A 72,089-nucleotide genomic window follows, 5' to 3' on the forward strand; every position below is an offset into this window, starting at 1 on the left:
AGTCGTTGTCATACCCACGCTCCTGTTTGGCTCTGAATCATGGGTCCTCTACCGGCATCACCTATGGCTCCTAGAACGCTTCCATCAGCGCTGTCTCCGCTCCATCCTCAACATTAATTGGAGTGACTTCATCGCCAACATCGACTTACTCGAGCTGGCAGAGTCCGCAAGCATCGAATCCACGCTGCTGAAGACCCAACTGCGCTGGGTGGGTCATGTCTCCAGAATGGAGGACCATCGCCTTCCCAAGATCGTGTTATTTGGCGAGCTCTCCACTGGCCACCGAGACAGAGGTGCACCAAAGAAGAGGTACAAGGACTGCTTAAAGAAATCTCTTGGTGCCTGCCACATTGACCACCACCAGTGGGCTGATATCACCTCCAACTGTGCATCTTGGCGCCTCACAGTTCGGCGGACAGCAACCTCCTTTGAAGAAGACCACAGAGCCCACCTCACTAACAAAAGACAAAGGAGAAAAAACCCAACACCCAACCCTAACCAACCAATTTTCCCTTGCAACTGCTGCAACCGTGTCTGCCTGTCCCGCATCGGACTTGTCAGTCACCAACGAGCCTGCAGCAGACGTGAACATACCCCTCCATAAATCTTCATCTGCGAAGCCAAGCCAAAGAAGAAGAAACCTGAGAGAAAGTTGATTTAAAACTTGGATGGGGTCCTGTTAATTGGAATATGTGGTTCCCTCTACACATCATCTACAGAAGCTACACCAATACCCTGATTGGCCAGATGGAGCCAGGTTCAGGAGAAAAAGAGTTAGCTCTAAGATGGAGCAGGTCTTTATGATTCTGTTGCTCTTCGATGGTACGAGAAAGGCATCCTAAGAGCTGACTCACTGCTTCAGAAGCTGGGGCTATTGGCTAATGAAATGGCTAAGGGGTTCCAAGTAGCTAAAGGAAGGTGTATAGAAAGCCAGCCACACTTGAAAGATGATTTGCCTTGTATTGTTGAAGGAAGGAATGTTTGAATCTAACTCAAGGAACTCAGGTGGTTTGTGGAGACGCTGCTAGGAAAAACAATGGGAAATATAAAGTAAGGGTAGGAAAAACCACCCTCGATTTTGCTAATATATACAGAGAGATCCCAGACATTGATACCAACAAATGTACTGAGACCCCACTGCATGTTATCGGTTAAAGAAGGGCTATTTATTCCTCTTTAATGGAACTTTTACTTCTGCTATCAGAGAAAACAACTGCCCTGCCTTATTTGCCATTGGGATGTTAGGACCTCTTGTGGTCCCATGCCCGGAAGATGGATCATCTCCTGAGGAGTGACAAAGGAATTTGTGTGGACTATAACAATCCTGGACCCTAGGATCTGACAATCCCAGTGGCTGTGTGGTGAGGAGCGAGAGCTAAGGCTCACACTTCTTTTCTTTTTTTTTAAACTTTATTTAAAATGTTATGACATGAATAAAATAAAAATTACATTTAAAGAAATAATAAAAAATAAGATAATAAAAATTAGAATACTACATCATTAAACTACACAAATTAACCCCCCCAATAATTATAACACAACATTAATCATCTAATTTAAAATTAATCCAAACCTCCCCCCCAAAATAAAGAGTGAAGAATTAATTAACAATGTTGTAAATAAAATAGAAAAAACCCCACTTACAAAAAACAGGATAAAACTTAACAACAAAAAAAATTACTAACAACGAAAAAAAACATCAATACTAAAATAATTCCCTTAAACATATATTTAAATCAAACATAATTCATGTATTTAACAAATGAAATCCACTTTAAAACTAAATTCAAATATTAAAATCATTTATCAACCACATATCTGTTATACAAAAAATCATAATTAATAATACATAAATACAGAATTTCCATTAATACCAAGTTTCCTTTATAATTCATCGAGAGAACAAAAACATCCATTAGAAAAACAATCAGATAAACTTTTTATTCCCTTCCCCTCCCCTTATATAAAAAAAGAAAAAAAAAGTTCAAACTCATAAAATTCTCCATATTCTTCATTTATAACATCTTCAAAATTCTCTATCAAAATTAACTTAATTTTATTAAACTCTTCTCCCTCAATGTATTTGTACTTAATTTTCTTCTTCTTCTTAACCTTTCCCCTCATCTTCCTCTTCATCTAATTCAACATCCTCAATTTTTGACTTATTATCTTCTGTGACATCATCCTCTTAAAAAAGATAGAAAAAAAGAGAAAAAAAACCCCCCCCAAAAAAAGAGAAAAAAAAGTAAAAAAAACCTCCTAATTCCCTCTCAATTACAATCAAAACAAAAAGAGTTAAAAAAAAATTATTTATTTTTAAAAAATAATTAAAAAAAACCTTCACTTCTTAACCCAAAAATTAAAAAGAAAAAAAAACAGGTCAGAGGTCACAACTACCTCCTCCTGTTTAAACCGCCCAAAGCGGTAACTCCCCCAAAATATTGGGTGTAAGATAATTCACAGGTAGCTGATGACTTCTGGAAACTAGTGCCCATCCAGTTCCCTTTCCCAACTCCCATTTCATTAAACTATCATCATTATTTAAACCATTTAAACTCTTTTCAAAAAAAAGATAAAAGATTTATTTTTTTAAATCAACGTTACCACTTCGATCACCATTGCTTCCATTTCTTTTTAAAATCTGGATCCCACCTTACATCTCTACTCTCTTTGGAGACCTTGAAGGACTACATCGTTCCTGAAACTGCATGATTGGTAGAGACTAAGCAAAGTCCATAACCTCTTTAGGATTGTCAAAGAATTTTGGCTAATTTCCATCCTAAAAAATCTTCAGTACCGCAGAATACCTGAATGTTGCCCTATATCTTTTTTTCCACAACCGTTCTTTCACAGAATTAAATTCGCGTCATATTAAATCTCCATCTTGAAGCTTTCTGAACATCTTGTGAACTCAAATATTCTAGTAATAATAATGAATGATCCGAAACCAATCTAGCCTTATACTCCACAGATGTAACCCTATCCTGCAAATGTGCTGATATTAAAAAATAATCAATTCTAGAAAAAGAATTATATCGCGAGGAATAAAAAGAAAAATCTTTCTCTGTAGGATTAACTCTTCACCAAATATCAATTAAATTCAAATCTGCCATCATATTAATCACTTGGATTGCCATCTTAGACTTCTTAATTACTCTTGAGTACTTATCCAATAAAGGCTCCAACACCACATTCAAATCTCCCCCAACATCACATTAGAGTTCGATTGTCCAAGTAATAGAGACATATCCACAACAAAAGCTGTATCCTCAACATTAGGAGCATAAACATCAAGCAAAGTCCATGCCTCATTAAAGATTGTACAATTTAATTTTAATAATCTTCCACTATTTTTCTCTTCACTCTGTAACTAAAATGGTAGATTCTTATGTACCAAAATTGTCACACCTTTTGCCTTAGAATTAAATGAAGAATAAAAAACGTGCCCAACCCATTCACGTTTGAGTTTCAAATGTTCCTTATCTATTAAGTGAGTTTCCTTTGCCATTGCGACCACCGTTTCTTCCATTTCTTCCAGAAATCAAATTCCCTTCTTGCAGCTCTGCCCTCTTTGGAGACCTGGAATTGCGTAATTGGTAAAGACTGAGCAAAATCCATAGCTTCTTTAGGATTATCAAAGAACTTTGGTTGATATCCATCCTGAAAAATCTTCAGTACCGCAGGGTATCTAAATGTTGCCTTATATCCTTTTTTCCACAATAGTTCTTTCACAGAATTAAATTCACATCGTTGAAACATAATTTCCTGACTCAAATCCGGATAGAAGAAAACACGGTTACTCTGAACCATCAAAGGAAATTTGTTTTGCTGTGCATTTCTAATAGCCATATGTAAAATAGTCTCTCTATCACAGTAATTTAAACAGCGAACCAGAACAGGTCTTGGATTCTGTCCTGAAAAAGGTCTCCTTCTCAAAGCTCTATGAGCCCGTTCCAATATTAAACCTTCAGAAAACTTATCTTGTCCCAACACTTGTGGAATCCATTCAGTGAAAAATTTTCTTGGATCTGGCCCTTCTATGCCTTCTGGCAAGCCGACAATTTTCACATTATTCCGTCTGGATTGGTTCTCCAAATAATCAACCTTTTTTGCTAAATTTTTATTCTGAATCTGTAACATTTCAATTGTTTTATTCACATCTTGCAATTGATCTTGTACATCAGATAATCCTTGATCACACATCTCAAGTCTTTCAATAGTTTCAACTTTAAAAGCTCCATAATCAGCCATCTGTTGAGTATTGACATCCACCAATGCATTAATCTTAGAAGTAAGATTATTCATAGAATCACCTAAATGCATCATTGAAGAAAATATCTTATGTTCAAGACTCTTGAAAAGTATATCAACATCAGTAGGTCCAGACATAGTGGGATTCTGCTGTTCTTGTGGAATCAGAGGACCTTCTATCCCTTCTTTTAATTTAGTAGCTTTTCTTGCAGTTTGACTCCGTGTAAGAGCCCCTGCCACAGACCCCCCAGAAGTATCAGGAGGCTGATGATCAGGGTTATCTTTGATCCAAACCTCCTTTAAAAGCTTCGTTACGTCAGTATCTGGAAGAGCTGATATAACTGATGGTATAACAGTCAAATAACAACTCTTTAACTCTCCAACTGGTGGCGCTCCAGCTAATTCAACAGTCAAAGTCTCAGTAGACGTTGTTTGAAATACTGGCATCCGGCCAGCCCTTTGTTCTAAAGGCAGCTGAAAACGACCTTCAGAAAGACTTACGGAATCAGAACGGAGCTCCAAGGCTGAATTCTTCGCTTGTTTTCCTGGATCCATTTCACGCTGAGTCGTGGCTTTTTGTAAACAAGCAAGCTCAAATAATTTCAGAAAATATAATTTTTTAACAATCTGTTGATGTTTCCTTTTACTTTTTTTTAACAAATGTACCATTAGGTATTAATTCAACATCTCATACTATTTATAAACTTTTTAAAAAAGTTTTAACGGGCACTTAAAGACAAAACAATAAGTTAGAGTCAGGAGAGGACTGGAAGGCACGTCTGTTCCTTACGCCATCTTGCCACGCCCCCGCTCACACTTCTTTTCAATGATACTGTTATAATCTGCCCGACGTACAAGATATTCAGGAAGACTGTGATAATGTTAAGAACCTGTGAGACTTTTTGGTCTCTTTTCCTGTCTCAGACACTGAGACACTGGCTCATTGTCCCAGGGAAGTAGAGAGAGACAATACTTTGAGATCTGAACACAGCAAATTGTAAATAACCCAATTTTGGAGATAACTATTATGGTTATTCTGACCTTTTATGTGTGTGGTTTTTTGACTTCTCTCTCTATGTGAGACCGTTAAAGTCTCAAAGCAGGGGAATATGTGGAAAATAAACCGCATGAACAAGGTACTATTCATTATGTATTCATTAATCCATTACTATGTAACAATTTACTCACACTATTCTACAAAAGTAGCAATTTATTATGTATTTACTACACTATGCCACAGTGAATGAGTAAAAGATAAGGTGGGAGGTGGCAGGACATGATGAAACAATGATTCAAAACGAGATTAGATTAATGTGTGGAAAATTATTATGGTGAGACAAGGGATATCATGCTGCTGAGATATGCGGTTACGAATGATTAGTTGCAGAAATGTAATTAAGTCAGGAATACAATATAAAAAGATGCTGTGTACTGTGTTCAGTGGGCAGTCAGTTTGCAAATAAAAGTTTAAAACCTCCTGAAGAATCTTTTGTGTCTCCTGGTCATTCTTGGTGTTTGACAAACCACAACTGGTGCAGATGGCCCCCTCCTCTCTGATGTGCCCCATCTGACTGGAGGCCACAACCCTCCATGAATCCCTTTCCTTGCTGCTTCCACACATGCCCCTGTCCCGACCTTTGTGCCGCTTCCCCTCCTACCGGAGCCCGCACATCACCAGAGGCCACACTGAGACCCCCCCCTCCACACACCTCACAGCGGCCCTGATCAACTATGTCCCAGCTGGTGGGGAGGAGTGTGGTGTGATGGCGTAGGTTGGAGACGTGGAAATACGCCTCTCTCAGCAGAATTAATTAAAATGTAAATTTTAATTTTTTAAAATTAAGAACTTTAGGATCGAAATAAAGTGATAGATTATAGCTACAAAGAAGACAAAGACTCAAATAGCTTAGAAAATGACTACTAAAGATGTTAGTATAACTGAAGAAGTTGGGCCTACCGTAACGATTCAAACTCCAGGTGAAGTTCCTCTCCCTCCAAGGATGACCAAAGCAATGACGGCGAAGATTCATGTTACACCAGTCCCACCTCTCCAGGGAGTTGAGGAAGATGGCACTGGAGTTCAGAAGAAGACTATTAAACTACAAATCACACAGGAACAACAATCTTTAAACATGAAAACAGGATCAAACTCTATTTAACCTAACATAACCCCCTTCTAATTCTAACCACACGTGTGTGTAAGTTCAGAAATGTTCTTTGATTCACAGTCCAATCTCATTTCTCATTCCTCCAAGTTCACTGGTTGCAGGAAATTCTTAAATTGTGCACAGAATTTAACATTTATGAAGTTCACCAGGCTTTGGTGGTTGAAAGGTAAATGGCTCAGGAAGGTTCTTGTCGGTTTTCAGAGAGAGATTTGTTGTTCGCTGGACACCCACAACTGATTCCTTTTTAATCAGCCACTTCATTGTCTTGCCGAAGAAACTTGCCCTCTCAGGGTTCTCCAGATGATAACCTCTTTCTTTCAGGTCACCAGAGAGTTCCTTTATGTCTCTCTTATTTCAAGTGAAACATTAGACAGCAAGTCCTCTCCTCTTGCATGAACCACAAGGGCTTTGACCTTGCTAAACTAAGCACTCACAACCTATCTTCCAAATGGGGTTTCCACACAAGCTTGCCAGCTTGTCCTGTTTCAGTCCCAGCTGCTGCTGCTGACTGTAAAACTGCGCAACAGATCTGTGTGTGTGTGTGTGTGTGTTTGTGTGTGCATGTGTGTGGCAATCAAAGAACTGACTGCCCACTGAACACAGTACACAGTACACAGCGTGTGTGTATCTCTCTCTCTCTCTCTCTCTCACACACACACACACACACACACACACACACACTTTTTGCACCAGTTGTACATAACACCGCAGAAAAAGCATAGATCAAAGCCAGAACTCCAGGACAAATGCTTCAGGTGTGGTGTGGTGTTGCAGCCGGGACGTTTGTGCATGCAACCTGGTTGTATGCCAAGGTGAGGCCCTTTTGGGTGGATCTAGGCCAAGTCCTGGAAAAGATTATAGGTAAACAGTTCCCTCAGGATCCAGAGGTGTTCCCGCTGGGGAATATAATGGACATAAGGCTTACAATGAAGCTGTGCAAATTTCAAATCTAATTTGTGTTAATCCCATCGGCAGTGGCCAGGAAGTGCATTGCGATGACCTGGAAGTCTGACTCTATTCTTAGTATTTAGCGATGGAACAAGGAAATGCAAAGTTGTGTTCTCCTGGAGAAAATAACTTACAATCTGAGAAACAAGTACAGCACCTTTCGGAAGATTTGGCACCCATATATGCACTACATAGGTGCATGGAACTGATTATTCTACTGTTCCCTGCAGCGGCTCCCTCTCTCCCACACTGATCCTGATCAAGGAAACCCAAGAATGAGCACCGACCCAGAAGCCGTTCATTGAGCCGTGATAGTCCCTGTTTCTTTTCTTGTTTCTTTTTATTATTGTATTCTTATTCATTTCCTTAATGTTAGTGTTTGTTATTGTTATCGACATTGTAGTATGAACAAATTGTATAGCTTTATAGGTGGGGGAAGGGGTGGGCAATGACACAGACATATATATAATCATAGAGAAAAGGAATATATAGGTACATGTATAGGAGATTGTGAACTGCCATCGTTGGCAGGTCGTGGTATATGACAAGCCTGTATGAAAAATTATAAATAAAATATTAAAAAACACAATTATGATTTTGTGACATTTTTGAGTGTCACCTGATGCAGTCTGAATTAATTAATTATCTAACCAATAGTTAGGGGAGGGGTGGGAGGGGTTTGAGGTTTATATGTGTGTATATATATATATATATATATATATATGTTTCAGCATATATTTGTTAGCAATCTATTATGTAACTTGCTATATTATTATTCTCAATTGTTTGATCTTATATATGCTGATTAAATAAAATATTTAAAAAAAGAGATGGGGATCAGATAATGAATAATTTTTCCTGGGACAGCAGGAGCAATACAATTCATGTAAGATACAGGCTGGTGCAATATATATATTTTGCATCAGCTGCACCTTACTCCACAAAAATAAAAGAAATTGAAATCTGAATGATCCAATTTATGTTTTCAATGTGGTCAAGATATAGAGACCCCTTTGCATTCAACTTGGTTGTGGTCTAAGGTGAGATCCTTCTGGGAAGATTTGAGGAATCTCCTGGAATAAATTACCAGAATTCTATATACCCAGGTGCCAGAATTGTTTTTATTGGGGAAATGAGCAGATATAAGACCTAAAATGTGGCTGTCGAAATATCAATTGAAATTTGTTTAACTTGATTTAGCAGTGGCCAGCAAATGCATAGCCATTACTTGGAAATCTGATTCCCAACTGTGTCTGACCCTCTGGAAGCCAGAAATGCATAGTTGTGTTCTCCTGGAGAAGATTACTTACTACCTCAGAAATTGTTACATGTTTTTAAGAATATGCAACCTGTATTTAAGATACATGGGAGTTACTCTTTGATAATTCCCCCCTCTGGTCTCCAATGCCACTATCTCCAGTATCCCTAGTGACATCTATGTCAAGACATTTATCCCTTAAGGAAGGAAGGAAGCTCTGGATGAATCGCATAATGTTTCATCCGTATGTAATTAATGCTTTTGGAAAATAGATGATTTTGTCACATCATCTCTTCTGTTTCTTTTTTCCTTTCCCATTGGGGATGGGGTTCTCTTTTTCTTTCTTCTCTTTTATTTTTTCTGTTTCCTACATTTCTTTTAAGGATCGGCATGGTGTGTAATTTTGTATTTATAAACAATAATGAAGAATGTTATAATTGTGAGAATGTGTTGATTCTTCCTTCTTTATGGAGTTCGGTTTGTGCATTTTATTGTATATATCTAGGATGTTTCCTTGATTTTGTTTTTGTTGTAACCATGTTGATTGAAAATGTAAATTTAAAAAAAGTACACAATAGCCACCGCTCTCCAAAGGAACACGTGATTCTATTTGGTGGAAGAGTTGTGATATAATCGAAGGTGGAATATGCATTGTGCTGTGCTGGATGATGTGATTTGTTCTGCAATCCTCTCAAAGACGATTCATTTGATCGAAATTTAGTAAATTTACATTCTCAAATAACATATATATATATTTCAGGTGTCCTTATTGTAAGGAATATTATATTCAGTGATTCGTCATCAAGCGAAGGTTACTTCGGAGAAAGTTGGTTGGGCTCAGTTTCTATAAAGATATACATACACGCAAACTCATGCGCACACAAATGCAGTGCTGTCGTTTTAGAAACACCAAAACAAATATGGAAATGTTTTAGGAGCGTGCTTATCCAGGGGTCATCAAAATACTGGCAGTGAATGAAGCACACAAAAAGCAAGCAAGGTATTTTAATTCATATCATTTCACTGGAGAGATTTGACTGAAAATTTGACCTTATTTCTGTGAACTGGGAACAACAAATTAGCCACGCAATAACATTGAAGAGTTCAATTTGTATGCTTAGACTGAAAATTGTTCATGCTAAATTTCGGGGAGAAATATAGACAATCGAAGTTTGGGTCGAGCACAAGCCGATGGGCGAAGACGGTGCAGAGGAGCTAGGAGAATTGGTGTGCAGTGTGTTGGCAAGAGCTGTCAAACGGTATGCGCATCCAGTCCAGGAGTGTTTAGCCTCTTTCAGGTGGCCAGAATATCCCAATGTAAAGCCGGATATTCTACCCAAATGCGGCTGTTGGGAGGCCACCTGAAATTTGACTGACAAATTGTGACATGGAGGGCAGGAACGGTGGACATAGCGACGGAGGCTCGTGAGTGATCGTTGGACAGATCCAGGGACTGCAAAATACAGAATCAAACAAGAAACAGAGAAGGGAAGGATGGTGGGCTGAGGGATAACGGTTGGGAGGAGTATGTGTTTGATGGGGGTTATAGGACCTACATGGTTCTGTGTATTTAAATCACAAGAATGACAAGCTGGAGTTGAATGAATACGTGAAGGAGAACAGAGGGTCTGCAAAGGAATACCTGGGTTTTTGGCTCTGGTTCCTGAAGGTTCGCCCGTTGAATCTAAAGGACGGCAGAGACAGGGGGCAGATGGACTAAATTCGAAAGTGATTTTAGGGCGAACCCTGCGGAAAGTTACATTAAATCCACAATTGCAATTACTGTCACAAGGCAATCCAAGTCAGCACTGTGAAAGATTACCGGAAGGCAAGACAATATGGGGGTATTACATTCTGTTAGGTCTAATGATTATTTTAAGGGAAATAAACAATAGTATACAGAGTCACCTTTGCTGGTCCAGGACCACGTTGATTCGTATTGGAACCTGATTAAATATGTTTGATTAATTTCAGAATTGAAACAAATGGATATTTAAGTGCGTGGAACATCTGGTTTCTGAACTTTCTCTGAGTCACTGTATAGATGCCCGCGTTTGTGCAGGTGCTCAACAGTTGAAGCATCGTCGCGATAGCCTCAAATATTGATTGAGCGCTGGTCCACGTTCTCCGCCTAAATGATTCTGTGCTTTGATAGTAAATGAAATAGGCGACTCTTGATGACCAGAGGATCATAAATGTGCTCGAGATTGCAAGGAGTAAAATGATGGACTGCCTGCGGTTCACAATCTCCTGGTCCACTACTCTCTCTCCACTTATGAGAACACGGAGGCTCCTGCGGACCCGACTGGCCACTAGAATAGCTCTTCAGGAGAAAGATAAAACAAAACGGAACAACGGGGGTGAGGAGCTGTTCAATCCAGGAAAATGCCACCCATGGCGGCAGGTAATAAAAGAGCTGTGACATAACGCACCCTACAGGGAGATTGGGCACAATCACATCATACGCATGGAAGGCGAAGGGCCAGGGAATGTTCTTTGAGCAAAGGAGAGCGCACAGACTCACGAGAACCAGCCACGCGGTTCTCTCGGTGCAGTATTTGGTTTTTAGAATCTGTGTGGAGATGGCCACAAAGCGATCAAAGGTGAAAGCCACGGTGAACCACACAGAGCAGTCCACAGCGGTAGGAACGAGGAAGAGAAGGAGTCTGCACACAGGGGTGTACTGCAAGAAAGAATTCCTCCAATACATCTCGGCCAACCGATGTAATATCACCTCGCCGACAATCACCAAGAGGTCTGCAGCTGCCATCGCGACCAGGTACCGCGTGATGCATTTGGAGAGGCCGCACTTTCCACGGGGCAGGATCGCTATGGCTCCCAGGTTCACTGGAAAGGAACGGGGAAAGAATCAGACATGAAACAAGCGCATAAAAGCGGGGTCAACACTGCAAATCATTCATGGTGGCAGCAGATGAATGGCATCATTTTGAGGGATAAACTGATGAATGTATCCTGTCGTGTGGCCACACTAGAGGTATGATTCCCGGGTTTGAAGGGGCTCTTCGTGGAACCTTTTTGCGCACTGCCCCGATTCACGGAGAGGGAGGCGCCCCGCCCCGGGGTCACTGGTTGCACGCCAGCGCAACCAATCTCCTCATTCTTCGCTGTCTTCAAGAAAGAATCATCATAATTCATTAACACGAGTGATTACATTATTTAAATTCTTCATTTATGCCGGCCGTTCTAAAGAAGACATGTTCGCTCACAGGATCAGAAGGGAGCGCCTTACTCCAGGGAGGATACAAAAAGGAACCTTTCAACAGAGTACAGGCCCTTCAGTCCACGACCTTGAGCCGACCTACACAAATGACACGTAACCCAGCATCAACGACTGCCTGAAAATATTTTGAAAGTCCGTATTGTCCTCGTCTCCCCCACCACTCCACACATTCATTCCATGCACCCACGCTTTTCTGCTCGACTGGATGGCATGGGATTCTCTGCTGCTCGGATAGATAACACGTACATTCGTGAAACTACTGGCATTAAAACAGGGATCAATGTTGATCACTACGTGACAATGGCTAATTCCGCCGGCGTCAGTCGGAAGGAATTCCCCACATCGATGGAGAAACCAGTTGCTGTATTTGAGACTAGATGCATACATTTCATGTGCCGTCATGGATACTTATCCTATCTTTTTCTCCAAAATGAAGTTGACCTCAGCAAAGTTAAGCATGTCAAGTCTCCTGATGCTTTCCCACAACTTTGAGAGTTGGCATTGATCCTATTTCTATTGCAAATCCAAATCGTCCGCTGAGCGTTGCGGTTCGGTCAACGCGACTGACAGCACCAGTGACCTGGATTCGAACCCGCTGATATTAGTGTTGATTTTATCGGTTATCCGCGTGAATCCGGAGGTTTCCTCTGAACCTTCAAAAATGTGTAGGATTTAGATTAAATTCGCGGCACGGTTTGTGCGTTGGAAGGACCTGTTCCTGTGATTGGCCATTAAAAAAATCCGATGCATTTTATCTTTTTATATCTTTTTTAAAACTATTAATTTTTAAACTATTTAACTGTTTCGGTCCAATTTCAGTACACAAGCTGCCGGGAACATACCGAAGACTCCAACCGTTACCAGAATTGGGTAATAAACATATTCTATCCCCAGGTATACGGTAAATTGCATTTCAACGCGATAAATTATGGCACGTTAAGTCATCTATAAAGCATGTTAGTCTCTGGAACATTTATAATCTAACTCAAATTCCAATTAATAATAACGTTACATCCCTGTGGACATCACCAACTCAATCTGAAGCAGCTGATGTTGAGCAATGACATTCATCAGCGCAGCTGGCTCCTTATACTTTCACCATCTGAACAGTTTGCGGGAAAAAGATACACACAATAGTTATATTTTTACTTCGAAACCTAACAGAGAACTTTAACATTTGACCACAAAAACGCTCGAACGTGCAACACCACCACGGGCATCAATGTAACGTTATTATTTCCCTTGACTGAATTTTACCGACCACTTTTGGACCACTCCTTTATTGTCTTTATTATTTCGCATTATTTCATCAGTAATTCATTCTCTGTCACCATGCTAAAGAATGGAAAATGTAATTTCCATTGCCATTTCACCCTGTTTGGTTGCAGAAGAGAGTGCCCTGAGGACAGCAAGATTTGAGGTTACAAGCACTGACTAAACATTTCTCCTGAGGGTCATTTCACCTCAGCTGAGACCCTGGTTTGATATCAGACCAGGGAATTATAGATTTTCATGCTTTTGCTGTGACCAATGCTGTACTTGAACTGGCTTATTGTATCAGTATGAACGCCTACACATCTAGATTCAAAATGGTTTCCTATGCCTATGCCAAAATGGTTTCCTACGCCTTCCAGACGTATCAGGAATAGTTTGTGTCCTTTTAACACTTTCAAAATCGACTCCATTACCTCTTGCTCCAGAAATATGTTCCTCCACTCTGCCATTTTGTTTGGGTACCTTCCTACATTTTGTTTGGGTACCTTCCTACATTTCCAGCACCCAATTGCAATGAGACATTTCAGTTAATTTGTTTATCCCGCTCCTTTCCAATAACATTTGTTTTGCAGTGGTGTGTCATTGTGTGGCGCTTGCTTAATTCTTTCTTCAGGATGGTGGGATTGTTCGTAGATCTTCAATTCTTCCAAGGCCGCGTTGTCCCTTAACCTCTCTTCGTTTTGACATGTTATCACCTGATTACCATGTTTGGTCGTATGCTCTATGTGTTATCGGATGGTGCAGGGTATCAGCTTTCTGATTTCGCCTTTACAGCAATTCCCTTCATCCTGAGAAAAACACAATTGAAAGTCATTTATCTCCACGAAGGCATTAAGATTTCTCCTGGTTGCATGCACAAACTGACTAACCTCTGATGAGTCAGTGAACTGACAGATTGGTGGTGTTTTTCGCCTGAGGAGTACTTCTGGAATTTCATTTTTTCTCACATTTGCAGGATCCATCAGGTTTTGTATTTTACCACTCTTTAAATTATCTAAAAACTTCCCATTGCCCACAACTTTGGGAGTTGGCACCCTCTTCCTAGTCTCGTTCTGCTTTTATGAAACATCAGGAAATGTCACCTCTGGATGCAAAGCAACCCCCGTCTTTCACCTCATACTCAGTAGGCACTTTTAAGGTGGGTAGGCCTCCTGGTACCGAGGTGCACTTACTGGGGCAAAGGTGCTTCTAGTACCTTTTAAGCTGCAGGGGGATCAACCCATTAAATTGCTAACCGGTGATTTAAGTGGGATCCTGTCCCCACGATGACATGGTAAGTGACTCGTCACACTCAGGGGAACTATTGGTAAGTCACCCCCACTCCCCCTCCAGCCATCAGTCGCCCCTGACCCTTCTCCTCTCCTCACTGCAGCAGCGACCCCTCCCCTCTCCCGCTTATCGTGGCACCATCCCACCCCCCGCGACATTGAACACTCCCCCATGGCAGTGACCTGTGACAGAATATGGCTATGCTTTTGGGAGATAAATTGGGAAAGGTTGTTTTTAGTCTAGGTCACATACAAACACTTTAAAATAGATCTTATTTAAAATACTGGAGCTCTGCTCATGTTAGATATTTCAGCCCCAGAACCTTTGCAGAAGTTTTGGAGAGTGCTCGAGACTTCACTAATGGATTTTTATTTACAAAAGGGAACAGAAGAAAGAACTTGTTGGAGCTGCATTCTGTCTGGAGTGGAACTTGCTGTTCTAAGAGGGTCATGTGAGGTTTGCAAGCAGAGAGTGTCAAACAGGCTTTCTCTCTGAGAGAGAGAGAGAGAGATCAGTTCTATAGTTTTACAGTCAGCAGTAGCAACTGGAACTGGAAAAGCTTGTGGAAAACCCCATTTGGAAGACGAGTCTGAGTGCTTAGTTCAGCCTGGTCAAAGTCCTTGTGGATTAAATAAGAGGACAGGACTGGCTGCCTTATGTTTCACTTGAAATAAAAGAAACAAAAAGGCTCTCTGCGGTGACCTGAAAGTAAGTGGTTATCATCTGGAAAACCCTGCGAGGGCATTTTTTTGGCAAGACACTGAAGTGGGTGATTAAAAAAGGAATCAGCTGTGGGTGTCAACGTACAACGAATCTCTCTCTGAAAACCGACAAGAACCTTCCTGAGCGGTAACCATTTACCTTTCCAGCAGAAAAGCCTGGTGAACCTTAAAAATGTTAAATTCTGTGCACAGTATAAGAATTGTCTGAAACCAGTGAACCTGGAGGAATGAGAAATGAGATTGGATTGTGAATCAAAGGACTTTTCTGAACTTACACACACATTACATACAAGGGGTTAAGTTAGGTTAGTTAAGTCAATAGTGATAAGTTAAATTGTGATTCTATTTTCATATTTAAAGATAATTAAAAGAAACTTTTCTTTAAGTAACCATTTGGCTCAGTGAATATCTATTGCTCCTGGGTTTTGGGGTCCTCTGGGCTCATAACAGACCTCATTCCCCCCAATTGTGGCCCCCCTCATGGCAGCAACCTCTTCCCCCCTCCCTCTCCACCCCAGGTCCTGCAGCAGCGATCCCTCTTCCCTCTTCCCCCCCCCCCACCTGATCATGGTGCTTGGTAAGTTCAACTGGGTTTCCTGACTACCTCTGAGGTAGGTCAGGGACCTGGTTGGATTTGCTGACCGGTCTGACCATTTCAAGCTGCTGTGTGATTGGGGTGTTAACCAGGCACATTTTACACAGCAGCATGAAGGGGCCTAATGATCATTAGAAGCGATTACATGGTGAATGTTCACAACAAAATTCCATCTCTCACTCACAGGAGATAGCTCACTCTGCTCTGATCCTGTTTACCATCATTGCAGACACTTTTAATGAATGTCGCTACTGGAATCACAGTGGACACGATGAAATAACCATACAAGGTGTTTCTTCAGTGAATCAAACAGATTTACTGTTCAGAAGGCACACAACCTTTCAAAAACCTGAATCACGTGCCCAACATGCGTTGATGCCATCACACGATGATATCTCAGAGCTGATTTGATGCCTTCTGGGAGTTGTAATGCTGCATAGTGCCACTACACACACCACCCCACCCCCCACCCCCCCCAGAACTGGCAGAAAGATTTGTGTGTCTTATAGGTGGTTGACCTCTACAATGGACTGTTGGCTACTGCAGTGGGGAAGACTTGTCCACATAAACAGGGTTAAGCCTATCAATACTAAAAGACTGTGAATCCAGACCAAGCTGCATTTGTACAAGAGGCAATCATCAGACAATATTACTAGATTGCTTAATGTCGTTCATTTGGCACAGTCAGAAGTGGATCAGGCATAGCTGTAGCTCTAGATGCAGAGAAAGTCTTGATAGATTGGAATAGAACTTTCTGTTCAATGTAATGGAGACATTTGGATTGGGACTGTTAGAGTTATGTGTTGTGTGGTTTCATGTTAAAAAGTGACAGTTTGCCTTTAATAGCCAAGGTGAAGGTGGACGGCTGAGAGAGCGGGAGACAGACTTAGCATGTGCAGAAAATGATCTAAAGGTTTCTGGGCTTGGATGATAAACCACCACTGGGGGGTGCTGTGGTGTGGAAGAAGGCCCAGAGCATGAGTCGTGGTCTGGAAGACAGTTTAGAATGTTGGGATTTCAAAAAGGGATGAACATTCCAAAGGCAGCCAGAAGGATCCGGACCAAGCCAGTGGTTCCTCTCTCTGCAAGCAACATAAGACAACTTCGAATTTTGTGCTCTCTCCCGCTCTCTCTCTCTCTCTCTCTATCTCTCTCTCAAAGATCTTTTAGCTTCAGTTCACCAAACAAACTGAATTTTGTTTATGATCTGATGATCTTTGCTTCGGTTGAGATCGAAGTTTTGTGAGTGTTGTGTGTTTTGTGTCTAAGTTTTTCTGTGGGCTGGTTGGAAATATAAATTAGACTTTAATTACATATGTTATATTTAGGCTGGTGAATTTATTAGTTTTACACTGTTATAGAAATTTGCATAACCAGTGGGCAATGTTTTAAAAGAGGGAGATTTTGAATTAAAGTTTGAAGGTGAATTTTTTGTTAATAAAGTAATTATTCATCTTTACCCCCGTGTGATATGCTTTCTTTGTGGTTGCTGGTTTGATCTTGTAACATAATTTGGGGAATCATCCGGGATCAAACCAATTTGGAAGCTTTAAGGGTGATTGACTTGTGCTTAGTTATCAGTCATCTGAGTTTGACTCGACCTCCAGCTTGAAATTTAAAAAAACGGTGAGTGTATAAACCACCAGCAGAAAAACCAGCAACTATGAATATTGACCAGTTCATAGCAAACCTTTCAGTGGTTAATTTAAAAATGGCTAAAAAGTCAGAACTAAAGGTTATAGTTGGCAAGTTTAAACTTCTTACAGTAAGAACTGGGATGAAGAAAAAAGGAAATTGCCCGAAAGATTGTTAAGCCCTATGTAGGAAAGGGGGTATTTGGAGAAGCTGCATTAGAACAGTTTCCAAAGGAGAAAACTTCAGATGAAGTAAAGTTGGCTTTGAGAAAACTATAGTTAGAGTAAAAAAGAGAGACAGAAAGGAAAGTCAAATGGGAAGCAGTGAGGCAGGCAGAAATGGAGGAGAGAGAGAAAGAATGGAAGCATGAGCTACAACTAGCTAAATTAAAGCTGACCCTAACACAAGGAGAGGGAGAAGCCCAAAACCCACGTGCTGGTCACAGGAGGAGAGGTTCCTGTCAGTAGAGAAGTGAGGTTAGTTCCTCCAGTTGAGGAAGCTGAAATAGACCAGTATTTTCAGCATTTTGAGAAAGTAGCTGTAAATTTAAAATGGCCACCAGACCAGTAGTCACTCCTGCTACAAAGTGTTCTTAAAGGGAAAGCCCAACAGGTGTATTCGTGTCTCACGATACAACACGCAGCTAATTATGAAATTGTAAACTAGGCTATACTCCGATCTTATGAACTAGTCCCAGAGGCATATAGACAAAAGTTCAGGAGATTAAAAAAGGCAGCAACCCAATCTTACCTGGATTTTGCTTATAGGAAGGTTGTGTTTTGATCAGTGGTGTGCTGCATTGAAAGAAGAAAATATCTTTGATTTATTGAGAAAAATCATTCTGATTGAGGAGATTAAAATTATTCAAGTTATACTAGGCAGAGAAAAATATAAAAACCTGGCAAGAATTGGCTAAATTGATAGAGGAATATGCTTTAACCCTCAAGCCTAAGTGGACACCAGAGAAAACCTTTCAAAGGAATACTGCTGATAATCCAAGTAGAGTAGAAAGAAAATCTAGAAGAGAGGTTAAAGGAAGAGAGGAAGAGAAATGGGTGAAGGAAAAATTTTCGAGTGTTATTTGCCACTATTGTAAGAACCCAGGGCACATAATAGCAAATTATCCTGTACTGAAAAGGAAGAAAGAGAAAGGGGTGGTACCATCTGCCTGTGTTCAGAGTGAGAAAGTTAGGGATATTTTTAAACCATTCATGACTGAAGATTTCATTTTGGTTAATGAAGCATCCAATCAAGGGCCAGTTAAAATCCTGCAGGATACTGGGGCAGCCCAATCGGTTGTATTAAGCATCATTTTGAATTATGGTGAGGAGACCGATACTGGAGATGTGAATTTAATTAAAGGCATTGGTGGTGAAGCAGAGCCTATACCTTTGCATAGAATAGTGATGAAATCAGACTTAGTTAATGGCCCAGTTACGATAGGGATAAGATCAAGTCTGCCCATGGATGGAGTTTCTCTTTTGTTAAGAAATGTTTTAGCAGAGGGTAAGGTCATACCTGTGGTGAAACTCACAAGTAAGCCATTACTGAGTCCGAAAAGGATTTGGAAATCTACCATGCATGTGCCATTACCAGAGCCATGTCTAGAAAAAAGGTAGAGGTAGAGAAAGTCTGTGATGATCCTGCAGTGGAGGCAAGCATTGAGGACAAACCTAAGGATCCAGCTTTGCTGTTGTCAAGAGAAGAATTAATACCCAGACAAAAACATGATCCTGATCTTGCTGGGATAAGAGATAAGATTCTGTCTAACCAAGAAATTGAAACTGTGCCAGAAGATTACTTTGTTCAAGATGGAATATTGATGAGAAAGTGGAGACCACAAGTGATACCTGCCAGTGAAAACTGGGCAGTAGTAAGGCAAATTCCCAAAAATTACAAGAATGAAATATTAAAGTTGGCTCATAGTACACCATTCGGAGGTCATATTGGAGTGAAGAAGATGGTAGAAAAGATAAGGAAACAGTTTTATTGGCTGAAATTAAGAATGTTATGAACTTTTGTAGAACCTGTCACACTGTCAACTGGTGGCCAAGCCTAATCAAGGACCACAGTGGCACCTTTACAACCCATCCCTGCTTTTGGGGAGCCCTTCTCAAAAGTGATAGTGGATTGTGTTGGCCCATTGCCAAAAACCAAAGCAGGAAATAAATATCTGTTAACTCTCAAGTGCATAGCTTCAAGGTTTCCAGAGGCTATTCCCCTGAGAAACATTAAAGCAAAGACGATTGTGAAGGCTATGCTAAAATTTTTCACACTGTTTGGCCTACCAAGGGAAATTCAATCGGATCAAGGGAGTAATTTTATGTCTGGAATATTTCAACAGGTGGTGTATGAATTGGGAGCCCATCAAATTGTGTCGTCTGCCTATCATCCTGAAAGTCAAGGGGCTTTTGAAAGGTTCCATTTAATTGTGAAAAATATGAGGGCTTATTGCATGGAAAATAATAAGGATTGGGATGAAGGAATCCATTTGTTATTGTTTGCTGTTAGCGAGGCAACTCAGGAGTCTCTTGGTTTTAGTCCATTTGAGTTGGTGTTTGGTCATGAAGTCAGGGGTCCATTACTATTGTTGAAGGAATAGTGGATACATAATGAATACAATCAATTCTGTTGGATTATGTTTTCAAATTTAAAAACAAATTACATCAGGCTTGCGAGATGGCAAGGAAAAATTTAAAAACTGCTCAGGGAAAAATGAAAATTCGGTATGATCAAAAAGCAAAAATTAGGAACATTAAACCTGGTGACAAAGTATTGGTTTTGTTTCTAATGCAGTCAAACCCTTTGAGATCTCAGTTTTCAGGACCATATAAGTGAAATCAAAAATTAACCAGCTCACCTATGTCATTGAGATACCTGATCGTTGAAGAGAGACACAGGTCTGTCATGTGAACATGCTTAAACCTTACTTTGAGAAAATGACTGAGGAGGAGACTAGGATTCCAACCAAGGTGCTAGTTATAGAGGAAAGTAAGGAGGAGATAAGTTTCCTGGAAGGTCATGGAGCATAGAAAGTGATAAGTCCCAGGCTAGAAAATTCTATAGTTTTACAAAACTTAGATACCAAGTTAATGCATTTGACTAAATCAGAAAGGGAAGAAATGAAGACATTACTTACGAAATTTAAGGATATATTCCCAGATGTTCCAAGAAGAGCTACTGTGGCTTGTCATGATGTGGAGGTCAGTGATGTTACGCCCATTAAGAAGCATCCTTACCGAGTTAATCAGGAAAAGTGCAGATTGTTGGATCAAGAGGTGGATTATATGCTCAAAAATGACATCATCCGAAAATCAAGTTCAAATTGGAATTCACCCTGTGTTCTGGTGCCTAAGCCAGATGGCTCAATTAGGTTTTGTACAGATTATCAAAAAATAAATAGTGACAAAGACTGATGCATTCCCTATTCTCAGAATAGATGATTGTACAGATAAGGTGGGGAAGGCTAAGTTTCAAAGATTGATCTCTTAGAAGGATACTGGTGTGTTCCTTTGACAGAGAAAGGCAGGGAGATTTCTGCATTTGTTACACCTTCGGGATTGTATGAGTATAATTTTATGCCTTTCGGGATGAAAAATGCACCTGGCACATTTCAGAGAATGATTAATGCAGTGATTCAGGGTTTAGAGCACACAGGAGCCTATATCAATGATTTAATAAACAGTATGCATACATGGGAAGAACACAGGCTTGAATTTGTGCAGTTATTTCAGAGACTGGTGGACGCTCACCTCACAGTGAATTTGCACAAGAGTGAGTTTGGATATGCCACTGTAATTTAGCTGAATTATGTGGTAGGACAGGGACAGGTGGCACTGGTTGGAGCGAAAGTATTGGCTATCACTGTGTTCCCTATCCCTGGTATTAAGAAAGCTCTTTGTAGATTTCTAGGTATGATTGGCCAATACTTTTGTAAAGATTTTGTAAAAACTTTGCAGAAATTGCAGACCCATTAACAAAACTACTTGGAAAGAAAGAAAAATTTACCTGGTCAGATGGATGCCAGGAAGCGTTTCTGAACTTAAAGGCCATTTTATGCGATCAGCCTGTACTTGTGTCCCCTAACTTTGAAAAGCCATTCTCTTAGCCGTGGATGCCAGAGATGAAGCGGTTGGTGCAGAAGAAGGATGGTGATGGAGGAGAGCATCCTATTTCGTACTTCTTGAAAAAGTTTCACAACCATCAACGAAATTATTCGACCATTGAGAAGGAGTTATTAGCGTTTGTTTTTCTGTTGCAACATTTTGATGTGTATATTTGTACGGCTCAAAAACTGTTAATAATATGTACTGATCATAATCCATTAGTTTTTCTGTCTAAAATGAAAAATAAGAACGGACGGTTATTGAACTGGAGCTTAATGTTACAAGAGTAAGATTTAATTATTACATACATCAAGGGGACAGATAACATAATAGCAGATTGTTTGTCAAGATGTTAATCTGGGTAGATATGAATCTAATCACATACTTACAGTAAAAAAAAATGGAGTGTTTATTTTATTTATGTAATACTTCCATTAATTGTTAAAAATTTGTTCTTGTGGACCAAATTTTTTTTAAGCAGGGGAGGTATTACAGAGTTTTGTGTTGTGTATTAGCCTATGTGTTGTGTGGTTTTGTGTTGAAAAGTGACAGTTTGCCTTTAAGAGCCAAGGTGAAGGTGGACTGCTGAGAGAGTGGGAGACAGACTTAGCATGTGCAGAAAATGATCTAAAGGTTTCTGGACTTGGACGATAAACCACCACTGGGGGGTGCTGTGGTGTGGAAGAAGGCCCAGAGCATGAGCCTTGGTCTGGAAGACAGTTTAGAATGTTGGGATTTCAAAAAAGGATGAACATTCCGAAGGCAGCCAGAAGGATCTGGACCAAGCCAGTGGTTCCTCTCTCTGCAAGCAACACAAGAAGACAACTTCAAATTTTGTGCTCTCTCTCTCTCTCTCTCTCTCTCTCTCTCTCTCAAAGATCTTTTGGCTTCAGTTTACCAAACAAACTGAATTTTGTTTATGATCTTTGTTTCGGTTGAAATCGAAGTTTTGTGAGTCTTGTGAGTTTTGTGTTTGTTTTGTGTCTGAGTTTTTCTGTGGGCTGGTTGGAAAGATAACCTAGACTTTAATTACATATGTTATATTTAGGCTGGGGAATTTATTAGTTTTACACAGTTATAGAAATTTGCATAGTCACCAGTGGGCATTGTTATAAAAGGGGGGGATTTTGAATTAAAGTTTGAAGGTGAATTTTTGTTATTAAAGTAATTGTTATCTTTACTCCTGTGTGATATGCCTTCTTTGTGGTTGCTGGTTTGATCTTGTAACACCTCTAATGTCCAAAATATAGGTCGACCTAGTTTGTCTGAGTATCCTAGAAGGCATCTGGAAATGTATCTGGAAAGGTTGACCAAATGTTCCCCTACAGATGAAGACATATTTCCAGTTTTTGAGATCTTTGGACATGAAGGAAAAGTGTTCTCCATAAGAAGATGGTGGTATAGGTGTTAATTTTCCTATGGTCTCCCTTAGCCTAGTCAATAGTTCCTTAAGATGGTAGGGGATGAACTCCCCTTGGACCACCAACGTTGCCCTATACACAATCTCAGCAGATGAAGGTTGAAAGACCTCCTTTCAAGTTGTTCTAATGCCCATTAGTACCCAAGGCAGCTCATTAGCTCAGTTCAAGCCATATAACTGAGCCATCAAGGCTAACTTGAGATGTCAATTAAATCTTTCCACCATTCCATTAGCCTGGGGTTGATAGGCATTTGTATAATGAATTGTTGTACCAAATAAGCGAGACAAGGCAGTCCACATTGAGGAAGTAAATTGTGGTCCTCTATCTGAAGTAACGTGCCGGTAAACCAAAACGAGACACCCAGGGACTGAGGAACGCCCGAGCACAAGTGTCTATAGTGGCATCTACCATAGGCACAGCCTCAGGCCATCAAGTAAACCTGTCTATTACTGTAAAAAGATAATGGTATCCTCTTGAAACAGGAAACGGATCAACAATATCCACACAGACATGAGCAAAGTGACAAGTAACTGCTGGGAAGGACTGCAGTGGTGCCTTAATATGTCACTGAACTTTTGCTTTCTGGCAGATAATGTAGGATCTTGCCATTTGTGCCAGGTCTTTTTTTAAAAAACCGTGCCACATGAACATGTTGGAAACCATATGAACAGTCGATCTGATCGATGGATGTGAGAGACCATGCACAAAGTCGAATACTCAACGTTTCCATGATGCCGGAGCTACTGGGCGTGGGTGTCCTGTTGATATATCACAGAGAAGTAGTTTGCCATGAAGACCAAACTGCAGTCCGATAAGCATTCATCTCATGTTCATGTTCTTGGGCTGTGGCCAAAGCTGCGTAGTCAATTCCTTGATCTACGGACAAAACCTCGAGAGGAGTAGCACAGGACAGTGCATCAGCTACTACATTGTCTTTTCTGGTAAAAATGTATTATTTTTGTGGAAAATTCTGAAATGAATGGTAACTGCCGTTGTTGTTCAGCTGACCAGGGCTCTGCAACCTTGGAAAATGGAAATGTTAAGGGCTTGTGGTTGTGTACATAGAAAAATCTCTGCCCTCCAAAAAATAACGGAAGTGTTGAATAGAGAAGTAAATGGCCAAAAGCTCCTTAATTCTATATTTCTGCTTCACAAAGATGGTGGCTGAAGAATGCTAATGTCTTCCATTGTCCATTAACATATTGATGAACTGCACATCCTTCAGGCATACTGGAAGCATCTGTGGAAAGGGTGGTGGCTGCATTCAAAACTGAGTAGCTGCGTATAGTGGTATGAGTCGGCAATTCTTTCATTTCAAGAAGGTGTTTACCTCTTCAGTCCAAAGGACAGTTTTTGCATTACTTGACAATAAATTAAAAAGAAGCGTCAAGATCTGAGCTGCTCCTTGAAGAAACAGATGATAAAAATTTACCATTCCTAAGAATTTCTGCAGGCTTTTAACCGTAGCAGGTTTTCAGTATTTGGTAATGGTCTCAATTTTGGATGGTAGTGGGGTCACATCCTCCTAACTAAATTCTATGCCCCCAAAAATCAATAATTTCTTGTCCAAAAATGCATTTATTTGGATTGATTGACAGTCCAAAGTCTTGAAGACAGATAAAAAGTGTACAAAGATGTTCCTTGGTCCCACTGGCCACTAAAATGTCATTGAGATAAAGACTTTGGTCATACCACAACCTAAATGATTAAGCAGCATTCTTTAATCCAAATGGCATTCTTAAAATTTTGAACAACCCAAATGGGGTATTTATTACTGTTTTTGGTGTGATTTTCGGCTCTACTAGCACTTGGTGATAGCCACGCACCAAGACTATTTTGGAGAATATTTTTGCTCCATGGAAATTAGTCGAGAAATCTTGAATATTAGTTGCTGAATAATGATCCGGATTGGTGGCGTCGTTAAGCCGCATGCAATCTCCACATGGTCATCAACCTCCATTGTGTTTTTGGACCATGTGTAATGGGAATGACCAAGGACTGTAGGACCAATGCCTACTTCCTCCAACTTTGCAAGCTCCTCCTTAGCTAAATGCAGTTTCTCTGGCAGCAAGCAACGTGCTTTTGCATGGCTAGGTGGGCACTTAGTACAAATTTAGTGAGTAATACAGTGCTGTGCAGTGGAGGCAGAAAATTGTAGAGTAGTAATCTCAGGTGTTACAAGCCCAGAGGACACACAAACCCAGTAACAATAGATATTCACCAAGACAAGTGGTTATTTAAACAAAAGTTGCTTTTAATTATTTTTAAACATGAAAATAGAATCAAACTTTAAGTTATCACTATTGACTTATGTAACCCCCTTCTAATTCTAAGTGCACGTATATGTAATGTATGTGTGTAAATTCAGAAAAGTTCTTTGGTTCACTGTCCAATTTCACTTCTCATTCCTCCGAGTTCACTGGTTGCAGGCAATTTTTATACTGTGCACAGAATTTAACATTTATAAAGTTCACCAGGCTTTGGTGCTTGAAAGGTAAATGGTTAACGCTCAGGAAGGTTCTTGTCAGTTTTCAGAGAGAGATTTGTTGTACGATGGACACCCAGCCAAGCCACTTCAGTGTCTTGCTGATGAAACTTGCCCCTTCGGGGTTCTCCAGATGATAACCTCTTTCTTTCAGGTCAGCACAGAGTTCCTTTTTGTTTTCCTTATTCCAAATGAAACATTAGACAGCCAGTCCTCTCCTCTTGCATGAACCACAAGGGCTTTGACCAGGCTGAATCAAGCACTTACAACCCGTCTTCCACATGGAGCTTTCCACAAGCTTGCCAGCTTGTCCTTTTCCAGTCCCAGCTGCTGTTGCTGGCTGCAACACTGTAGAAGTGATCTTTGTGTGTGTGTGTGTGTGTGTGTGTGTGTGTCTCTCTCTCTCTCTCCCTCTCTCTCTGAGAGAAAGCCAGTTTGACTCTTTCTGCATGGAAATCCACATGACCTTCATAGAACAACGTTCTCTTCCAGACAATCTGCAGCTCCAACAAGATCTTTAATATGCTGCCTTTTTGTAAACAATCCATTAGTGTAGTCTCTTGGGCACTCTCCAAAGCTCTTGCAGCACTCTCCAAAGCTCTTGCAGCACTCTCCAAAGCTCTTGCAGAGACTGTTGGCCCCAACATGTTTAGCTTGGGGCAGAGCTCCAGTATTTTAAATAAGATCTGTTTTAAAGTGTTTGTATGTGACCTACTCTAACAAACCTTTCCCAATTTATCTCCCAGAAACATATCTATATACCCTGTCACTTAGGGAAATCTTCCAACAACTTGGAGAATTCAACCACTGGTCTACTTAATGTTTGGAGGTGCAGAGCAGGATATAGGTGTCTGCCAGAGGAATGGTCTGAAAAGTAGTTCCGTTTATGAGTTAAAGCCGTTTTAAATCGATGAGGAACGAATGAGCCTGAAGATAATCTGCACCAAGCAAAGGCTGGGATACAGTGCTATAATGAATGCCAAGTGTCAAGATGATCCTCGAACATGACATTCATCTTCCTGATACCAAAGGTCGGAATGTTGGAACTGTTAACTGCTCGTAGTTGCAGGTCTGGCATAGTATAGTGTGTCAAAACTGGTGGGTGGAAATACACTAACTTCTGAACCCGTGTCCACTATAAATTTTCGCTGGGACAGTTGATCCCATAGATACAGTAGGCGTGCAGGTTTTTCGCCAACTGCTGCACCCTTACTGGCGGTTGGCCAGAGCATTTCCTACAAACAAACAGGGTGTAAGGTACTTGTGGGTATTTACTCCCCAACGCCTGTGATATAACACCAAGACCAGGTGACCACAGGATTCTTACCCATTTTGGGACGTTGTATGTTTGTAGGGAGTGCTGTGTTAAGAGCACTAGAGTGTGACATGGGGTCAAGAGTAGAGGGGATGATTGCGCAGACTTGTTTTTCCTTGCTATCTTTTTTAGCCAACCATAGAACATCTGGTTCTGCTGCTACAGCTCTTGGGTCTTCAAATGAACACTTGGATAACGCCTAATATCATCTGGCATTCGTTCTAAAAAGAGCTGCTCAAATAGCAGATTGAAATTTTCACCAGATGCCAGGAACATCATTTCAGCCATTAGTTCTGAAGGGGTGCAGTCTCCCAACCCATTGAAGTGTAGTAGTTTGGCTGTTCTTTCCCTATAGGACATAACATACACCCGCAATAAAGTGCTTTTAAAGCGTCATACTTGCTGGAATGTGGTGAGTCCCGCAGGAAGTCGCCAACCCTCTTAGGACCGGCCTGGTCCAGGGCACTGACAAAATGGTAATAATGAGTGGTGTCCAACTCTACTTTGGGAAGGTGAAATTGTGCTTCAGCCTGCTGGAACCACAGTTCAGGCTCAGCTGTCCAGGAAGGTGGTAGCTTCACAGTGTCGATTGCAGAGTCCACATTTGTCCAAAATTAAGTTTTGGACTCGTCGGGGTCACCAATTGTAGCCACTGGAATTGCAGTGGATATGATGAAATAACCACACAAGGCATTTCTTCAGTGAATCAAATGGATTTACTGTTCAGAACGCGCGCAACCTTTTAAAAGCCCAAATTATGCACCAAACACGCGTTGACATCGTCACACGCTGATGTCACATAGCCGGTTTAATGCCTTCTGGGAGTTGTAGAGCTGCCATAGCACTGCAACACATCTCCAGTGTCTGCAAATGTAGGTTCAATAACATTATGTATCAGGGTCACACTAACTTTTAAGGCAGATTTAAATTAAACCATACCTTGTAAGATATGTCCCAGAGAAATTTCTTCTGGTTCCATCAGGTCGAGCCTGTGTTCTTGGGTACATGAAGTTTCTTAGAAACATTACAGCACAGAAAACAGGCCATTTGACCCTTCTAGTCTGTGCTGAAGCATCATTCCACTAGCCCCATTGACGTGCGTCCACTCCATAACACTCCAGACCACTCACATCCATGAATCTATCACATTTATTCTTAAACCTCAAGAGTGAGCAAGCATTTACCATGTCAGATGACAGCTCATTCCACACTTCCACCACGCTATAAACGAAAAAGTTCCCCCTAAACCTTTCCCCATTCATCCTAAACCCATATCCTCTTGTATTTATCTTTCCCAATCTAAGTGGAAAGAGCCAACTCGCATTTACTCTGTCTATATCCCTCATAATTTTGTCAGCCTCTGTCAAATCTCCCCTCATTCTGCAAGGAATAAAGTCCTAACCTGTTTAATCTTTCCCTGTAACTCGACTCTTGAAGAATCGGCAATATCCTAGTAATTCCCAGATCCCTTTGTACCTCAGCACTCCTCAATGCCCTACCCTTTATCATGCATGTTCTACCTTGGTTTGTCCTTCCAAAATGCAACATTCCTTACTTGTCTGCATTACATTCCATCTGCTATTTTTTTGGTCCATTTTTCCAGTTGATCCAGATGCTGCTACAAGCTTTGAAAGCCTTCCTCACTGTCCACAACACCTCCAGTCTTAGAGTCATCAGCAAACTTGGTGATCCAATTTCCCACATTATCATCCAGATCACTGAAAAGGACAAAAAAAAACAACAATGATCACTGAGGCAAACCACTAATCACAGGTCTCCAGTATGAGGAATCACTCACTACCATTCTCTGTCTTCTCCTATTCAGCCAATTTCGAATCCAGTTTACAACCTTCTGAATTAATCTCCCATGTCGGATCTTATCAAAGGCTTTACTAAAGTCTATGTGGACAACATCCACAGCCTTTCCTTCATCTACTTTCTTGATAACCTCCTCTAAGAATGTAAGATTTCTTAAATACAACCCATCATGCACAAAGCCATGCTTAATCAGATCTTGGCTGTTCAAATACTTGTATATCCGATGTCTCAGAAAACCCTCCAGTAATTTACCCACGACTGGCATCAGGCTTACTGGCCTGTAATTTCCTGTTTTACTTTTGAACCTTTTTTAAAAACAACAGAACAACACGAGCTACTTTCCAATCCTCTGGCACCTCACCTGTGGCAAAGGATATTTTAAATATTTCTGCCAGGACCCCTACAATTTCTACACTAATCTCCCTTAAGGTATTTCAGCATCTATACAAATCTGAATTTCCTGATAAATCTATTTCAATAGATAGATTCTTGCAACAATTGAATATTCCCAAAATATCAGCAGAGGGTCAAAACTTGTTGGAAGCTCCAATGTCAGAGTTAGAAATTTCCCAAGCTATTTCTTCTCTTCAACCTGGCAATGCCCAAAGTCTGGATGGCTTTATGGTGGCATTTTAAAAATCATTTATTAATTTATTTGCCTCTCAATTATTTGAAAATTCCGTCTTTTCTGGGACCTTAATGGCAACTTTTTGTGAAGCGTCAATTTCATTGATTCCTAAAAAAAGAAAAAGCTCTGACTGAATGCACTTCCTTTTGGACAATTACTTTGCTGAATGTAGATTTTAAGGTTATTTCTAACATTTTGTTGGTAGGTTGCAAAATATCCTACCCTCTGTTATATCTAAAGATCAGATTGGATTTATTAAAGGTCACTATTCACATTTTAACATCCATTGATTATTGAACATTATTTATTCCCCTTTGGACATAATTCCAGAATGTGTAGTTTCTCTAGATGCTGAAAAGACTTTTGATAGAGTGGAGTGGAACATTAAACCCCGCACCTTCCCCATCTCTATAAAGGCCACCCCCCTCGTCTCTGTAAACCCCTACCTCCCTGTCCCTGTGAAACTCCCCATCTCTGCAAATTCCCCCTTCCCTGTATCTGTAAACCTCCTCCCCATCATTGTAAACCCCCCTCCCCAATCTCTGTAAACCCACCCTTCCCCATATCTGTATCTCACCTCCCCTTCTCTGTAGCCCCCTCCCAGTCTCTGTAACCCCCCCCGCCCCCTCTGGAAACCCCAACTAACCATCACTGCAACGGCCCTTCCCCATCTCTATAATCCCCCCTCCTCATCTCCACAATCCCCAATCCGTCTTTGCAACCCCCCACCTCCCCAGTTTTATAAGACCCCTGTCTCTGTAAATGCCCACATCTCTGTAAAACCCCTCCCCATCTATGTAACCCCAATCTCCCCTATCTCTGGAAACCCCTTCCCCATCTCTGTAACCCCACCTTCCCAGTCTCTGTAAACTCCCCCATCTAAGTAAACCCCATCTCCCCTATCTCTGGAAACTCCGATCTCTGTAATGCCCCGATCCCAGTCTCTGTAGTACCCCCCTCCATCTCTGTAAAACCCCCTGCCCGTCTCTTTATCCCTACCTCCCACACTCTGAAACCAAGCCTCCCCCTCTCTGAAACCCAGCCTCCCCCTCTCTGAAACCCAGCCTCCCCCTCTCAGAAACCCAGCCTCCCCCTCTCAGAAACCCAGCCTCCCCCTCTCAGAAACCCAGCCTCCCCTCTCAGAAACCCAGCCTCCCCCTCTCAGAAACCCAGCCTCCCCCTCTCAGAAACCCAGCCTCCCCCTCTCTGAAACCCAGCCTCCCCCTCTCTGAAACCCAGCCTCCCCCTCTCTGAAACCCAGCCTCCCCCTCTCTGAAACCCAGCCTCCCCCTCTCTGAAACCCAGCCTCCCCCTCTCTGAAACCCAGCCTCCCCCTCTCTGAAACCCAGCCTCCCCCTCTCTGAAACCCAGCCTCCCCCTCTCTGAAACCCAGCCTCCCCCTCTCTGAAACCCAGCCTCCCCCTCTCTGAAACCCAGCCTCCCCCTCTCTGAAACCCAGCCTCCCCTTCTCTGAAACCCAGCCTCCCCCTCTCTGAAACCCAGCCTCCCCCTCTCTGAAACCCAGCCTCCCCCTCTCTGTAAACACCCCTCAGTCACTGTAAACCACCCTCCTAGTCTCTGTAAACCCCTGCCTCCCTGTCCCTGTAAAACTCCCCGTCTCTGTAAACCTCCTCCTCATCTCTGTAAACCCACCCTCCCCATCTCTGTAACCCTCCTGCCCGTCTCTGTTAAACCCCTCCCCGTCTCAACCCACCTGTCTCTGTAACATCCCATCTCTGTAACCTCCTTCCCTGTCTCTGGAAACTCCCCCTCCCTTGTCTCTGGAACACCCCTGCCACCGTGCTCTGTAACCACCCCCCCCCCCCCCACCCTGGCAAACCCAACTCCCCGTCTCTGGAAACTGCCCACCCTGTTTCAAATTCCCACCTTCATCTCTGTAAAAAAAACTATGTCCGTCTCTGAAACCCAGCCTCCCCCTCTATAAACCCCCTCCCTGTCTCTGTAAACCCCACCTCCCCTGTCTCTGGAACACCCCCCCCCACGTCTCATAAAAACCCCTCCTCATCTCTGGAAACCGCCCACCCCGTCTCTGTTTAGCCCCGTCTCTGTAAACCCACCCTTCCCTGTATCTGTAACACATCCCTCCGCATCTTTGTAAACCCCCCCTTCCCTTTCTCTGTAACCCCTTGGTCGCTGTAAACCACCCTTCCCGTCTCTGTATACCCCCGCCTCCCTGTCTCTGTTACTCCCCTCCCCATTTCTGTACAATCCCCTCCCCATTACTGTACACCCCCCTTCTCTGTAACACCCCCTTCCCCATCTCTTTAACATCTCCCTCTTCCTGTCTCTGTAACGCCCCATCTCTGTAAACCACCATCCTCATCTCCGTAACCGCCCTCTCCCCGTCTCTGAAAAACCCCAACTCCAAAACCTCCCCTCCGTTTCCATAAACCACCAAACTCGTCTCCGTAACCTCCCACTCCCCGTCTCCGTAACCCCCCCTCCCATTCTGTAAACCCAACCCTCCCCATCTCTGTAAGCCCCTCTCCCCATCTCTGTAAGCCCCTCTCCCCATCTCTGTAAGCCCCTCTCCCCATCTCTGTAAGCCCCTCTCCCCATCTCTGTAAGCCCCTCTCCCCATCTCTGTAAGCCCCTCTCCCCATCTCTGTAAGCCCCTCTCCCCATCTCTGTAAGCCCCTCTCCCCATCTCTGTAAGCCCCTCTCCCCATCTCTGTAAGCCCCTCTCCCCATCTCTGTAAGCCCCTCTCCCCATCTCTGTAAGCCCCTCTCCCCATCTCTGTAAGCCCCTCTCCCCATCTCTGTAAGCCCCTCTCCCCATCTCTGTAAGCCCCTCTCCCCATCTCTGTAAGCCCCTCTCCCCATCTCTGTAAGCCCCTCTCCCCATCTCTGTAAGCCCCTCTCCCCATCTCTGTAAGCCCCTCTCCCCATCTCTGTAAGCCCCTCTCCCCATCTCTGTAAGCCCCTCTCCCCATCTCTGTAAGCCCCTCTCCCCATCTCTGTAAGCCCCTCTCCCCATCTCTGTAAGCCCCTCTCCCCATCTCTGTAAGCCCCTCTCCCCATCTCTGTAAGCCCCTCTCCCCATCTCTGTAAGCCCCTCTCCCCATCTCTGTAAGCCCCTCTCCCCATCTCTGTAAGCCCCTCTCCCCATCTCTGTAAGCCCCTCTCCCCATCTCTGTAAGCCCCTCTCCCCATCTCTGTAAGCCCCTCTCCCCATCTCTGTAAGCCCCTCTCCCCATCTCTGTAAGCCCCTCTCCCCATCTCTGTAAGCCCCTCTCCCCATCTCTGTAAGCCCCTCTCCCCATCTCTGTAAGCCCCTCTCCCCATCTCTGTAAGCCCCTCTCCCCATCTCTGTAAGCCCCTCTCCCCATCTCTGTAAGCCCCTCTCCCCATCTCTGTAAGCCCCTCTCCCCATCTCTGTAAGCCCCTCTCCCCATCTCTGTAAGCCCCTCTCCCCGTCACTGCAACACTCCCCCTCCCTTCCCCGTGTCTGCAACCCCCCCCAGCCCCCTGACTCTTTAACCCACTCTGGACCCCAACATCCCTCTCCGTCTCTGTAACCTGATCGCCTGTCCCTGTAACACCCCCCTCCCTATCTCATTAAACCCTCATTTCTGTAAAGCCCCCCCTTCAGCAACCTGTTCCTGTAAACCCCACCTCCATAAATACCCTTCCCGTCTCTGTAAACCCCACCCTCCCTGTCTCTGTAACACCCCAGTCTCTAATAACGCCCTCCCCATCATTGGAAACCCCACCTCCCTCTCTCTCCAAACCTCTCTACCCGTCTCTGCAACCCCAACCCACCTTCCCAATCTCCCCTCCCCCATCCCCGTTTCTTTAATTCCCCCTCCATGCCCATATCTGTAACCCCCCCCGCCCCGTTTCCATCCCCGTTGGAGGACGGTTCTGCCCCTGCTCGTCCTCCTTCCCTGGAGCCCACTCACCTCCAAAGGCCGCACCTCACGGCGGGTCCGCTCCGCCACATCCCGGCCCTGGGCACTTTCACGCCCGGAGCGCCTCGCATCTCTGGGTCTGGGTACAGGCCGCAGCATCCTCGGGGGGGGGGGGGGGGGCGACACTGCTCGTTGCCGGGGTAACGGCGCTCAGCGTCAATCTTCCGTTCCGGTGGCGTGAGCGTCCTTCTTCCAGCAACGAGCCGTCCCCGCCGGCGGGCAGGGCAACTCTCGCCTCTGGGACGGCCTCGTACGCCTGCGGCGGGCTCGCGGAGGAGGAGGAGGAGGAGGAGGAGGCGACGGCGGGCTGTATCCGGGCCCGGAGGTGAGATGCGGCGCAGTGCGGGCCCCGTGTGTTCGGTGCCCGGGGCCGGGCCATGGTGGAGTGGAGCTGCCCTGAGGGGGAAGCGCTGACGGGGGTCTCAGTGCGGCGATGGGGGATGGGGATGGGGGATGGGGGGTGGGGGATGGGGGATGGGGGGTGGGGGATGGGGGATGGGGATGGGGGTGGGGGGTGGGGGATGGGGATGGGGGATGGGGGATGGGGATGGGGGATGGGGATGGGGGATGGGGATGGGGGTGGGGGATGGGGATGGGGGGTGGGGGATGGGGGATGGGGATGGGGGATGGGGATGGGGATTGGGGGTGGGGGATGGGGATTGGGGGTGGGGGGGTCCTCCCTCCACAGGGTTTATTCCAGATTTATTGTCAGCAAATGTGCGGCTGCATCATGGTGCAAACGTTCATATTTATAACCATCTTCCAGCATCACTATAAAGGAATAAAATAGAAATAGGGCAGTGTTACGAATTAACAAATCTTGTTACAAACTAACAAAGGAACAGCGGTGGAAAATTCACAAGCCAATGATAAATGCAAAAGAATAGTTTTTATTAAACTATTAATAACTTCACATTTCTTACTTAACTCTAAACTTAACCCCACTATGCACAAATTTAAAATGTATGTATGTGTGGCCATTTTCCAAACCACTACAGTTTAGGCTGGGTAGGTCACGTCTCCAGAATGGAGGTCCATCGCCTTCCCAAGATCGTGTTATATGGCGAGCTCTCCACTGGCCACTGAGACAGAGGTGCACCAGAGATACAAGGACTGCTTAAAGAAATCTCTTGGTGCCTGCCACATCGACCACCGCCAGTGGGCTGATATCGCCTCAAACCGTGCATCTTGGCGCCTCACAGTTCGGCGGGCAGCAACCTCCTTTGAAGAAGACCGCAGAGCCCACCTCACTGACAAAAGAAAAAGGCGGAAAAACCCAACACCCAACCCCAACCAACCAATTTTCCCTTGCAACCGCTGCAACTGTGTCTGCCTGTCCCGCATCGGACTTGTCAGGCACAAACGAGCCTGCAGCAGACGTGGACGTTACCCCTCCATAAATCTTCGTCCGCGAAGCCAAGCCAAAGAAGAAGAACAGTTTAGGCTGTTATGAACCATGCATGACAAGCAGCAATAGACAATAAACCAGACAATGTTTAATTTTAAAACACTACTTTCATTTCTCACTCTTAAACTATCCTTAACACTAAATGTATCCCCAGCTATGCGCAGATGTTCTAGTGTCAAGTGTATGTGTTATACCCAAACCATTACAGTCCAGGCTAAAATCTAGAAAGTTACTTCAAAGTTGTCTTTCAAAATCACTGTTTAAGTGTTGAAGCCTTTGAAATTTGATGCCCAGATTTAATGTTGAACTGATGGGGAGACTGGAGTTGTGGCTGCTACAGGACTCACAAATTGTCCTCTCGTTGCCTTTGAAGAAATGTCCACCCACATGAGCTATAATCACAACGTTCCAAATCCTTTTGTAGGCAAGACTTGAAATGGGTGGTCTCCACGTAGCTTCCAAGACCCTGCCATTGGTCTCTCCAAGTAACTTCACTGCCAGTCACACTTAAAATGAAGCAGTCTCTCCAAGTGACTTCCACTGTTATTCACAATCAAAATGAAGCACTTGGCTTCCCACAAGATCTGTTTCAAACAGCTGTTTCCTCTCCAGCCGTCAGCATGGTTCTCCCTTTGCAAAATCACAATGTCTTTGCAAATGTTTCGTATCTGGAATAGACTATGACAAACTTTCCCTCAGTTCTTCCAATGTATTGGATTATCACTTGGCTGTGACTTGTGCTTGTGTTAAATGTTAACAGACCTTTCAGTCCCTCCTATCTATACAGTGATAATGTCGAGCTGTTGTATAGACTGGAGATGCAGGCTGTTAGCTTGAGTGTCACAACAGAATGTTTATTCAAACTTTGCGTGCTCGCTTATTATGCCAGCAGTCAGACCGCGCATAAGTCCCTCTGTTTGCGTCACGCTGACTCAAGTGAGCATTCCAACTTCCGTTCTGGTACAGAATAGATGGATGCATGTCACCATCTTTGTCGCGACTGCCCCGCTGTCCACGCATAACAAGCAGGGCCGGTTCGTCACGGCATAGTTGTACATCGCTACATAAGCCCCTCCACAAGAACTGGCATCCTGGCGCTTTTAGGCCTGCCTCTGCACGCTGGTTGTTGTACTTGGACTGGCTGGGTCTCAACCAAATGGGGCGGCTTCAGGTGGTCCACTGTGAAAAGTTCCTCCCTGCCCCCAATATCTATTCTAAGGTGAAAATGGAACTCATTCTGCAGAGCACTCTGTCGAGTCCCTTGAAGGGACGTTGAAAAGGTACTCTGTGTACGAAGACATAACACGATATTAAATCACGGGGAACATGAGTGGGAGGCTGACCATGCTGTGAGGGTGGAGGAGGGTTAAGGGAACCCAGTTTCTCCTGCAGGCTCACAAGTGTTGCTTCCTTGTCTTGGACAGGGGAGTGGGAAGGAACTGACCTGGAATGGTGAGGGCCTCTCCATAAAGCAACCCAGGAGTCAAGACATGCAAGTCAACTTTGGGGGCTGTGCAGATCCCCAGGAGCACCCAGGGTAGCTCATCCAACCAGTTTGGATCCTTGAGGCGTGCCATGAGGGCTGATTTGAGGTGCCAATGGAACCGCTCCACCAGGCTGTTAGACTGTGGGGAATAGACAGTCTTGTGATGGAGCTCTGTGCCCAGGAGTTTGGACAGCTCAGTCCACAAAGTGGATGTGAACTACGCACCCTGGTCAGTGGTAATGTGGGAGGGGACACTGAAACAAGAGACCCAAGTGGACAGTGGACACTTGCACAAGTGTTAGTGGCTATATCGGGGAGTGGGGCCGCCTCCGGCCAACGGATGTATCGGTCCACCATTGTGAGCAGGTAGCGGTACCCCCTCGAGACAGGTAGGGTGCTGACGATGTCCACGTGGACATGCTGGATTCAAACTGCTGGTCGGATGCTCATGTGTGAGTCTGCACCTTTGCCATCTGGCAAGTCCAGGCAGGCCCGTGCCCAATCTGTGATCTTTTTGAGATGACCATGCCAGATGAAATGAGTGGAAACCATCTGGATCATGGAGCAGATGGAAGGGTGCGACAAACTGTGTTCGAGGTCGAAAACTGCCTTCTGCCACTTTGCTGGTACCACTGGCCAGGGGCTACCTGTGGAGACGTAACAGAGGATGGTGGTGGTGCCGTTGTCTAAGGGCGGGTCTTGCAGCTGGAGGCCCATGATGGCCGTGTGGAAGCAGTTTATCTCCGGGTCTGACTGTTGGGCCCAGACTAGCGCACAGAAGTTAACGCCCGGCCAGCCTCAAAAGGGCATCTGCGATGACGTGCGTTTGCTGGAGAGATGACGAATGGAGGTAGTAAAGTCAGAGATGTATGACAGGTGCCTCTGCTGACGAGCAGACCACGGATCTGAAACCTTGTGGTCGGTGTAGACGGTGAAAGTCTGGCCCTCCAGGAAGTAATGAAAATGACAGATGGCAAGGTAGAGAGCGAGCAGCTCCCTGTCGAAAGCGCTGTACTTGCATTCCACTGGGCGAAGGTTTTGGCTGAAGAACGCAAGCAGCTTCCTTGTGTCGTCCACCAATTTTTTGAGGACTGCACCCACTGCTGTACCGGATGCATCAACTGTGAGTGCCACGGGTGCATCCATCCATCCTTGGTAGTAGCAAAAGCAGCCGTGGTGTCATCGGTCCAGTGGAGATCCTTGGTGGAGGTGGTCATCAGGTTGAAAAGGGGGTGCATGATGACGGCGACAATGGTGATGAAACTATTGTAAAAATTGACCATCCCCTTTGAGCGTGTCCGGCTTTGGGAACTGGCAGATGGCATCCACCTTATCTGGGAGAGATACTGCTCTGTCTTTGGTGATGTGGTGTCCCAGAAAATCGATCTGCTTGCAGCCAAACTCATACTGCGGGGTGAAGCCCAAATTGGGCCAAACGAGCAAAAAGTCATCATAGGTAGACCAAGTGTTCCTCTGGCGTGCTGCTCGAGACCAGGATGTCATCCAGGTAAATGAAGAGAAACGGCAGGTCACCGCCTACTGTGTCCATCAGCCACTGGCAGTCTGCGCGGCATTCTTCGGGCCGAATAGCATCCTTAGGAACTCGAAGAGGCCAAACAGGGTGATAATGCCATCTTCTGTATATCGTGTGTGTGGACTGGTATTTGATGGTATCCCTGGATCTGGTCAACCTTGGAGAAGAGCTGAGCACCGTTGAGGTTCGCTGTGAAGTCTTGGATGTGAGGCACTGGGTAACAGGCTTGGATTGTAGCCTCATTTAAATGGCAGTAGTTGCCGCACGGTCCCCAACTGCCGTTGGCTTTGGGAACCATATGAAGGGGCGAAGACCACGAGCTGTCAGATCTGCGGATGATGCCCAATTCCTCCATGCGCGTTGAACTCCTCTTTGGCCAATTTGGGCTTGACTGGCGCCAGTCTGTGGTCGCAATGTGGTGCTGGATGCTGTGTGGTGGGTGTGTTGAGAACTGCGGGTGAAGGATGGCGGGGAAGTCGGTGAGCAGGCAAGTTTAATGGTTGTTGGCTGCCAGGTGGGTGGCGAGTCCGTTCAAAATATTGAGGGGAACAGTTTGAAAAGTCTTAGCGTGGACCAAACGCTTGCCATGTAGGTCCACCGGTCATGAGTGCAGCCAGAGGAAATCTGCACACACCAGGGTTTGACAACTGCCGTCAAGGTGAACTGCCACTGAAAGTTAGTTTCCCTGAAACGCAGTGGTATGTGTTTGTGGCCAAAGGTTGTAGTGGTGGAGTTGTTGGCTGCACACAAGGTGGAGCCGCGTGGTCTCATGTGCATTTCCAGGGAAGTTGGTGGAATGATGCTTATCTCAGCTCCTGTGTTGACAAGAAACCTGTGACCCGAGATGGTGTCCCACACGAAGTAGGCAATTCTGTCGGCAAGCCGCCGCGGCCACTAACGGTGGCTAGCCCGCTCATTTTCCTGAAACGAGCAGGGTTGTCGACATTTGCATGCCTCAGCTCCCCAACGCTGGTGGTAGAAGCACAGGCATTGATCCATGGGGGCTTGGCTCAGTTGCCTGGTATGGCATTCTGTCAGGGGTGCTGGGATTATGGATGGACTCGTGCTGCAGTCTGGTCATTCAGTGGACCACTTCATGGTTTTCACATTTGATGCAGTGGAGGACACCGGCCTTTGCTGTGACCTTACGTGGGTTACTGAAGTTGATGTCGGCAGGCAGGAGCCTAATGTCTTCTGGCACCTGCTCTAAATAAGCTTGCTCAAACATGAGGCAGGGCTTATGGCCCTCAGACATTAACACAGATGGCATTCTGTCCCCCAGGTCATCTAAGTGTAGCAGTCTGGCTGTCCTCTCACATTGGGATAGGTCGTAGGTGTTGATAAGGAGGTTTTTTAATGCTACATATTTACCCTCCCCGGCAGGGCTTGAATTAGATAATCTACATGGGCTGCAGTCTCCTGGTTGAGAGAACAAATGACGTAGAATACCTCATTGAATCAGAAGTGATTTGCTTGATCTGGAACTGGGTCTCCACTTGGCTGAACCAAGTGCAGGGCCAATTTGTCCAGAAGGTTTGCAGCTTCAATACTATGCTGCCTAATGTTGTGGGATCCATTTGGCTGAGTCTTCAGGGTGTGGAGACTCATCAGGGTCACCACTGTAGACTTTGTGAGAGAGCAGTTGTACAGACGAAGACGCAAGCTGTTAGCTCGAGTGTCGCAACAGAATGTTTATTCAAACTTCACGTGCTTGCTTATTAGGCTGTCAATCGCACTGCATGTACGTCCTGCTGCTTGCATCCCGCTGACGCAAGTGTGCATGCTAACATCCGTTCTGGAGCGGAAGAGATGGATGTGTGTCGCCACGCATAACAAGTGGGGCCAGTTCGTCACTGCATAGGTGTGCATCACTACATTTTACTAAAATGGGAGCTGGTAATAAGGCATAATTCTGAAAAGTCAATTTTAAATTTCAACATCAGACATCTTTTGTTGAACTTGAAGATTTTTAAATTGCAGTTCAGAAGTAATTACGAATCATTTTAAAACATCATGTCTTCAGACCTCTTTAAAATGTACAACTTTCATTTGTAGAGCTGTTTTCAGAACAATGTTTCCTCATACGAGTGATTTCATAAACTCCCCCTAATCTTGTCTAAGAGTTAAGGTGTCTGTTTTCCACAATGATTTCTTTCTGAATCAAGAGTGACCTTTTTCCATGGTCACACAAGGCTGCCCTCTTCAGGGCAGTCAGAGTGGCTATTTCTTTTAAAATACCACTTTTAATGCCCTTCTTTTCAACTTTGTCTCTGATTTTGATGATATATTTCTTGCAAATCTCTCATGTCACATGGTAGGACAACAGCTTTTGAAGTTTTTTTGAACCTTTTAACGTCATGCTAAAAAGATAATTTAATCTTTGCTTTCTAAAACTTAAAATCAAAGTAATTGTCTTTGATGTTTCTCTCCTTCAAGAGCATTGCTTCTGAGCTGTCTATAATTAACCAGCAAAATGGCTTCTTGAGTAAGCAGGCCCATTGTTCTCTTCTCAAGAACTATCATGAAATATTTTCATTCCTCTGCTTCAACAATAGTCACGGAAGACTTCTGTCTCTGAGAGGATGTCATCTGCCATTTTCTTCAAAGAATCTCTGTTTTTAATTTGCAAATGTGTTGTCTTTGTACTTCTGAAACCAATCCCATAAAATAGCCTAAAAAAGACATAAATATGGAATAGAATTCAACATTAAATTAAAGATTTGTAGACTTCGTGCTACACGGGTGTGGACACTAAAGCCTTGAAGTCAAGACTGGTTTATTACACTAGCCATTGCATTTATATGGGTCCCAGGCACTGACGTCAGGGCACTGTGTCATAGGAGCATTCCTGCCACAGTTTGCTATCTTCCGGCTGTGCAGGAGGTCACCGGTGTCACCCCCAGGTCCACGTGGTCGCTGCATTTATCAGCCATTTTGTGGTCCAGTCTGTGTCTTATGCATGGCCACGACAGATTAATCATAACACATTCAACAATGCACAAGATGTAAGGCTTTGGTTCATGGATCATTCAGGAATCTGATGGCAGTGGGGAAGAAGTTGTCCATGTGCCACTGAGTGCTCTTCTTTAGTCTCCTGTACCTTTTTTCCAATGGTATCAGAGTGAAGGGCATGGCCTAGGTGGTGGGGGTCTTTGAGGATAGAGGCTGCTTTTTTAAGATCCCGCCTCATGTAGATGTCTGTGATGGAGTGAACTCTGGTGCCTATGTTGTCGCGGGGCGAGTTAACAACCCTAGGAGTTTTTTCTTGTCCTGAGAGTTGGCAACTCCATACCAGATGGTGATGTAACCAGCCAGAATGATCTCTGTGTGTAAAAGTTTTCGACAGTCTTCGGTGACAGACCAAATCTCCTCAAACACCTCACCAAGTACAGCCACTGGCGGGCCTTCCTCATGATTGCATCAACATGGAGGCTCCTGGACAGATCCTCAGTGATGTTGACACCCAGGAATTTGAAGTTCTTGATCCACTCCACTACTGAGCCCTCAGTGAAGACTGGGTTGTGTTCTCCTGACTCAATAAAGTGCACAAGTAAGAGTCCTTAAATGAGTCACTGAATGAGTGTGTTGTTGAGGAGTCTGATGGTGGAGGGGTAGCAGCTGTTTCTGAGCCTGGTGGTGTGAGTCTCATGGCACCTATACATCTTTCCTGATGCCAGCAAGAACAGAGCATTTGCTGGGTGGTAGTGGATCTTTGATGATTGCTGCTGACCTCAGATAGCAGCGTTCCCTGTAGATGTACTCAATAGTGAGGAGAGTTTTGCCTGTGATGTCCTGGGCTGTGTCCATGACCTTTTGAAGAGCTTTACACTCAAGGGAATTATTTCCTGGAGAGTCAGGGGAGTCTTAAATTATGAGGGGTATAGATAGAGTAAATGCAAGCAAGCTTTTTCCACTGAGGGGAGGTGAGACAAGAACGAGAGGACCTGGGTTCTGGATGAAAGGTAAAAAGTTTAGGGGGACACAAGGGGAAATTCTTCACACACAGAGTGGTGGGGGTTTGGAATGAGCTAGTTGCTGACGTAGGGAATTCGGCCTCAATTTTGACATTTGAGGAAAATTTAGATCAATACGTGGATTGGGCTATGCAGTGCTATAATCTGGGTGAAGGTCAATGGGACTGGGCCCAATAATAGTTCGGCCCAAACAAGAGAGGCTGAATGGCCTGTTTCTGTGCTGTAGTGTTGTAAGGTTCTAAGGGTGGGTGCGAATAACAAAGAATACAGAACATTATAGCTCAGTACAGGCCCTTTAGCACATATGTGCTGACCTATGTAAACCTACTTCGCAACAATCTAATTTTTCCCTCCCTCACACTGATATTCGTACATCCCTGTGTATATCTAGAGGCTATGAATCAGGATATAGCCTGGATTGAAGAACATGTCATAGGGGATTGGATAGGGTGGCCACCAGCACCTGTTCCCTGGGGCAACAGTAGCAAATAGCAGAGGACACCTGCCAAATGTGAGTTGATGTGGTGGTGGAAGCTGGTACAACAGGGAGATTTAAAGGACTCTGAGATGGGTTCAAGAGTGTATGAACAATAAAGGGTTATGGTTGTGAGGAGGATTTTTTTTATTGTGGTGGAATATGTTTACATTGGTCAGCACAATATCATGGGCCAAAGGGGCTGTGCTGGAATGTATCACGAGATTATAAGGCAAGAAATATTAAAAGAGTAGTAGTAAAAGTCACGAGAGACTGATGCTTCATGCATGCGGATCTCTGGGCTCTGCAGGACAGCCAGGACTTGTATAAGAGGGATGGTTTGCACCTGAACTGGAGGGGAACCCGTGTACTGGTGGGGAGATTTGCTGGTGCTCGTCTGGCAGGTGGGTGTGGTACAGATAAAAAGGACAACAAGGTTAACGATGGGGCAGTGTAGTTTGCTTAGCAGTCATTGCAACGCTGTAACAGTGCCAGGAACCCAGTTTCTAATTCACCGTTGTCTGTAAGATGCTTATTCATTTTCTTTGGTCTGTGTGGGTTTCCTCTGAGTTCTCTGGTTTCCTCCCACATTCAGCTAATTGGTCACATGGGTGAATTTGGGCAGTGCAGATTTGCGGGCTGGAAAGGGCTGTTACTGTGCATCTCTACATTATAATGAAAACAAACGGTGATGTGGAAGAGGGGAAGGTGGAGGTTGATATAAATGTTAAAGTGAGCAAGTTCAATGGACCTGGCAGGCCCTTGCAACAGGGAGTAGGAAGGTTTGATAGATGACCATTGTAATGTTATTAAGCTGGAATACTCCTACAAACATACAGCATGGCAACAAGCCCATCTGGACCATAAGCCCATGTCACCCAATTAACCTACAACTCCTGTTTTGAACGGTGGGAGGAAACCAGATTCCCTGGGGAAAACATACAAACCCCCTATAGACAGCACCAGATTCGAACCCTGACCGCTTGTACTATAAAAGTGTTGCTCCAAACATATATGAATATAGGCATGAACATATTTGGCAGGATGTTACCACAAGGTTTTGAGTTGTAAGCTGAGATGGGGTAGAACATATAACACTATACTACAGTTCAGGCCCTTTAGCCCTTGATGTTGTGCTGAACCATACATGCCTTAAAAAAAAATTATATCTTCCCTATCCTGAATTTTTCTTCCATCCATGTGCCTGTTTAAGAGTTTTTTAAATATCCCTAATATTTTAGCCTCCACCATCACTGCTGGCAAGGCATTCCAGGCTCCCACAACTCTCTGTGTTTATTTAAAAATAAACAACTTACCCCTAATTTCCCCTCTAAACTTTCCTCCATACACATTGTACATATGTCCTCTGGTGTTTGCTATTCCCAGCCCTGGGAAACCGGTGCTGGCTGTCCACCCTATCTATGCCTCTCATAATCTTGTAGATCTCTATTAAGTCTCCTCTCATCCTTCTACGCTCCAAAGAGAAAAGGCCCAGCTCCTCTAACATTGCCTCATGACTTACTAGGCAACATCCTGGTAAATCTCCTCTGCACCCTCTCCATAACTTCCACATCCTTCTGAAAATTAGGTGACCATAACTGAACACAATATTTGTAGTGTTCCAACATGATCTCTCAGCTCTTGAACTCAATACCCCCTTAATGAAGCCCAACGTCCTTTCAGAATTCTTAACTATCCTATCAACCTGTGTGGCGACTTTGAGGGATGTGTGGATTTGAACCCCAAAGTCCTTCTATTCATTCACACTACTAAATAAATGACCATTAACCCTGGACTCAGGCTTCTGATTTTCCCATCCAAAATACATCACCTCGCACTTATCCATATTGAACTGCATTTACCACTTTTCTCTCCAACTCTGCATCCTGTCTATATCCTTTTGAAACCTTCAGCACCATCCACAACTCCTTCAACCTTCATATCATCCACAAACTTACTGACCCATCCTTCCACTTCTTCATCTAGTCATCTCACAAAGAGCAGGGATCCCAGAACAGATCCTTGCGAAACTCCACTAGTCACTGACCTCGAGACAGAATAGACACTACTACTCTCTGCTTTCTACATGCAAGCCAATTTTTTATCTACACAGCCAAGGTTACATGGATCCCATGTCTCATGACTTTCTGAATAAGTCTCTCATGGGGGACCTTGTCAAATGTCTTACTAAAACCCATGTAGACCACATCTACTGTCCTACCTTCATCAATTTCCTTTGTAACCTGCTCAATACAAACTCAGACTCATGAGGCATGACCTTCTCTTCACAAAGCCATGCTGACTATTCTTGAGTAGACTGTACTTCAAATGCTCATAGATCCTATCCTTAAGAATCCTTTCCAATAGTTTGCCCACCACTGACATAAGCACGGTCTCTAATTCCTGGGATAATCATGACCATGACCATTTTTAAACAAGGGGACCACATTTGCCATTCTCCATCCTTCAGCGCTTACCCTGTGGCTAAAGAGAACTCAAAAGATCATCCCCACTTCCCAGGTATCTACAGCAACCTGGGGTATATCGCATCCAGCCCTTTGACTTATCAATCAATGTTTCTAAGAAGATCAAATGCTTCCTCTTCCTTAATCTCAAAAATCAGCCAGCAAACAAGCCTGTTCTATCCCGACCTTGATCCAGGTCCTTTTCTCTTGTGTATACTAAAGTAAAGTATTAATTTAGGACCTCTCAAACTCCTCTGCCTCCAGGCACATGTTGCCTCCTTATCCTTTAGCTGCCCCACCTTCATTCTTGTCATCCTGTACTTCACATATCCTGCATGCCAAGGCCTTCTCATGCCCCCTTCGATCTCTCCTAAGTCCTTATGCTCCTTCCTGGCTGACATAGACTTCTCATGAGCCCTTCCTGTTTCCTATATCTAATGTATGCTTCCTTCTTCCTCTTGACCAGCTGTCTCATATGTTTTGCCAACCACCATTTCCTTTTCCGACCAAGTGGTCCCTAAAATTCCTCCACATTAATCTGTACTTCCACCTTTGAACATCTGTTTTCAGTTTACTCTTGCTAGTTCCTGCCTTATATCATTGTAATTATTCCTTCCCAAATTAAACACTTTTCCATTTTGTCTGCTTTAATCTTCATGCTTAGCTATGCTAAAGCTCAGGGAGTTGTGTGCACCCACCGAGAGGTCTGATCAGGTGTATTACCCAGAACTAGATCCAGTATGGCCTCCTCTTGTCAGCTGGTCCACAGACTGTGTCAGGAATCCTTAAAAATACTTGAAAAATTTAATCCCATCTAACCATCCTGCAGTCACTAAGTGCCAGTGATTTTAGGAAGTTGAAGTCTGCCATAACAACAACCCCATATTTCCTGTATGATTCCAAAATCTGCCTGCTTATCTGTTCCTCGGTATCCCAAAAACTATTTGGGGGTCTATGGGATACCCCTAGTACAGTGATTGTTCCCTTTCTATTTCTAACTTCTTCCCATTTTATCTCAGAAGACACTCTCTCAGCCGCATCCTCCCTTTCTATAGGCGTGATACTATCCCTGACCAGTAATGCTATTCCCCCCTCTCTTACCTCCTGTTCCTTTTAAAACACCTTAACATTTGTACCTGCATCAGCCAGTCATGCCCATCTTCTAGCCAAGTCTCTGGAACAACCACAACATTGTAGTTCGAAGTGCTGATCCATGCTTTAGTGCATTCCCTATATTCCTAATACTCCATGTGTTGAAATAGACACATTTCAAAATGTTTTGTCCTCTGCCTGTCCTTTCTCACAAGCTCAGAACACATTGCATCATGCTTTTGACCTTCAGCCCTGTTCTCTGCACTCTCATTCTGGTTCTTCCCACCCCCACCCCACCCCACCCCACCCCCCCCCCCCCCCCCCCCCCCGGCTCCATGCAGGTCAAACAAATTTAAACCCTCTCCAACAACTCAAGCAAACCTGCCATCAGGGTATTGGTCCCTCTCCAGTTCAGGTAGGCTGGGATAATTTTCCCTGGTGTGAATGTGGGAGAAGACTGATCTTATCTTTCTTTGGCTTGGCTTTGCAAACGAAGATTTATGGAGGGGTAATGTCCACATCAGCTGCAGGCTCGTTTGTGGCTGACAAGTCCGATGCGGGACAGGCAGACACGGTTGCAGCGGTTGCAAGGGAAAATTGGTTGGTTGGGGTTGGGTGTTGGGTTTTTCCGCCTTTTTCTTTTGTCAGTGAGGTGGGCTCTGCGGTCTTCTTCAAAGGAGGTTGCTGCCCGCGGAACTGTGAGGCGCCAAGACGCACAGTTTGAGGCGATATCAGCCCACTGGCGGTGGTCAATGTGGCAGGCACCAAGAGCTTTCTTTAGGCAGTCCTTGTACCTCTTCTTATACATGTTCACAAACTCACAAAAGGCATAGATAAGGTGAATAGTTTTTTTCCCCCAGGGTAGGAGAGTCTAAAATGAGAGCGCCATTAAATGTGGGGTGGATCTGATAAATACAAGATGGTGAGTACATGGATAGAGATGCCAGAGGAAGCTTCAAAACATGAATAGGACATGTTTCTAGGAATGTGGGCTAAATGCAAGAGACAAGATATTTTTTGTATTCAGATAGGGCTGGAAGACTATTGTCCATGTGTTAATGACAATGAAGTGAAATGGAGTGGGGTAGAGGAGAGAAGAGCAGCGAGACTGTGGGACAAGTTGATCAAGTATTGGTTGGGCTGCAGCAGTCCTGGAATTATTGAATCAGCTCCTTAACTCTGTCCTAAGAATGCAGGGCCATGGGGTTTTACTCCACACACTGGGATCAGACCCCATAGGTTGGGAAGGTGAACCATTGTCCCAACACAAGGTAAACTGAAATGGTCGAAGCAGAGAAGTTACACCCTCCTGTAGGTAATTATAGGGACAGCTGACAGAGACTCAAATGTAGAATTAAAGGGAGAATGTTCTGGAAACACTCGGTCTGTCAGCACCTCTGGGGAGTGAAGCAGAGTTCCAGATCCATCTCTCAGCTCTGCTCTGCTCTCCCTCCCTCGACACTATCTGAGCTGCTTTCCAAAATTGTCTGTCTTTATCTCACATTTCTAGCATCTGTAGTTTTGTTTTCCTTCTATCTAAAAATTGGAGCTTGAGGTCAATGACTGAAGAGGGGAAGAAGGGTCAGTCTGTATGTACTCATGTTTAGAAGAATGAAAGGTGATCCAATCAGCTTTTCTTGTGGTTTGCAGATTGATGTGGATAGACGGAGAAGCCAATGATTGTATCAAATGAGCTGGTTCTTGCTCTCCATTATTCCCATGTGGATCCATGGCCTGACTAATGGAGTCTATGTGACTGACTGCTGCTCCACTGTGCACATCATTGTCTTCTCTTCCTGTCTGCTAGGCAGTGAACAGTAGGTGTCTGTGAGGGCCTCACTTCCCCAATTCCTTGCCTTAGGTTCAATCTTCTCATCTTCCTGTTCAAACTCCCCCTTGGTCCTCACTCTCCATGGAACCTGCTTCAGCCATGATATGAAGCTATAATCCTTTGAGTTGCTGAACTAGGGCTCAAAGAATTATAGAGGATCCTTTCCATCCAAAACACAATATCCTTGAACCACTACCTTCAATAAGGAGGTGGAGCTGCATCAAAATCAGGGAAATAGGTTCTCCCCGCAGACTGTAGATTGATGAACCCAAAATATTTAGACATATTTATTTTAAATTGTTATGTGTTTAATATGTGCATGCACCATGGTCCTGAGAAACGTGTCCCTCCATACCCCTCCCATTCATGCACCTATCTACATTTTCCTTGAATGTTAAAATTGAGCCTGGATTTACCACTTCAAATAGCAGCTTGTTCCTTCCTCCCACCACTCTCTGTGTGAAGACATTCCCCCTAAATCTTTCTAGATTCACCCTTAACCCATGTCTTCTGGTTTCTATCTAATCTACTCTCATTGGAAAAAGCCTAGCTGTATTTAGTCTGACTATACCTCTCATAGTTTTGCATACCTCTCTCAAATCTCCCCTCATTCTTCTACGCTTCAGGGAATAAAGTCCTAACCCATTCCTGAAGTCTGGGCGACGTCCTAGAAAATCTTCTCTGCACTCTTTCAATCTTATTGATATCTTCCTGTAGTTAGGTGACTAAAACTGCACACAAGCCTCTAAATTTGGCCTCACCAATATCTCATATTACTATAGCATCCTAACTCCTATGTCAATACTCTGATTTACGAAAGCTCATATGCTTTACAACCCTATCTTTACAACCCTATCCACCTGTAACACCACTTTCAGGGAATTTTGTATCTCTATCCCAGATCCTTCTGTTCTACTGCACTCCTGAATCCCCGACCGTTTACCGTGTATGTTCTACCTTGTTTTGTTATTCAAAAGTGCAACACCTCAAGTTGTCTGCATTAATTTCCATTTGCCATTTTTCAGCCCTTTTTTTTCCCAGCTGGTCCAATTCCCTCTGCAAGCTTTGAAACCCTTCCACAATGCTTCCAAATTTTATGTCATCTGCAAACTTGCTGATTCAATTTACCACATAATCATTCAAATCATTGATACAAATGACAATGGTCCTAGCACTGATTGAGCCACACTAGTCTGAGAAGCAATCATTCTCCTTTATACCCAATGTTGAATTGATTATACTACCTCACCATGAATATCAAGCATCTCAACTTCCTGAAGATCTTCTAATGTGAGACTTTGTCAAAAGCCTTACTAAAGTCCATGCAGACAACATCCACAGCTAGGAGGCAGAATCATCCTTCTCAGTAATTAACTTGAATCTAATAGCATTATGATCACTTGCCCCAAAATTCATCAATTTTCCTGCTAACCACCTCGAAAAACTATAAGATTAGGTAAACACGACTTACCACGCACAAACCATGTTGATTATCCCTAATGAGTCCCTGACTATGCAAATACTTGTATATATACCTTCTGCTGATGTCAATCTCGCTGGTCTATAATTTCCAGGGTTACCTTTAAACAACAGTGGTACCCTCCAATTTTCCAGCATTGCACTCATGGCTAAGGACATTTTGAATATTTCTACTAGGGTTCCTGTAATTTCTACCCTAGCGTCCCTCAATGCTTAAGGGAATATCACCCTCATTTGCTTTAAGATAGCAAGCACCTCCTCTTCTTCAATCTGTATATATTCCATGACCTCGTTGCTTGTTTTCCTTATGGTGCCTATTTCCTGAGTGAATACTGATGAAAAAAATTAAGATCTTCCCCCATTTCTTTTGGCTCCTTACAAAGCCAACCACTCTGATTTTAAAGGGGACCAATTTTGTCCCTTACTATCCTTTTGCTCTTAATATACCTTAAGAAATCCTTAGGAATGTCCTTCACATTGTCTGCCAAAGCAACCTTATGTCTGCTTTTCACCTTCCTGATTTCTTTCTTGAAGTTTTTCTTTCATTTTTTATACCCCTCAAGAACCTTATTTGCTCCATGTGGTCTATACCAGTGATATGCCTTTCTCTTCTTATGAACCAGATCCCCAATGTCCCTCAAAACCCACAGTTCCTATGCCTGCTAACCTTGCCTTTAATCCTGGCAGGAAACATAAAACTCTGTACTCTCCAAATTTCATCTTCGAAGGTCCTCGGTCCTCCACCTCCCTCGCACATCTTTGGTTGAAAATAACTTCTCTCAATCTATGTACACTGGATCCTTTCTCATTTCCTCAAAATTAGTCTTTCTCCAATTTAAAATCTCAACCTGAGGCCCAAAATCATCCTTCTCCATAATTAACTTGAATCTAATAACATTATGATCACTTGCCCCAAAATGATCCCCAACACATACTTTTGTTACTTGTCCTGTCTAGTTCCTAATAGGAGATCCAGTATTGCACTCTCTCTAGTTGGTACCTCTAAATATTGATGTGGAAAACTTCCTGAACACTTTTGACAAACTCCAAGCCATCCGGCCCTTTTACAGTGTGGGAGTCCTAGTCAATATGTGGAAAGTTAAAATCCCTTATGATCACAACCTTGTGTTTCCTGCTATCTCTCTGTAGTTTGATCCTCCAATTCTCTTTGACTATTTGGCAGTCTGTAATACAACCCCATGTGGTGATACCTTTCCCATTCCTCAGCTCCACCGATATAGCCTCAGTAGATGAGCTTTCTGGTCTGTCCTGCCTGAGCACACCTGTGATATTTTCCCTGATGAGCAATGCCATTCTTCCCCCTTATTCCCCTCCCTGTTCTATCGCATGTGAAGCAGTGGAAACCTGGAACATTGAGCTGCCAATTCTGTCCATCCTGCAACCAAGTTTCAGTAATGTCCACAATGTCATAATTCCATGTGCCAATCCATGCTCTAAGCTTGTCTGCCTTCATGACAAATACTTGCATTGAAATGGATGCACCTGAAAACATTATCACCTTGTTCAACTCATTGACTTCTAACAATGGATTCCATTTTTATGTCATCTTTTCCCACCTCCACTCTTGTATCTGCTCTGGCACTCTGGTTCACATCCTTCTGAAAATATAGTTTAAAACTGAAGCAACACTAGCAAACCTTCCCATAAGGATATTAGTCCCCTTCCATTTCTACTGCAAACTGTCCCATCAGAACAGGTCCCTGGAAAAGAGCTCAAGGATCCAGAAACCTAAAGCCCTCCCTCCTGCACTATGTCTTTTATTATCCTCCTATTTCTAACCTCACTAGCATGTGGCATAGGTAGTAATCCTGAGATTACTATCTCCTTGAACTCTCCTTAGAAGACTTCCTCACCCTTCCTACCCACATCATTGGTCCCTATATAGACCACGACATCTGGCAGCTCACCCTCCCTCCTGAGAATGCTGTAAACTCGATCTGAGATATCTCGGATCCTGGCACCAAGGAGGCAACATACCACCACCCAGGATACTCAATCTCTTCCACAGAACCTCTTATCTGTCCCCCTAACTATTAAATTCCATATCACTACAGCTCGTCTCTTCTCCTCCCTTTCCTTAGCTCCAGACTAGATCTCTGCATGAGACGTGATCGCCTTGGCTTGAACCTGGTAGGTTCTCCCCAACCCCCACAACGATATCCAAAATGGTGTATTTGTTATTGAGGGACATGGCCACAGGGGTGCCCTGCACTGCCTGCTTGTTCCCTTTTCCTCTTCTGACTGTTACCTATCTACTCTCCTGCCTCCTAGGTGTGAGAGTGCCCCTGTAACTTCTGTCTATCACCCTCTCTGCCTCCGAAATGATCCGGAGTTCATCGAACTCCAGCTCCAATTCCTTAATTCAGTTTAGCCAGAGCTGCAGCTGGATCCCCTTATCACAGATGAACTCATCAGGGATACTGCTGGCTTCCCTGAGGACCCACATTGTGCAAGAGGAGCAGTCTCCTGTCTTGGCTGCCATTCTCACTGTTTATGACAAGAGGAACCAAATAAATGATATCTAAAACCTGAGCCTACCTCCTGAATCGGTTTTGTTCCTTGAAAAGGGTGGCTCTTTCTTACTTCAACTCCTTCTATCCCTTCCCTGTTCTCACTGAAGCCTATTGAGCCAAAGCCTTACCACTGTGACTCAGTCCTCTCCGACAATGACCACTCCACTACACTGTCCCTCACTTTTATAGGGATTCTCAGCTTCTTCCTCCAATCAGATTCTTGCTGCTGCCTCACCCCTTTTTAAATTCTAACTGCTACTGATCCTCAGGTCACTTGACTCTCTTGCTCCAATCAGCTACTTCTTCCTATCAAGGCAAATGGAATGCTGAGATTTATTTTGAAGGGATATCATATAATTCCACCCCAATATTCGATGTAATATGTAGAATATTGAGGTGGCTCAGTTAGTGTAGCGGTTAGCAAATGTAGTTACAGCGCCAGCAATAGGGAATGGGGTTCAAATCTGGGGCAGTCTGTGAGGAGTTTGTATGTTCTCTGTGTGGGTTTCCTTTGGGTTCTCTGGTTTCCTTCCACTGTTACCTTGTTGTATGTGTAAATAAAAACAGGGATGTAATGAGGCTTTAGGAAGCATTGGAGAGCGTATAGATTTGGGCTCCATATTAAAGTAAGGATGTGTTAGCATTGGAGACAGCCTAGAGGAGGTTTACAAGGAAGATCCCTGGAGTGATATAACGAGAATTCGAAGGCTCTGGGATTGTACTTGCCTGGGTTTAGACGAATGAGGGCAGGGGTCTCATTGAAACCCATGGAATACTGAAAGGCCTGGATATAGTGGATGTGGACAGAATGTTTTTCTCTGTTGGGGGACTCTGTGACCAGAGGGCACAGCCTCGGAATACAAAATGTCCCTTTAGAACAGAGAGGAGTTATTTCTTTACACAGACGGTGGTGAATTTGTGGAATTCGTTGCCATGGGCGGCTGTGGAGGCCAATTCATTGGGTATATTTAAGGTGGAGATAGGAAGGGAATCAATGGTTCAATGGGGAGAGAAGTCAGAAGAATGGGGTTCAAAAGGATAGTAAATCAGCCATGGTGGAATGGCATGGTGAGTTTGATGGGCCGAATGGACTAATCTGCTTATGATCTTATTGTATTACAGTCAGCAACAGACATCACGTCCGTGAACTCCACAGAATCAGGAGAGATTTCCTCACTTGGATTTTAGCGCCTGGCCATTACGCTCCCCATCTGCATTTCCAAGGCAGGGTTTTGTTCACTGCCCACGAAGCGCCTGATCAATGAAGGATTCTCTGAGCACAACGCCCTGTGCTTTCAAAGGGCTCTGCAGCTGCCATTCTGAGCACCAGGGAAGTTGGCAATGCAACCTGTGTAAGGTGCTTTTCGGGGACCGAAGGTGATTCAGCGCCGTGATCAGAGTGCAACACTGGGTCCCAAAACGGAGGGCTCCTGTAGTTCCAGGGCTTCTTCCCGAGTCCTGGCCCTAGTCCCAGCCTCGGTGTTAATTTAACCTGCTGGCCAGTTCTTCGGGAGCCTCCATCGGGCTGAGCACACGCCTGCACCCCAAAGCAGATCTGCATCGATTTATCCCTTGGTAACACTCTTTCATCCTCATAGCGATGAACCTGTTCCAGTGCTCTGACTGCGGGAAGAACTTTAAAAGGTCAAGTGAGTTTACGAAACACCAACGGGTCCACACTGGGGAGAGGCCTTTCACCTGCTCCGAGTGCGGCAAGGGTTTCTCCCAGGTATCCAACCTGCTGACCCACCAGCGGGTCCACACCGGGGAGAAGCCATTCGTTTGCCCAGAGTGTGAGAAGGGCTTCACCAAGTTCTTCAACCTGCTGACCCACCAGCGGGTCCACACCGGGGAGAGGCCATTTGTCTGTTCCGAGTGCAGAAAGGGCTTCACCAATGTCTCCCACTTGCTGACCCACCAGCGGGTCCACACCGGGGAAAGACCGTTTGTCTGTTCCGAGTGCGGAAAGGGCTTCACCCAGGTCTCCCACCTGTTGACTCACCAGCGGGTCCACACTGGAGAGAAGCCATTTATCTGTTCCGAGTGTGGAAAGGGCTTCACCCAGGTCTCCAACCTGCTGACGCACCAGCGGGTCCACACCAGGGAGAGGACCTTCGTCTGCCCCAAGTGCGGAAAGGGGTTCACCCGGTCCTCCCACCTGCTGATCCACCAGCAGGTCCACACTGGGGGTAGGCCATTCACCTGCTCTGAGTGCGACAAGGGTTTCACGCAGGTCACCCACCTGCTAACTCATCAGCGAGTCCATACTGGGGAGAGGCCCTTCACCTGCTCCGAGTGCGGCAAGAGCTTCACCCAGACCTCCAACCTGCGAAGGCACCAGCAGATCCACACCAGGTAAAAGCTGTTTGCCTGCCCCGAGTGTGAGAAAGGCTGCACCAAATCATCCAGCTTTGAGATACACTGGCAGAACCACACCAGAGAGAGGCTCTTCACCTGCCCCGAGTGCGGCAAGGGCTTTACACAGTCCTCCATCTTGCCACTTCGGGAAGAGGCCATTTGTCTGCCAGTTCACCCACTCGAACAGCCTTGTGAAACATCAGCAAGTTGACACACAAAGTTTGCGGAATGTGGAATATTTAAACATCATTCACTTAAATACCAGGAGGGACTGGAGTCTTGTGGTTAATGAGGCAACAAATCAAAACAGGTCTTGGTATTCTTGTCAATTTGCAATTTGTTTTCCAGTTCAAGTTTATTGTCACATGTTATGTACCAGACAGCAGCAATAGAAATTAGCCCAGGAAGTGTTAATTTAAAATAATATTTTTAATTATTAATTAACAATAATATAACACCTTAACTAATTTATCTAAACTTAACCCCCAACTATGCTTATGTGTATGGAATAGCCCAAGCCACTACAGCTCGAGTGGAAAGGAAATGTTGGAATACCACTGTTTTAATTATACCTAATTGACTTGTTATTTGCCCGATTCCAAAGGAAATTTTTCTCAAAAAAGATATTGTTGGGTAGAGCAGTGATTCTCAACCTTCCCTTCCCACTCACAGACCACCTTAAGCAATCCCTTGCTAATCACAGAGCACTTATGGCATAGGGATTACTTAAGATGGAATGTGAATTTAGGGTGGCAGCTTGAAAACCACTGCTTTTGATGGATGTGAAGTAGGTGAGAGAGTCCGGGATGAGAGATTGTTTATAAACACAAAATCCTTGTTGAGGTGTTTCCAGACCAATGTTCTTTTCAGACAGATGGCAACAAAGCTCCTCTCTTCTTTGGTGTGGGGACTCAAAGCGAATGATACTCACAAAGTTTCCACAACCCCTTTTGTGGGTCAGCCGTTCCAATGGACGTTTTCAATTGTTAAAATTAAAATAAAGTATTTTCCTGCTTTCAGAACCCTTTCTGTGTGTCAGCCGTTCACAGTGACCTTCACTTTTTAGTCACAGAGTGGTATTCTCATTCCTCTCTAACACAATGTCTATCACCACAAGGTCACATTCAGCACAGTATCCCTTCAAGGATGCTTCTCCAAGTGCTGTACCCATACATTGGCCACCTATAACATGAGGAAATCATACAGTTTGTCCATAACCACACACGAGGCCACATCACTACTGAATTACTTCCAAGAGCTCTGCACAACAGCACTGCCTCCTCAAAATGGCCCTGAGTAGACTCAGTACTGTGGCTTTAATCTGTTGGTCACATGGTCTCTGCACCCACCCTTCCTCTCTCTTCAGATGTATCCAATTCGGAACACGCTGTCTTCATCCTGCTGCCATTTCAGTCACTCTCCAAAACCTTAAATGACAGCCACAAACAAATAAAAATGAACTGAAAAATGGGAGCATGTTATGCATGTACAAAGGGGCAGTGAGGAGGTTTATTCTGGAGCAGTCTAGCTGGACATACCGTACATAGTCTAGCAAATAAGTCACAGAGCAGGAGTGCAGTTACAGGGACAGATCAGTTGGTATGAGGCAAAAGCAGCATTATTATTCAAGTGTGAGGATCATTCAAGAGTCTGATAACACAGGAAAGAATCTGTCCTTGAATCTGGTGGGGTGTGATCTCACACTGGTGAGTCTTCTCCATGGGGAGGATGGTAAAAGGAGTGTGTCTGGGGAGGGATGAATCTTTTAATATGTTGGTTGCTTTTCCAAGGTGGCAGGAAGTGGAGGTGGAATGAATTCTCTCCGTCAATGTTAGTGACTCCGATTATATATTTTTAAACATTAACGATACAGCACAGTTGAAGGCTCTCCAGCCCCATGGAAGAGAAAATTATAGTGCTGCCTCGAAGCCTGCTGCAGATGATGACGTAGGAATGGAGGTGCAGGCCAGGCAACCCTCCCCATAGGATTGCCGAAGCTGAGGTAAGGTCAATCCAGGGAGGGTAAATGACGCTGCCCTGGACTGGCAAATGGACAATAAAAGCCTCATGGAGTGACTTGCAGTGTGGTGGGGGTCTCTTTCTCCCCCCCCCCAAGTCAAGAGCAGTAGGACAGGTGCTCTTGCATTGCAGCCAGTGGGAGCCATGGCAGCGGGACTGAGCACCTGGGAAAGCACAGGGAGCATGTTGAGTCGGGAAGCTGCAGGCTCTAGGTGATCTAGCTTCAGGTCGGGTGGTGTGGCAAGCAGTAGTGACAGGAGTGGTAACAATGGGGACCTCAACCGTGACGGAGTTGACGATGGTGAAAATGGAGAATGGGAAGATTGCCAGGGTTATTTTGATCTTTTTAAAATTTTTCTTGGTTTTTCTTCCCTACGGATCTGGGAGCTCCGGGGTTTTGCCTCCTCTCATGTCGTGTGGTTAGATTTTTAATGGAATGGGGAATTAAGAGTAGTAGGGGATGAGCAATGGGAGAAGGAGGGCTCGGAGCCCTCCCTGCATGATATGCTGGAGGCCATGGGACTCATGGAAGAGAGACTATTCCAGGCAGTGGATAGGAGAGCCAAGGAGATAGCTTAAAAAAAATTGGACGTGTAGAGTGCCCTCTGTGGCTAAACAGGGAGAATGGCAGAGGTAGAGGACAGAGTAAGCACAATGAGGATAAAATAAGTAGGGTGGAAGATGAATGCGTTGGTGAGGGAGAGGGAACATGTCTAGGTAAAATTGATGCCCTGGAAAATTATAGCTGAAGAAATTATATAAAAGTAATGGGACTGGTGGAGGGAATCTAGGGGAAGAACTGTGGGCTTTTTTCAGAGTTGGATCCTGGAAGTGCTGGGAAGAGACTCATTGGGAGAGATGGTAGAATCCTGGTGATGCAAACGGAAAATATTTTGGGGATGAAGGCAGCCAATGCAAGAAGGATGGGGGGGCGATGGAACTAGAGGGATATAAAGTATTTTTCTACCCTGATATTAGCGCAGTAGTTTTAAAACGCAGAAAATATTTGAACTAGTCAAAAGACTGGTCAAACAGAAGGGGTATGAGGGTGTCCTTCGACACTCAGCTACTCTGAAAGTGCTACTCCTAGGGTATGGGGGGGTGGGGAAGTTCTTTGCCGAACTTGAAAAGGCACAGGAACTTCCAGAGGAACTGCCAGCACTTGGGGTGGGGGGGGGGGGGGGGAATAAAAATGAAGATGGGACTAATGTATCTTACCATAAACAACTGTTGAAAAATGGAAAGTATTTCCATTGTAAATTTTTTTTTTGTAAATGTTTTGGAAATGAGAAATGGGAAGGGATCTGGGAGAACTCGGGTTCGGATGGAGGGGGGGAAGATGAAAGGGAGAGGTGTAAAGAGCACACAGACAACAATGGGGGAAATGGTGATGGCATGGGAGATGCAATTGCTGGGGGGGAGAATAGGAGAGGGGAATATGGGGGGTGGTTTGTTGTTATATTGTGAGTTGTCTTTGTATTTGCCCTTTTTCTCATTTTTTGGGGATTCATTGGGGAAATGGTGGGCTGGTCCGAACTGTCAAGGATAAAGGATTGAATGGATATCAGATGGGGTGGTGATGGAGATAAGGGGGTGAGCAATTGTGTAAAATACGTTAGTTTTAATGTGAATGGATTAAATGGATTGGTGAAGAGGAAAAAAGTCTTGGAACACAAGAAAATTGGGTGCAGATATAGCTTTCCTTCAGGAAACACATCGAACAGAAGGTGAACTCCAAAAAGTGAAGTGAGGATAAGAGGACCTGGTAATAGCGTCCTCCTTTAATTGTAAGGCAAGGGGTGGGGGGTGATTTTGATAAAATAGAATGTTCCGATGAGGGTGGAAAGCGTGGTCATGGACAAAGCAGGAAGGTTTGTGATGGTGGACTATCAGATATATTCAGAATCCTGGCCCCTACTATACATATAAGCCCCTAATTGAGATGATGAAAAATTTAAACAATGTGGTGGCCCAACATACAAATAGCATCTGAATGCAACGATCCTGCAAGGGCCATGCCTGCTAAATCAGCTTTCATGCCGCCGGCTGCATGGTTAGAAACAGCGAGCATTGGTGGATACGCCAGTCAATCCATGGCTAGCATGCCGATGATGTCATTTCTGCGGGAAGCAGCATGACAACCAGGTCCAGTGGGCCTATATAAAGGCAGGGCGAACCGTCAATAAAGTCAGTATTGACTACTCATGTCAGTGTCTTGCTTTTATGCCCTACCATGACACATGCTACATTGGTGACCCCAACCAGTCCAAATAGTGTTTTGGGCACGACGATGGAGGAACAAGCAGCAGTCCACGCAGTTTCACTGAAACTGCCAACATTCTGGACTTCGCAGCTGTTGGTATGTTTCGACCAGGCTGAGGCCCAGATCTAGATTCATCAGATCACAGCTGAGACCATGAGGTATTTCTACGTGGTGAGCTCACTCAATCAGGACACAACCACCAGGGTCATTGATTTCTTCTGGAGCGGGGCAAATATGTGACAAAGAGCTATTAACCTGCACTTTCAGGCTCTTGAAGCACGAGTGCACAGCCCGACTTGCACGTAGATGCTTTGAATGGGGCCCCTTCCGCTCTCATGAATGACTTTGTTAACTGATGGCCATGTCTTGCCTGCTTTTTGAGTGGATCTTCCTGGAGTGACTACTGGAGGATATCTGCTGCTACTCGCCGAGGAGAGCATCAGCAACCCCAGGAAGGTTGTGGCTTGAGCTGACATCCCCTACGGAGAGAAGAGGGACCCAGCATCATGGTAGACAGAGTTGCAAGGCCTTGTGTGCAGCAGACAACTAGATCACCACAGACAACTAGCAGACCAATGGATTGTCCTATGCCCCCTCCTCCCTGGTGAACAGTAGGGTTTCTATCACTAAAGATGGGGTTTGTAGACCCATTGATGCTGCCCTCCCTGCATGTTTCAGTGAAACACCAAGGTCGACCGTCACTAGTAGCTGCAGAGGTCACCCAATGAGACAGCCTTCTCCACATGTGGGACTCCCTATCAGGGCAACAGTTCCTGGTCGACAATGGGGCCGAGATCAGTGTCTTGCCACCCTCAGTTCATGACACCCACAACAGAAAACCAGGCCCAGCCCTGAGGGCTGCAAACAATTCCAACATGTGAACCTTCAGCACCCACACCATCCCACTTCACTTTGGGAACAGCCAGTTCTCGTGGATGTTCACCGTGGCAACAACGACTACTGGGGGCAGACATTTTCAAGGCTCATTGCTTGTTGATGGATCTAAAAGGCCGGCGGTTAGTACATGCCAAGATTTTCCAGACCTTCCCCCTCGGGGAGACAAAGCTACCCACCTACATTCCATTACCATCGACGATAATGAGTTCGCACATATCCTGGTGGAATTCCCCTCCATTGTGGTACCACAATTTACCTCAACAGAACCAAAACACGGTGCAGCACCACACCCTCACTAAGTGGCCCCACTTACATGGCAGGCCAGCCCACCTCCCTTCTCCTCCCCCCCCCCCCCCCACCCTCCCCCAAGAAAGTCAACCTTGCAAAGGAGGAGTTCTGGAAGATAGAGGAGCTGGGAATAGTGCAACAGTCTGACAGTCACTGGGCATCCCCCCTGAACATGGTACCGAAGGCTACAGTAGGATGGAGACTGTGTGGGGACTATCAGACTATCACCACCTCAACAAGGCCACCACACCAGACAGGCATCCAGTGCCCCACATACAAAACTTTTCTGTGAACTTACAGGGGGCATGGATATTCTCCAAGGTTGACCTCATAAGGGTCTGTCACCAAATCCTGGTCCACCTGAAGGACATTGCTAAAACTGCCATCATCATACCCTTTGGTTTATTTAAGTTCCTGAGGATGCCTTTTGGGCTTAAAATCATGACTCAGACACTCCAGAGGCTAATGGATGGGGTGGACTGGGATCTCAAATTTGCATTCATTTACTTGGACAACATTCTGATAGCCAGCTGCTACCACCAAGAACACATGGCCCACATAAAACAGCTATGCGCCCACCTCAGTGAGTTTCGCCTGACCCCATCAACCCGAAAATATGCCAGTTTGGGCCAGAGACAATAGATTTCCTGGGCCACAGATTCAATAGACACAGGGAGACACCTCTGCCCAAAAAGGTAGAGGCCATCAGGTGTTTCTCCAAACCTCATACAGTGAAGGGCCTCCAGGAGTTTGCTGGTATATTAATTTTTAAAACTGCTTCATACCAGCAGCAGCCCATATCATGCACCCACTGTTCTCACTCATGGCAGGGAAGCAAAGGAGATCGAGTGTAGCAAGGAAGCTTTGGAAGCCTACCAGAAGGCCAAAGGCATCTGAGGACAGATGTCTCGACTGCCCTCACAGTGGATGCATCCAACACAGTGGTCTTGAGCAATTGGTTGAGGGGCAATGGCAAACCTTGGCTTTCTTCAGCAGGCATACACCCCTCCCCCCCACTACCCACCCCTGAGCTCAAATACAGTGCTTTTGACTGTGAGCTCCTGGCATTGTACAACATTTTAAATACTTCTTGGAGGGGATACATTTCAAGGTTTTCATGGACCACAAACAGTTGACTTTCACCTTCAATAAAGTGTAGGACCCATGGTTAGTCAGGCAGCAGAGGCACCTGTCCTACATATCCGAGTTTACTATGGATATTGAGCATATCGCCAGGAAGACCAATGTGGTGGTGAACGCACTGTCCCGGCCAACAGTCCAGGCAATGCAGACTCTATCCCAAGGAATCGGTTACACAGCCCTGGCCTAGGCACAGCAGACAGACCTTGGCATCCCTGCGTACAGGATGGCGGAGACAGGATTCCAGCTGGAGGACATCCGCATCAGGCCTGGTGACCAGATCCTCCTTTGCGACATCTCGACCAGCAAGCCTCACCCCATCATCCTGGCAGCATGGAGACGACTGGTGTTTGATGCAATGCACAACCTGGTGCCCTTGGCCATCAAGACCACTGTTAGATGGTAGCAAGCAGGTTCATTTGGTGTGGTTCCGCAAGCATGTCAGCCAATGGGCCAGAACTTGTATGCATTGCCAGTTATCAAAGGTAGTGACACATGACAAGGCGCATCCCCCCCCCCCCACCCCCCACCGCCCTGCCCCCAGTCAATCGAACTGGCATGACGGCAATTCAGCCATATGCACATAGCCATTGTCACGGGAGGTATGGTACCTGTTGACAATGGTGGACCATCTCACAAGGTGGCCTAAGGTAGTCCTGCTGGTGGAAACCTCAACAGAGACCTGTGCCAGAGCTGTACTAAACACATGGGTGGCCTGATTCAGAGTCCCAGATCACCTGACTGATATCAGACAGGGGTGCACAATTCACCTCAGGGCTCTGGGTGGCCTTAGCCAGCCTCCTGGGAACCCAACTTCTGCACACCTGGGCATACTATCCCAGGCCAACGGGTTGGTGGAGATTCCACAAGCACCTCGAATGGGTGCTGTGGCCCGACTCAAAGGTCCAAACTGGATCGACGAATTGCTGTGGGTCCTCCTAGGAATTCTCCAAGGAGGATTTCAATGCCTCAGCAGTGAAAATGGTGTATGGAGCATCCCTGAGGAATTCCTGGATGAACCATCAGTGGCAGCCTTCGAGAGACAGAGAGAATGACTGGGCACACTCATTACCTCGGCTCCTTCCAACTGTATCCATTTGCTGATCTGTCCTCTTTTCCCCCACCTGATTTGCATGTTTGACTGATTTTTGGCATAATTAAGGGCTCAGTCCTGGAATGTAAACTGCCTATCACTTTCCATGGATGCTACGTGACCTGCAGCATTTGTCCTCATTATCCCTGTCTTAAATCTACTTCCCTGTATCTTGAGGCTCTGTCCCCAATTCTGGTATCAGCTGCCAGTGGAAACAGCCTCTCTGCTTCTATCTTATCTATTCCTTTCATGGAAAAGTTTTTCCAGAACAACTTTGGCCGCAAGGCCATCAGGCAGTAGTCAGAATGGAATATCCTGCAGAAACTGAGATGAGGACTTGATGGACCTGGTGGGTTGATTCCCTGAGTAGATCATCCAGGACATTGGGTGGAATGCCTCATTGCCAGGGCTCGCAAACAAGCACCAGAACTTGGCTTGACTGATGGTAAGGGGGAGCTCTCCCAATCAAATCCTTCTTGTACAACCAGAACATCACCCTCCATGCACGTTGTCCTCAGGATGGCTGCGGTGGTGTGGTGTCTGTCACCGACCTCTTTGCTGAATGCAAATTCACAAAGAATGTATGGAGAAGGATGGAAGGGTCTATTTCACGGTTCATCTCCAGCCGCTGCGTTACAGAGGACTTTCTGATCTACAGGCTATTCCTGGGGACACATTTGAGTCTGACATACAGACTCAGTGAAAGACGCACTTTGGTTGGCCCAAAACCTGTTGGTCTTTCAAACACATGAAGATGTCGGTAAGAGAATGCTGCTAACTGGCTTATTCCAGGCTGCAGGAATACATGCTGAGGGGCTCTCTGAAGTTTGGTGCTGCCAATGCTAGGGTGCTGCAGGGAAGGACCACAGTCTAGAGTCCTCCTATTACTGGGCACTGAGAATGAAGAAAAAGTAATCACAAGGTGGCCACAGTGGTGGTAATGGGGCATGGAAAGAAGAATGTAAAATGTCTGCAACAATTTTCTTGTGAATAATTTGTTGTATATTCTTTGGAAAAAAAATTCCATTCAGTTTGTCACCATAACATTCCTCCTCATCCTTTGAAACTCCAATGAGTACAGACTGAGGCTACTGTAACATCCCACCTCGCTGGAATAAACCTGGTTAACCTTGGCATCATATTTTGGCACACTTGTATAATAAAAGGGTATGTGGTTTTCCTAATCTACACTTTCTAGTTGGCATTAACTTTAACAACCAATAGTGAAAGACAACCTAAACATTGTTCATCTAATTCATCTTATCACAGTGCTTTATGTCCTCTGTGCAGAATTCGAGGTCTAATGGACCTTGTCTTATCTTCCCAGTTAACATGCCTGCTCATTTTGAGGACTGTGAATGGACAACTCCATTTTAAACAAAAAGATGTCATCAACCTTCTTGTTCAAGTTTCTTCTCATCTGACTGATCTTCTTCTTTCTTCTTTGCTTGGCTTCGCGGACGAAGATTTATGGAAGGGTAATGTCCACGTCAGCTGCAGGCTCGTTTGTGGCTGACAAGTCCGATGCGGGACAAGCAGACACAGTTGCAGCGGTTGCAAGGGAAAATTGGTTGGTTGGGGTTGGGTGTTGGGTTTTTCCTCCTTTGTCTTTTGTCAGTGAGGTGGGCTCTGCGGTCTTCTTCAAAGGAGGTTGCTGCCCGCCGAACTGTGAGGCGCCAAGATGCACGGTTGGAGGCGATATCAGCCCACTGGCGGTGGTCGATGTGGCAGGCACCAAGAGATTTCTTTAAGCAGTCCTTGTATCTCTGGTGCACCTCTGTCTCAGTGGCCAGTGGAGAGCTCGCCATATAACACGATCTTGGGAAGGCGATAGTCCTCCATTCTGGAGATGTGACCTACCCAGCGCAGTTGGATCTTCAGCAGCGTGGATTCGATGCTGTCGGCCTCTGCCATCTCGAGTACTTCGATGTTGGTGATGAAGTCGCTCCAATGAATGTTGAGGATGGAGCGGAGACAACGCTGTTGGAAGCGTTCTAGGAGCCGTAGGTGATGCCGGTAGAGGACCCATGATTCCGAGGCGAACAGGAGTGTGGGTATGACAACGGCTCTGTATACGCTAATCTTTGTGAGGTTTTTCAGTTGGTTGTTTTTCCAGACTCTTTTGAGTAGTCTTCCAAAGGCGCTATTTGCCTTGGCGAGTCTGTTGTCTATCTCATTGTCGATCCTTGCATCCGATGAAATGGTGCAACCGAGATAGGTAAACTGGTTGACCGTTTTGAGTTTTGTGTGCCCGAAGGAGATGTGGGGGGGCTGGTAGTCATGGTGGGGAGCTGGCTGATGGAGGACTTCAGTTTTCCAGCGCCTCTCTGCACCAAATTATTTATTTAAATTTATGCATTCAGCACAGTAACAGGCCCTTTTGGCCCACAAGCTCATGTCACCCAATTACACCCAATTAACTGCAGCCCCTGTACATTTTGGAGTTTAGGAGGAAACCGGAGCCCCGGGGAAAACCAACACAGACCCATACAAACACCTTACAGGATTATTCGAACCAAGGTCCTGATTGCTGGCGCTGTAACAGCATCACACAAACCACTACACTAACTGAGCCACCCCAGTCTTTTCATCCTCTCCAAAGTATCTCCATCTCTCGTTTAACAAGGCAACCAGAACTGAATGCAATCCTCTCTTCACAATGTAGTCCCTGTAGAGGAATTACGACTTACAAGTAGCATTAGTACAAAACTAACATTATTAAGGGTTTTGTATAGTCTGGTCCATGGTGGGGGGGGGGGGGCGGGGGGTGGAGGGGAGGTTGATGACACCATGAATTATCACACTTGGTGATACCAACCATAGTGACGCCACGGACTTGGTCTCTCGACTCTCTCACCTACAAATGTGTAGTGGAGGATCTATTTTGATGCTTTATTCAAACTAGTTCGCTGGTGACAATTTCTGTTTTGCATCCACTGCTGCAGATCTAATATCGAAATTTCATCTGCACGATGCCTCTTTAAATCACATGTTCTGGACCTGCCCGAGCTTAGAAAAATTTTGGAAGGAAGTTTTTCAAACTCTATTGATTATTTTTAAATTAAAATTGGAACCTCACCCTTTAATAGCTCTTTTTGGAATACTTTGTGATGATGATGTCAAACTAACTTCAATTCAATGTTGTAATTTCTTCATTAATGGCCAGATATGCCATTTTGATTAAATGGAAAGACAATATTCCACCTACAAATCACTAAGATTCAATTTATACAGATATTGGGATTGTTTATATTGGGAAATATAGCAGATATTAGACCTAAAAGAGGCTGTCAAAACAGCAATTAGAATTTGCAATGATCTCATTGGCGATGGCCAACGAGCGTAGAACGGTTACCTGGAAATCTAATTCCCATCTAGATATGACTTGTTGGAAAGCAGAAATATACGCTTGTATATATGCTAAGCTTTGGAAAAAATATATTGTTTTTCTAAAAATTTGGATCCATATCTTCAACAAGTAGGTTTAGATTCTTAAAGATGTCCCCCACCCACCTGTCCTCGGCCCCTGCATCCGGGAACGATGTGGGGATTCTGGATAAGTCAGGTTATTTGTCACATGTCAGATTGATGAATCCAATGAAGCCTTTTTCTTTTTCTTCTTTTTTCATCTCTTTTACTTTTCTCTCTTCAATTCCATTGACTATTTATCTCAATTTTTTTCCACCTGGGGATTAGGGTTTGTTCTTTTTTATTTTGTTTTTTCCTTTTCTTACTCAAAATCAGCGTTGAATTTTAAGATTGTTTCTTTTATGTAATTGATGAATTTCATGTTTTCATATTGATTTGAAAATATAAATGAAATAATCAAAAAATCTTACCTCCACTTACACGGTGGCTAAGGGATATTATCTCTTGTTTAAATTTGGAATAAATTGGATATGATTCAAATATCAAATTCCAAATGATATGAGGCCCGTTTATGGACTACAATCATCACCGAAAGAGTTTGTGTAGATTTGGAATTTTGGCACCGTGCTGTCTCTCTCCAAGATTATGCCACTTGAATTTTTTAAATGTCATCCTTAACCTTGGTGAGGGGAAATAAAGGAGAAGATTATTTTATCCAGAGAGGTGAAAAATATTTTTGGAAGAAATAAATGAATAGTTTGAAACATGTAAATAAATCTTTGTAATACATTGATTTTGACTACATTTGGGGGAAATTGCACCATCTCTGAAAATCTGATTTTACCTGGTCAATTATGTAAGTATTTTTATCGGAGATTGGGGGATGTGTGTGATGTATATGCCTAGGTACTTGAAACCCACATCCCTTCCCACCAATTGCCCCCACCCACACCCCCCACACTGGCACCTTCCCCATGACCACAGGAAGAGCCACACTTGGGCCCACACTTCCTCCCTCAAAACCATTCAGGGCCTCAATCAGTCCCTTGAAATGAAGCAACACATCACTTGTGAACCAGGGGAGTGATCAACTACATCAGGTGGCCTTTTCTACATCGGAGAGACTGGACGCAGACTGGGAGATTGGTTTGCTGAGCACCTTTGCTCTGTCCACAACACTGACAGGTTTCTCCCAGTGGCCCACCACCTCAATTCCACGCCCCATTCCCATGCTCGCTTGTCTGTCCATGGTCGCATGCACTGTCCCACTAAGACAACCAATAAATTGGAGGAACAAAGCTTGATTTTCTGAATGGGCATTCTCCAGCTGGATGGCATTAAGGTCGACTTCTCCAGTTTCTGCCAGCCTACTCTCCACTCTCCATTCCATCCTTACCTTTTTGTCTTCTTTGCTCCATCTCTCCACCCCATCCATCTCTATCCTCCTTCCCTCTGTTTGCTGTTGTGCCCTCTCTCCTTTTTTTGGAAAATTTTATTTTTCACTTTTTCCAAAACAAACATAGTGTCACATCTAAAAACCCCAAACCTTTTTAACGTATTTGAACTTTCTTTATGTATAATTTACTTCTCAGATTTCCATTTCCAATTCTTGCTCCCATGGTGCTTACTTACAATTTTCTTCCCTCCCCCAGAACGTTGGGAATTAAATGAAAACAACTAAAATGACAAACAGAAAAAATGGTGAAAAGAAAAAGAAGTCTCTCTAATCGACTTCCACTCTTTGAGCTGCTTCACTGCTGTTGTCCTAATGCATTTTGTTAGCTTTTTAGAGCTGTGGGCTGTTGTTATCGCTGTGCACCAAAGTGCTCGAGATAAGGTTGACATATTTTGGCAAAACTACCATATTTATTTCTTAAATTATATGCTATTTTCTCCATGGGCACATGGTTGTGCATCTCCATGGACCAACGAGTAATAAGCAGGAGGGTGTTGGGCTTGCAGGTGATTGCAAAGCATTTTTTTGGGTACTGAAAATTTAATTTGGAATTTAGTTAATGTTCTGCCCACTTCCTCTAAGTTTCCCAATAAATACAGCTCCGGATCCAGTGTGAAGTCTGTTCCCGTGATCCTAGTTAATTTATTAGATAATTCCAACCAAAAGGGTTTCACCTTCACGCAGGTCCATGTGGAGTGTACAAAGGTACCAATTTCTAACCCACACCTGAAGCACATTTCTGACATCTCTGATTTTCCTTTGTAATTTTTGAGGCAAGAGATATAATTGGTGTAAGAAATTTTATTGTACTAATCATAGTCTGGCATTGATCACCGATGTTAAACTTTCCCGACATAAATCTGACCAACACTTTTCAACAATTATTATTTCCAAGTCCAACTCCCACCTCTCCCTCGATCTTTGCAGGCCTGGTTTTGGGCTCTCACCTTGAAGTACAAAGTACATTCTGGATATAAATTTGAGAGCACCTCCCAGTTGAAGTAACCCTTCCACCTCGGTCCCTTCAGGTGGGGTCATGGTAGGGCCCCATTTTTCCCTCAGGAAGAATCTTAACTGTAGAAAGTGGTGAAAGGTTCATATTTATCCTTCAGTTGTTCGAAGGACATGAGCTTTCTATTCTCATAGCTGTCCTAGATAGTTCAGATCCCCTTTCGGTGCCAAATATCCATAATTTTGTTATCTAAATTCATAAGCTCATTACAATCACTTTACTGATACAATCATTAACCCTGTCAGATTTTTAACCAGATGTTTTAGGAGGGGAGGTTATCCTTTCTTTTATTTTAAATTTGGTATTTGTTTTGTAAGTGAAATCTTTTGCCAACCCGCTCTCCCATACTACATAATCCTATATTAACCTATTTTTGTAGTTCACCTTCTTCAGATAAAGATGCGAGGAACCTCGGCTGGCAGTTAAGTAATATTTTCTAAAGTCAGGTGATCACAGCCCCCCCCCTCCCAATTTATAATCCCATGTCAATTTTTCCATGGAGATCTTGGAGACTTTTCAATTCCACAGGAAAGTTCTTATGTTGCCATTTAATTTTTTTTTTAATTGTGGTAGATAAAAAGGAATGGATTGATTATAAATACTGTAATCTCAGCAGCACATATATTTTGATACAGTTTACCCTGCCCCTCAAAGTGATGGGCAGACTTCTCCATCTGTTTAAATCATCTTCGACTTTTTTCAAGGATAGGGGTATAGTTGAGTTTGTGTAAGTTTCTCAAATCTCTACCTTTTGTTATCCCTAGTTATTTAAAACTAGCTGATTTCCACTTGAAATGGTTCCCATGTTTAGATTAGTCAGGGGCATAATCCTACTTTTTCTAAATTTACCTTATATCTAGAGATTATGCTGTAATCTTCTAGGGTGGCCTGCAATTTGACTCAGCTGGTTCAGTCAAGTATAATAGCACATCATCTACAAAGAGATTTATTTTATGTTCAGCTTGGCCCACCTTGAATCCCTTTATGTGTGGGTTCTTCCTGATATATTCTGGTAATAATTCAATAACTAATACAAACAGCCCTGGAGACAGTGGACAACCTGTCTTCTGGACCTACTTAAGGACAATCTCAATGAAATTTGGTCATTTGTAATGATCCTTACTGTGGTTTAGAATATAATGTTTTTACACAATTAATATATGTTTGACCCAGTCCCAGTTTTTCCATTATTTTAAATAGGTATGGTCATTCCAATCCTTTTCTGCATCCAGAGCTACTGCTGCACTGAGACCTTCTCTGGATTGTGCCAGATGTGTTATATTCAATAATCTTCCAAAGTCATCAGCAGAATGTCTCTTTTTTATAAAACCTGCTTGGTCTGGATTTATTCATCTTGGGAGATCTCAGCACAATCAGTGTTTTGGCTATTATCTTGTAGTCTGTATTTACTAGCGAGATTAGTCTATAAAGCCCCTTTCACACTTGCAAGTGATCCTGGGAATTAACCACCAATCGGCCTTTAAAGTGCCAAGTGTGAAAGCAAAATCAGCATCAGATGATGTTATCTCACACCGGGGATTGACGGCCTTGACCGCTAGTACAATCCCCAGTGTCTGCAGACATTGGCGTTGCAATCAGGCAAGTGTGAAAGGGGTAATTGCATTGTGGGATTGAAATGACCCAAGTTTTTGCATGAGTGCAGGAAGAAAAGATTAAAATGAAGGTATAAACTTTGCCGTGGGTAAGTCGCAGTGGTGGGGGGGGGGGGTGTAGAGAGAGAGAGAGAGCAAGAGAGAGAAAAAGGAAATAAATAGCAATAATGAATAATTTCTAAACAGCATGGGAAAATAGGTGGTGCTATAAGTACACAATTTATAAAGACAGTGGGAGGAAAAAAGCAATGGCGAACCTGACTTCTGAGAATGCCCCTCTATGAATGCTCCATGTATGCAGCATGGCATACAGCCCTTTCTCTGCCACATGGAATTCTGGGAGGGCAGGTCCGCCATCGCTTTTTCCCCACGGTATTTATAAATTGTACACTATAACGCTACTGACTTTCCCATCCTGTTTAAAAATTGTCCACTTTCCCACAGTCCCTCAAAAAGGATTATATAGGTCGGCACAACAACAACAGGGGTTAAGGTCTCATACTGTGTTGTACATAAAGTTTAATTATGTTATCATTAGGCATGATTCATTTTGTTCAAATAGGAGATCATAGAACATTGATCAGGATTTAAGGCAGGTCCACCATAATTCAATGCGTCATGACGTCACCAGTAGAAGGTAGAACAGTCCTAACCCCAGGGATGGCTTCTTGCAAGTGTGAAAGCATTCAGAGCCTCAGTTAGGAGTGGTCAAGTGTGAAAAGCCAAACCCCCATTCCTATCCCAGGACACTAAACAGCCTATTTAGTGGGATGCAAGTGTGAAAGGGGCTTAAGTTGCAGGTTTTAATGGATCTTTATTTTTCTCAGGTAACATTATAATTATTGCTGTTGAAAAGGTGTGCGGTAGAGTCTTTGGCTCCACTGCTTGATTGATCACACCCATCATGAGTGGCATCAACTAAATGTTTTTGTAAAACTCAGGCAGGAAACCATCCTCCCCCAGAGACTCATTAGCTTGTAACAATCCCAAAGCTTTTTTCAATTTTCTCCCTAGTGAGGGGGGCATCTAAGCTTATCTGGTCCTCTTGGCTCAATCTCAGCAGCTCAATTCCATTCAGAAAGTCATTTGTTTTTGTTCGATCCTGTGATGATTCTGATTTATATAATCTGTGTAGAATTGTTTATAAGTGTCATTAATTATTTTTGGATCGTGAGATATCATATCTAATTCCAGTTTTGCCAAGAAAAAACTTTATGCGCTCTTTCTCCCAATTCATAATATTTTTGCTTCAATCTCATTATGTATTTTTCCATTTTGTGTATTTGTATTTTATTGTATTTAAGTTTTTGATTTATTGAAGTTTTGTGTTTGTTCTTTGAGCCGTATTTTTTATATTCTTTCTCTCATGCTGTAAATTCTTTTTCCAGATTGTTAAATTCCGCCATATATTTTTCTTGACATTTTTACAATATGATATTATCTGCCCCCTCAGGTAGGCCTTTAGTGTGTCCTGTATCAGGCAATCGTTGTTAATAGATGGGCAATTAGTTTCATAAAATACATTATTTTTTCCCTTGTAAACCTACAGATATCTTTCTTCAACAGCATAGAATTTAGTCGTCACTTAGACATCGATGCCTGTTTTTCGCATATCTTTATCGTCAGTACCAAAGATGCACAGTCTGATAATAATCATGCCAAATACTCCTATTCAACTATCCTGCATTCCAACTGTGCCAACATTAAGAAATAGTCAATTCTGGTGGAAAGAATCATGCGATTTTGAGTAAAAGGTGCAGTCTCTAGCTCCAGGCAACCATTAGATTTAGATTCTTCATATGTGTTAGTGTGGCTTTTGAAGCCTTAATTTTTGTCACTGTCTGTGTGGATTTATCCAATATAGAATCTAAACAAAAATTGAAATCTCCTCCAATTAAAACATTGTTTCATCCTCCAGCTATTTTAAGAAAGGCCCTTTGCATAAATAGCTCATTGTCTGTGTTTCGTGTATAAAGGTTCATAAGTGACCAAGTCTCGGAGCAGATCTGACAGTGAGCTATTATATATCATCCATTCAGATCCGCTACTACCTCCTTCATCACCACTGGAACATTTTTATTTATTAAGATGGCTACGCCCTCACCTTGGAATTATGCAAAGATGATATTACTTGTCCCACCCAATCTCTTTTTTGTTTGGTGTGTTCATACTTTGTGATATGTGTTTCCTGTACAAACCCTATATCTGTCTGTAATTTTTTGAGGTGTGCCAAAACTCTTCTTTCTTTTGGATAAGTCAATTCATTCAATTTATATTAATACATACAAATTTTAATGTCTTATTCACTGATATCTGCATTTATGCTTATCTGTCTCTGGAAGCCCACATATGTTCTTCCACAGCCATGTTCATGCCTCACTTCAAGTAATTAATTCCTTCGCATTGTTGGTCCCGCTGAAACAAAAACACAAAAAAGAAAAGACAAGAGAAAAACAACAACTCCCCTCTATGTGCACTATTTTTTTCCCCTTTATTTTGGCTCCAATAGCTAACCCCATGGTGCCATTTTTCCCCTTCAAGTCGGATCCACCTGCTGCCCTCATTGAAGCTTTTAACCTTCTATTTGGTTCTCTTTCCCACTCCTCATTGTGTATATTTACATCAACTGTCCTCGTCTCCTCCTATTATTATTACATCCCTTAAACTATGTTCTATTGCTTTGTTATCTATCTTTGCATTATACAAAACCTGTCAAGAGAAATGATATCTCATTCTTTTCCTTATCCCTAATGCCCTTTGTCCCTTAGTTTATTTTCCTTGCTCTTCCATCTCTCCTTCAGCTCTTCCTTTCATTTTTCGTGCCAACTCTCATCGCCTCTCGAAGATCTTTTAAATATTTTCTTTCAACTTGTCAATTTGTAATGTCGCTGGGTACAATAAGGCATATCCAATTTTTTAATGGTGTCGAATTCTTTCTTATTCTTGACCAATTCTGCCCTCAAATCAGGGAAAAAGCTGATCCTCGTTTCTTCATCTATCAATGGCCCATCGTGTTTCCTGGCCATGTGGAGTATAATTTCCCTGTCTTGATATTTAGGTAATCTTATCAATAGCGAGTATGAGCAATGGTTCGGCCCTGGTCAGGGACCAGAGGTTCGGTGGGCCCTCTCAATTACAATGGGCTCGCTATGCCTGCTTATTCCAAGGATCTTCAGGATCCATTTCCCAAAAAATCCCACCGATTCTTGTCCCTCCACCACTTCCCTTAGCCCCAT

The 72,089-nt window shown here is 44.0% G+C and overlaps 1 protein-coding gene and 1 pseudogene across 10 annotated transcripts; one reads left to right on the top strand and one right to left on the bottom strand.

The window, feature by feature from the left end:
- Positions 1 to 1,498: 1,498 nt before the first annotated feature.
- LOC138749504 (uncharacterized) lies at positions 1,499 to 33,505 on the bottom strand. 10 transcript variants are annotated; one of them, XM_069910920.1, is made up of 7 exons: positions 33,059 to 33,505; positions 28,245 to 28,407; positions 21,371 to 21,699; positions 20,502 to 20,596; positions 18,113 to 18,156; positions 6,209 to 6,324; positions 1,499 to 4,823 (listed from the first exon to the last, which is right to left on the bottom strand). In XM_069910920.1, exons 6-7 carry the CDS (start codon positions 6,279 to 6,281, stop codon positions 3,487 to 3,489), a joined length of 1,410 nt encoding a protein of 469 aa, XP_069767021.1. In that variant the 5' UTR covers positions 6,282 to 6,324; positions 18,113 to 18,156; positions 20,502 to 20,596; positions 21,371 to 21,699; positions 28,245 to 28,407; positions 33,059 to 33,505; the 3' UTR covers positions 1,499 to 3,486. The 10 variants fall into 10 exon arrangements, with proteins under 10 accessions (XP_069767021.1, XP_069767020.1, XP_069767024.1 ...); XM_069910919.1 differs by having other exon boundaries at positions 20,502 to 20,713; XM_069910924.1 differs by lacking the exons at positions 1,499 to 4,823; positions 6,209 to 6,324 and adding exons at positions 9,656 to 13,929; positions 15,272 to 15,351 and having other exon boundaries at positions 20,502 to 20,713.
- LOC138749506 (zinc finger protein 432-like) lies at positions 32,875 to 54,725 on the top strand (annotated as a pseudogene).
- Positions 54,726 to 72,089: the final 17,364 nt, after the last annotated feature.

This window comes from Narcine bancroftii, chromosome 14 (genome assembly GCF_036971445.1).
Source record: "Narcine bancroftii isolate sNarBan1 chromosome 14, sNarBan1.hap1, whole genome shotgun sequence".
NCBI lineage: Eukaryota > Metazoa > Chordata > Chondrichthyes > Torpediniformes > Narcinidae > Narcine > Narcine bancroftii.

Excerpts from the sequence above, each read along its gene's own strand:
- LOC138749504 (XM_069910923.1), bottom strand. The coding sequence starts at position 6,281 with ATGAATCTTCGCCGTCATTGCTTTGGTCATCCTTGGAGGGAGAGGAAC. Across the intron at positions 4,824-6,208 it reads CTGGAGTTTGAATCGTTACG|CCACGACTCAGCGTGAAATG; the intron begins GTAGGCCCAACT and ends GTTTACAAAAAG.